Source organism: Diospyros lotus, chromosome 11 (genome assembly GCF_014633365.1).
Source record: "Diospyros lotus cultivar Yz01 chromosome 11, ASM1463336v1, whole genome shotgun sequence".
Lineage (NCBI taxonomy): Eukaryota > Viridiplantae > Streptophyta > Magnoliopsida > Ericales > Ebenaceae > Diospyros > Diospyros lotus.
This window is the reverse complement of record NC_068348.1, coordinates 13,906,960-13,979,048: the sequence shown is the minus strand read 5'-3', so window position 1 is coordinate 13,979,048 and position 72,089 is coordinate 13,906,960. Positions and strand designations below refer to the sequence as shown.

Genomic DNA, 72,089 nt, shown 5'->3' with positions numbered 1-72,089 from the left:
GCGTGTGTGGTATAGGATTTCAAACCTATCATTATTCTCCTACTTAAAATATGTGTTTATATAGATTTTATATATTAAATATCTTTTTATAGGAAAGGTAAAGGAAATTAATTGGCATAATTTTATATGATTTAAAAGTTTCAATTGTAAAATGGAATTTGAAGGCTAAAGAACGTGGCCCGTTTATTAAATTGAAAAGAAATTAATGAGTCATACTTGATTTATATATATAATATTATTGTTGGTCCCTTAGGGTATGGTCACTCAAGAGGGGGAGTGAATTAAGTGATTAAAATTTTTCTCAATTTTAATAAATATTCTTGATTAATGATTTTATTAAAAAATATATATTTGATAAATATAATAAATTATATTTGAGATCAATAATAAATGTAAGTCACAAGATATAATAAAAATAAATACAATGAGGCACAAAATAATTTATAATAGTTCAGTGTCTTCACATACACCTAGTTCACTCTCCCAATGTCTAACCACCATTAGGATTCCACTAAAATAATTTCACCAAGGTTTTCACACTAGCTCATCATGAAAAATAGATACACACCTAGATTACAATGGGTTCTAGGCAACCACTACATCAAGGTTTTCTCCCTAGCTTATCTTGGAAACTAGATTTACCTAGATTTTAACGGATCTAGGAAACCTATACAATTCTCAAAAATAATTTAAATGTTTACAAATAATTTGTCCACACTTGGACATAAATAGGTAACTGAGAACAAATTATACAAGGCAATAATATTTATGTGGATGCACCAGGTTCATCCCACATCGATCGCCAGAGGGCGACTGAGGAGCTCATAAGTGTGGTGGGGCTCCTGGCCGTTGAAGGGCGAGAGCTAAGAGCTGACCAGCAGTTGTGGGCCCTATGATGATGACACGATATGTGTAATACCCAAAAACCCAGATAAGGGTAGTATATATCGAGAATAAGGAAGGAAACAACATCAGCTGGATATCTTTTGAGCTAAATGCAAACAAAGAATTCTAGGGTTAACCGTGCTTGACCTGGGGAAGCCCAATGATGGGTGACCCCCCTAGAAAGTTCGTGTAGGCCCATCAGGGTAAGTTATCCCAGACCTTCCTATTACTCGATACGAGTGTTATAAAAATGTGTGTCAATATTTGGCGTTGTATGTGGGAAACCCCTTAATGGTCCCTACAACCCCCGATAAGGGAGGGGCCGATAGAGCCCCACCACACCTGCGGGAGGGATGGTGTGGATGCACCGGGTTCGTCCCATATCGATATCCTAGAGGGCGACTGAGGAGCTCATAAGTGCAGTGAGACTCCTGGCCATTGAAGGGCAAGAGCTAAGAGCTTACCCGTAGCTGTGGGCCCCATGATGATGACACGATGTGTGTAATACTCAAGAGCCCAGAGAATGGTAGTATATATCGAGAATAAGTAAGGAAATAAACAACACTAGCTGGATATCTTTTGGGCTGAATGTAGGGAAAGAACTCTAGAGTTAAGCGTGGTTGACCTGGGGAAGCCCAATGATAGGTGACCCCCCTGGGAAGTTTGCGTAGGCCCATCAGGGTAAGTTGTCCCAGACCTTCCTATCGCTCGATATGGGGTGTTACAAAAATGTGTGTCAACAATTTAAATAAATAAATTTGTAACCTCAAGTGGAAAAGTTCGAATTTGTCGTAGAAGACTTAAAGAACTTTTCTCCTCTTGCCTTGTGGCTCTTCGATAGATGAACAATAAATCTTTGAGAGCCTTAGAATGCTTGGAAATTAGTTTGAGAGATTTTGGGAGCTTTGAATGTGCAATATGTGCAATGGATACTAAAAAAATGAGTTTGGGGGTATTTATAAGCATTTTAGCTACTAAAGAAATGGTTAATATGAAGTTTGAAATTCAAACAATGTTTAAACTTTCTCAAACAATAAGAAAACATGTCTCACTTTTAATTCAAAATAAATTTACTTTTTGTATAAGAAATCAAGATTTGAAAATTCAAATATAAGCTTTTAAGACATAAATGATTAAAACAAGAAAACATGCTAAAAGTAATCTCCTTTAAATCAAAATAAATTTACTTTTTGCATGAGTAAAAGAAAACATATCTAAAACAAATTCTCTTTAATTCAAAATAAATTTACTTTTTGTATGAGAAAGAGAAAACATATCTAAAAGTAATTCTCCTTTAATTCAAAATAAATATACTTTTTGTATAAGTAATAAAAGCATTTATCAATAAATGAAAATTCAAACATAAACTTTTGAGACATAAATGATCAAAAAGAAGGATATATGTTTAAAGACAATCCATCTTTAATTCAAAATAAATTTACTCTTTGTACCTACTTTTAATTCAAAATAAATTTATTTTTTTATATGAGAAAGAAATACATTTATATTATAAAAATATTTTTGTTAATCATCAAAACTTAATTAATATGAGCAAGTTGGCTTAACATTCTCCCCTTTTTTGATGATGACAAAAAAATTATTTATGAGGTGATTAATGTGATAAAATATTTTTGAACTCCCCCTTAATTTTATACTATAAGCTCCCTCTTTCAAAAATACTAATAGCATAAAAATATTTTGGATATAGTTTAATAGATAAAATAATTTTTAAGAGTTTTAAAGACCAAAACTAATTGCCAAATCTGATTGTCTTAATTGCACCTGCTTAACGTCCTATCTCTCAGATATACTATTTCCTCACATACACGAAAAAATATCATAATACATTTTTCTTCCTTATACAAAAATAATATAGAATTCACACACTCAAACATACAATTAGGGTTGGCAATGGTTCGGTTTGGTTTCGGTTTTTGCCAAAACCATAACCAAACCAAACTTAAATTACTAAAACCAAAACCAAACCATTACCCATTTGGTTTTAAAAATTTAAAACCATAACCAAACCATTCGGTTTCGGTTTGATTTCGGTTTAACCATGATTTTTTTAGTTTAATCCATATCAACAAACAAAGACAAATAGCATTCATAAAATTTTTTGATAATTTCACAACAAACAAAGATAAATTCTAATAAAGTTACATTATTCTTGCATAAAGTTACAAAACTTATTGGATATAAAATCACATTTCCAAACCTACAATTGTTAAAATCAATAAATTAATATGTGCATAATTAAATTGTAATTTAAGCTAAAAAAAATTAGCTACAAAAGTTAATACCTTCATCAACAACATTAATATATTCTTCGTAAATTGATGCATATCCATCTGAAATGAATGAGCCAACTCCATCTAACAAAATTATAAATATAAAAAATAAATTAATAAGAAGAGAGATGAGGCAGAGAGCGAGAGGTAGCGAGGGTGAGAGAGATCGAGGGTGAGCGAGAGCAAGAGGGGCCGAGCCCTAACGAGAGCAAGAGAGATCTAGCGAGGGTGAGTGAGAGTAAGAGAGATGCAGAGAGCGAGGGCGATTGGCGAGCTCGCGTGGAGGAGCAAGAGAAATGAGGCAAAAAATGTGAGAGAGATTGAGGGCAAGCGAGAGCAGGGGTCGAGTCCTAGCAAGAGCAAGAGAGATCCAGCGAGGGCGAGCGAGAGCAAGAGACATGCAGAGAGCAAGGGCGAGGGCGAGCGGACGAGCGAGAGGCAGCGAGGGTGAGAGAGAGTAAGAGTGAGGTTGAGAGAGGAAGGAGAAGAGAAGGGGAGAAGGGTTTGCAAGCAAGGCAATTGGGTTGGGGTGGGCTAGCCTCAGGTGGGCTGGGCTCAGGTGGGCGGGGTTGTATATAATATATATTATATATACATATTATACATATTATTATATATATAATATATTATATATATATTCGGTTCGGTTCGGTTACCCACCATTCGATTCGGTTTCGATTCGGGTTTTGGTTTGGTTTTAGTGAAAACCATAACCAAACCATACCCATTGAAACAGTGTTCGGTTTTTCCCCGAACCAAACCATTACCCAATCAAACGGTTTTTAACCGCGTTGACCGGTTCGGTTTCGGTTCGGTTCCCCACGGTTTCGGTTGCAATTGCCATCCCTACATACAATCTCTCATCTCATAACATCTTATTCTTCTCCCCCTTTTTGTCATAATCAAAAAGACATTGTTAACCAAGAAAATAAAGATTTAAACAATATAGTCCATGAGAGAAATATATTGAGCATAATCCATAATATCAAGCATAATTCAAGATTACACAACATCAAAGAAAGTAATCATAATATAGTCAAGGGATATAGTAGAATTATAAAATTTACAAAGCAGTAATCTAAGGTACCCACATTGGTAGCTTTGGAATTCGCCGATGCTTAATGCTGATGATGGTTGCCGAACACGACAGATCCAAGTTCATCTATATCACTTAGGAATGGTCATTGGCTACTGCTACTTTCGAATGGGTAAGGTTGCAAACTAGCCTCTTGAAAATAAAGAAACGACATATTTTCTTCTTACATGACTAGGTTTTCAAAATTTCAAATAGGGTTTGGATCATCCACGAGGAAAGATCCATTGTCATAATATGAATTTGCATTGGTTTCTGGGTGAAATCAATTTTGAACATTGAGAGGGTTTGCAAATAATAATTGCTCCAATAAAGCTAGATGAAATTAAAGATCGACGACCTGCTGTTGGAGGACAAAAATGTAGAAAACACAACCATAAATAGGATCTTGAAGCTTGGCTTGAGCTTCATACAAGAGTGTAGCGACAGCCCTATAACGGTCAGTAACCGAAAACTAGTCCGGTAGTTTTAAGGCATTACTGGCACCAAAAATCTTATGGATAGCTACAAAATTAGTAGCTCCTTATTCATGGTAGAAGTAAGGGGCAAAAACGCATGATTGAGTACATCTTCTTCTTAATACTTTGCAGGCACCGCACGAAAAATCGGGTCCTGACATGATCTTCTAAATGTTTTTTTTAAAAATTAATTTAATTTAATTTTTAATTTTTAATTTTTTAAGACTCGATAGATCTAGGTATATTTAGCTAGATCAGGGTAATTGGTAGATCTGACCAGATCTGGGTAGATTTGGATAGATCTAGTTGGATGTTGGGACTGGTAGATCTTGATAGATCTAGCTGGATTTGGATAGATCGGGCCAGTCAAACAGACAGATGGACAGACTTAGAGGCCGGATTTGGATAGATATGGATGGAACAACGAATAACTATGAAACCCTAACAAGAAGAATCACAAAGATAGAGAAAATGCAAATGAAATAGAGTTCACCGAAGTTGAATGAGGGAGACTCAAGACACGTGGATCCAATCGGCTGCAAAACGAAGAGGCGATGACGAACGAGCGAGATACCAAAAGAAGAGAAGCAGTGGCAAACACAGATCTGGGTGGCTATTGGCGAACGAGGGACACGACAACAGCCGCGGCCAGCCTAGATTTTGGCGACACTAACAGGTGGCAATCGCAGATCTAGAGGAAGACTCACTGAAGCTTGACAAATCTGAAGGTCGCAATGACGGAGAAGCGGCGGATGGTGCAGATTTGAAGGCCGCCATGATGGAAAGGGTTCAAATGAGAGGCAAGGGATGAAGAAGACGATGAAGACGGCCAGGGCGACGAGAGAGAGAGAGAGAGAGAGAGAACAGATGGTTTCGGCGAGGATAACTTTTTTTAATTTATTTATTTATTTATTTTATTATTATTATTATTTTTAAAACATAAACGAAATTTGCACAAGAAATTTTCCCACTTCAATATTTTAAGCTACCTAAAGGGATTTATTATCCCTAATTCCCTTCTAATTTATTCTTGAAAATTTATTGTATTCCAAATATAGAAAAATCTTTTGGTTTTGAAACTAATTTTCATTTTTCATTTTTCTCACACAACATTGATCCAAAATTCATCTTCTAAGCCTTGATCCATGCAAGTTGGCTCAATCATTAGATGTGAAGGCCACATTATAAAACATATAGTCCTTACACTTTGACTTGATTCTCCAATTATTTGAACTATTGGATGATCTTGCACAAATTTATAATTATTAGGAAGCATACCTAACTCATCCTCATCTTAGAGAGATAATTTTATCATCTAATTCTCTTAGCTTTCTTTCTAAAGATTTGAGAATTTTTATCATTTGAAAACAAAAGCAAAACCAAGTAATCCTAGAGAAATTTTCTACTACAACATATAATATTTTCCACCTAAACTTCTAGTTTATGTGAGTTCAAATAGATCTAAGTGTAAAAGTTGTAAATGCTTACTAATTTATATTTCACTCATAGATTTAGGCTCTACTTTGCTTACTTTAATAGCAAGCATTACAAAAAATTTCTTCACTAATTTTCATTTTAAGAAGCCCGACAACTAGATCAAAACTTTATTGATTATGTTTGGATTTACATGACCTAATATATCTTTTATGCCACAAAAAAAATATCCTCATTCTTTACTATTAGGCATTATTTCTTGAATGTGACATACCTTATTTCTTTGGGAGAGAGATCTATAAATCTCTCCCACTAGTCATGTGCGATGAGCATCCACTATCCATATACAATTTGCTACCTATTATGGTTCTCACGCACATCTGCATATTTGATAAGATTACGTTTTAGGTTTGGGTACCCATCTATAAATGGGTCCCATAAATCTTTCTTCACTAGGATCAAATGATTTAATTATTCTTGATGTATGTGGATGAGGAGCAACATTTAAGATTTTATGATCTAACTCATTCATTGCTTGAATTACCCCTTTGGGTATCCACATTTGTACTATGTTGTTTCTCTTAACTTGGGGTCTCCATCTAGGTTGTTTCCATTCTCTCTTAGGTGTTTTTGTGACACCCTTAACTTGCTTAAACATAAACATAAGGCAGGCGGTCATATTTCTTCATATATTTTTTTTTCTTTTGATATATATACACATATACATATTTATGTGATAAAAATAACTCTTATACTTTTTGAAGAATAAGAGGTATAGGTACTTATATAACTCTATTTGAGAATCTTAGATGAAAATTCCAAAAATAAACACCCTTATAGTCTCATGGCTTCAATTGAGTGCAAAATTAGAATTTAATGTCAAAGGAAGTGGGGTTTTCATTCATAAAGAGACGATAAGGATATTCGAATATCAAGACAGAAAATGTAACATAAATCACAAAAACAGTCATTTAAACAAGCTTTCTCTTGACATCTAGAATTTTAACTTTGAAAACTTGTTTCGATAAAAGAAAGAAATACTACTTTTAGAGTTATGAAAATCCCTTCTTAAAGAGGCCACCACGTTCCACGTTCGTCCTCCAATATCCTCATTCACTATCACCTGGGGGGGGGGGGAAATACGGGATGAGATTCATGCGAGTCTCAATAAGTACAAGAGAACCATCATATGTATTTAAACAAGTCATAACATAACATAACATATTATATGGAGACACGAGAGGTTCCACCAACTTGCAGGGGTAAGAACCCTCGTGCATAACGCTACCGAGCTCCAGTCCCAAAACTTGCGTGAACATAACATAACATGGGGGACCACATAACATAATTCATGGGCATGCTTAAACATCATAAACAATTCATAATGTATTTACCACAACTTAGTTGGTTAAAATTTCTCTAAGGTTTAAGGCCTTCACACCTTAATGGGTTTGTTTCTCTGCAAAAATCATGGGTTTTCATAAGCCAAACTTAAATTATTCTTACATAAAGTTGTAGGACATTAAAATAAGAGGAATACTGGAAAATTTCATGGGAAATGGGGCTTCCACGAGCCATCACACGCCCAAGAAGAGGTGGCCCGTATTTGGTGGTAGATTCGACACCCTTTCGTATTTTTGCCATATCTCCCTCATTTTAACTCCGAATCGACTTCTGTTTGAACCTACAAACCCCTATTTCAGTCCTATATATGATTATGAAAAGAAATCAGACTTTCCTCTCAGATTTGTGGACTTTTACAGCAGTTCTTTGCTGCTGTCCGCTTTCCATTAAGCCTTTGCCTCTTCTTCGCTTTCTCCCTTGTCTTTCACCAACTTTCTCTCCTTCTTTTACATAAATTTCCCCTCACAATCAAGATCATATTTCTATCTAAAATTCCTCTCAAAGTGGCATGGATTCGGCTCACAAATTTTGAAATGGCTTGGGAAGTTAGATTTCAAGCCTATTTATAAAATTATCCATCAAATCATAGCATGCCATGTGTCACCTTAATTATTTGGGATTCATCATTACTCCCATGTGTTACCACCCAAATGGTACCATGTGTCCCAAACTTGAAGGTTAAGTAAAGGCTTGGAGAAGACTTATCCATGTGTTTCCATTCAAATGATGCCATGTGTCCATAATCATTACTTTCATGTGTTTTCATCCAAATTGTGCCATGTGTCCTATAATTATTACTCCCATGTGAGGCCAATGAAAGCTTGCCATAAAGCCCAAATCAAATCTTGACATGTGTCTTAAGCTACATTTAAGTAAGGTTTGGAATCCAAAAATAGAATTGAAGAATTATTTGAAATCCGAACCAATAGATTTCTGCCACGTCATCAATGATCTTATCCTTAAACACCCAATAGGATGCTTCCACCTCACAAGGACACTTGGAGGGTGTTGATTGGCTAATCCTTGATATTTTTGGTTAGCTTACCAATATTACACATGTACCCGAGTTTTTTAAAAAATTACACTTTACTCGGACTTAATAATTACGATTTTGCCACTAGTTCAAAAACTAAACTCTTATCTTAGGACTTTCGTAACCCCTTGCAAATGTCTCATTTCTTCGTATATTTGAACTCAAAGATCCTTGGTACATATCACAATTTAAAGTTCTTGCACATTACATATTTGAGCTGAGAAATAAAAGAAACAAAAATCTCAGGTGTTACAGTTTTGTACCTTGATTTGGGTTTTGAATTTTTCTTTGAAATTAATGTGGCTAAACTTTTCTCTATTGCATTCTTTTCCACTAATAGTTTATTATTTTGAGTTTTTAATATTTTGTTTTCTCTTTCAACATTAATTAATTGATCTTTTAATTTATCTTCATTTTCTTTCTTGAGTTCTTGTGATTTTTTTTTTAAGTTCTTTAATTCACTCTTTAATTTTTCATTTTCTTCTTTATGATTTTTCTTTATTGTTTTTACTTCTTCCTTAATATATATATTTTAGGGTAAATTATATGAAACCCCCCTGCACTTAGGGTCATGTGCAACTTACCCCCCTGTGCTTTTGATTGAATCAAATAACCCCCTTACACTTTCAAAATGTTGCAATCAGCCACAATTTGTTATTATTTTACATAATTTTATGCAATCCTTGGTTGATTAATGCAAAATTTTATATTTTTTTGATATATTGAAACTCTATATTTAGAATTATGTATTTTGTATGTAGATTATTGTACAAAATTATATAAAATAACAACAAATTGTGGTTGATTGCTACATTTTGAAAGTGTAAGGGGGTTATTTGATGCAATTGAAAGCACGGGAGGGTAAGTTGCACATGACTCTAAGTGCATGGGGGTTTCATATAATTTACCCTATATTTTATATACAGTTCTTCGTATACTTTTTGTAATTTTTCTAGTTCTAAGTTATCTTACTCTTTTTCATCTTCTTCTATAACCATGAAACATACATGTGCCTTTTCCTTGTTGGATTGGAATGACTCACTAGAATCATCCATATCCCATGTGGGAATGACATTTCTCTTTGATTTCTTGATTCTTTTTTCTTCCTTTTTTTTTCTTTTTCTCCTCATCTTTGAATGCTAATGTTTTTTTTTCATTATACTCTTTAGCACCTTCATTCATTTTCCTTAACATTTTAAAAATATTTGAGACTTTTTTGAACCATCCATTTAAATTACTACTTGTCTCACTAAGCCATAACTTACATTTTTTATATTGAGACATAAGAAAACTCATTTTAGAATTATTGGTTCCTTCATGAATTCTCTCTAATTCTTTCCATAATTCATGAGATGTGGAGCATGAAGACAATTTTCCACACTCATTAGGCATTAAAGAACTAAGAATTAAATACCTTGCCCTATGGTTCATTTCTATTTTTCTTAGATCTTCCTTTGACCATTTTTCCTCATATTGAGAGGATAGATCGAATCCATCCCTAACAAGTATCCATAAAAGATAACTTATGGAAATGATATAAGATTCCGTCCTAATCTTCCAAAAAGCATAATCATTTCTAAAGAGCATTGGAAGACTAGAAGGGATTGAGACACCACCTGGGGATTGGCTAAAATAATAGGCCATTATAAGATCTTATCCTAAAATTTGAGATTGATAATTACAAATATTTTAGGACCCGCTCTGATACCAATTGTTGGTCCCTTAGGGTATGGCCACTCAAGATGGGGGGTGAATTGAGTAATTAAATTTTTTCTCAATTTTAATAAATATTCTTGATTAATGATTTTATTAAAAAATATATATTTGATAAATATAATAAATTATATTTAAGATTAATAATAAATGTAAGTCACAAGATATAACAAAAATAAATACAATGAGGCACAAGACAATTTATAGTAGTTTGGTGTCTTTCACATACACCTAGTTCACTCTCGCAATGTCTAATCATCCTTGGAGTTCTACTAAAATAATTTCACCAGGGTTTTCACACTAGCTCACATTAGAAACTAGATACACACCTAGATTACAATGGGTTATAGGCAACCACTACACTAAGATTTTCACCCTAACTTACCTTGAAAACTAGATTTACCTATATTTTAACAGATTTAGGAAACTTATACAATTCTCAATAATAATTTAAATGTTTACAAATAATTTGTCCACATTTAGACACAAATAGGTAACTAAGAACAAATTATACAAGGCAATAATATTTAAATAAATAAATAAATTTGTAATCTCAAATGGAGAAGTTCGGATTTGTCGTAGAAGACTTGAAGAACTTTTCTCCTCTTGCCTTGTGGCTCTTCGGTGGATGAACAATAAATCTTTGAGAGCCTTGGAATGCATGGATGTAATATCCTGAAATTTGAAAATAAATAATAATTATTCAAACCGATGTTTGAGGGCATTATTGAATATTTAGGAATTTAAGAGAAAGTATTTATTTATGTGGTTTTGAGAAAAATAGGGAATTAAAGGTAATTAATTAAATTATTTGAGAATAGTTAATCATTATTAATTATCGTATTTGTGGTGATTATTGAATATTTGTGTGTTAAAAAGGAAATATTAATTTATTTGAGAATTTGGAGATTTAAGAAAATGTGTATTTATGTTATTATGAGAAAATAATTATTTATTGGAGAGTATTTAGGAAAATAATAAAATAAATTAATTTAGTGAATTTTCTGGAAATTATGGGGTGAAAGTGAAATAAGGAATAAAAGAAGTGTGGGGGTGTGAGTGGCATTTTTAGAAATTGGATGTGGGGTGCATGTGTAATTAAAGGATATTTGGGGGTTAAAATGTGATTTGCGGAAGTGGCCATGGTTCATTTTAAATTTAATGGGCCGTGTATAATAATTGAAGGAAGCGACTAGCTGGTTGCGTGCGCGCAGGCGATAAATGAGGTCGCAAGTTCGATTAGGACAGCAGGCATGCGCGCGAAAGAGGAATTTTGGGCTGATTTTAATCAGCCCTTGGCGCCTGAAACGACATCATTTCGACAAGGCGGTGGGCAGCCAATTGCGCTGTCACATGGAGTGCTCTCAGCCGCCCAATTAAAGCCTCTGTTTTGCTTCGTTTTAAGGCTAATTTCGGCCATTTTTGAAGCAGAAATCAGCCAGGAAAAATGGAAAAAGAAGGAGGCGCACGCAGTGAAGAAATGGAGGAAATTGGGAGAAAAGGTAAGATTAAACTTGGTTTAATTGAGTTTTAATTAGCCATGTGAGTAAAGAAATAGGTAATAGACATTCTGTACGGTTGAAATTTTATTTTGGGTCCAATTTTATTAATTTTGGGAGTTTAATCTATTTTACAGCGTATATTAATTTGGTGGTGTTCAACCGTGGAAACGCTGTAATCACCTTAAACGAGGCAAACTCCCTCTACCCTTGCGATCTTTTTCCATTTTGTGAACCCCTTGTCTTTCCTTAATTCGTTTCAGTTTCGCGTATTAATTATATGAATTAAGAATGTTATTGGCATGATTTAATTTAAAATAAATATGAGACTTATTGGGATTTTATTTGTGGTGTGCCTAGGTGGGATTTTAGATGGATAAATTATTTATATTACATGGTAGATTTATTTAATTAAAGTTATGATTTTATTAATTGGTAGGAAACATTTTACTTCGCAGCGAGAGTGGAAGAAAGGCAAGGAACAGCCGTGTAAAGGCAAGTTCCTAACCCTCTCCTCCTGTTCTTTAATTCTCGTGAGAAACTCCGTGGTTTCTTGTATTTTATCCGCTCCCTTACTCTAATTCGGAGCCTAGCATTATTTATTGAGTTATTATTCATTTGTTTTAATTTAAATTAAATCCAGGACTTCTAGGATTTTATTTGTTGTGTACCTACGGGGGTTTGTACCATGATGCCGAACCCAACTTGGGGACTAGGTTCCTAGACGTGCGAGTTTATTTACGAATTTCTCGGGTTTATTTATGGTTGGGTTAGAGCTATCGAGCAATGGGGCAGGGGTCGACTGTTTGGTGACATTGGGTAGACTATTGTACGGCCCTGAAGTGGACCATTGAGTGGACATTCCTAGTCACTGACCGTTGACCGGTGCTAGACACTGCTAGTTAGCTCTACCAGTATGTGATTTATTGCATCATTTGATATGTTGTATTATCGTTCATGGTTTGATATGCACGTGGGTACGGGATGCATGTTGGGGTATTCATTTATTGAGTATGCTCGGACACGGACATTCTAGCATCGTTGGGTTGCATCTGGCACGGGCATATGCATCGCGTGTGGTTTACTATGTGGGCGGAGCATGGCCTGATGCTTGGATGTATGGGGACAAGTGTATCACATTAATGCTCACTACGCCATTGCATTTTTATGTGCATTGCATAGTTACAAATAGTTCATAGGTATCAGATAGGAGGACCGTTCCGAGGGAGCCATGGCTCAGCTATTTTACAGCTCGGGTGTCGGGAGGACCAACGCGAGCACACGGGTGACGGGAGCACCGACCAGGGATGGCGCGCACAGGTTGGTTGGAGATATTGGTTGCCTATTAGGGCAACAACAAGTTGATATGGGACTTGGGTGCCATGTGTTTTGTGTGTGCCCCAAGGACCGGTATGTGCTTTCATTATGCTTTATACTGTGTTGAGCGTCTCATGGCTTGTGTGTACATGGGGGTTGGTGTTCTGGGGAGAGAGTTTACTGGATATGTACAGCTTTCAGCCTTTCTTTCTTTATGCTTGCTGAGTCTCTCGAGTCACTTTATTTTCCATCATTCCAGGTAGTGGCAGCGTAGGTCATGGGCAAGGGAGTCAGCTTCTAGCGGCAAAGTCGGTATGGTGTACAGGCAGTCCCGTCAGTTCCTGTCAACTTCGATGGTTAAGTAGGATTTACTCTATTATTTTTATTATGCCAGGTCATTCCTTGAGTCTCGTGTATGTCGGCACAAGAGTCAGTATTCATTTATATATCTTGTGACCGTTGTTCTAGCGGTGTTCCCGTAGTGCATGCATGTATATAGCTTTGCTTCCATTGTTTTAAGTCTTGTGTATGCATGCTAGGGTGGTTTTTGTCTTATGTTTTATTCTTTCTCCTTTCGTAGGCGCTTCCGTTCGAGTAGCCTAGGCGGTTGGGATATCCGGGCGGGGGTGCTCACATTGTTGGTATCAGAGCGTAGTTTGAGTCAATTTTAGGGGACGAGTTCCTGTACACCAAGGTTGTCGGGTAGAGTTAGGGAGGTCTAGGTGAATCGAATAGGGTTAGGTTGTGTCCTAGTTGAGTTTTGTTGGTTTGTGTGATAGATTGTGTCCCAATTTATATTCGTGCAAGGGTGATAAGTGCACGTAAGGGCAGGACTGTGAGGTGGTATGAATGAGATTTATTTAGGACTTGTGCCTGCCCCTAGGTGTTTGGGGAAGAGGTTAGTTCAGCCATAATATTTGCCTGATATTTGGTGTCGTTTACAGATTTTGAGTATTCCCAATGAAACCTGAAGGACTAGATCTCAGTGTACCCCAACCCAATCCAAATGACCTCCCAGCGTTGGATTGTTTATGGTGTCAGTGGGAACAAGAGTCTGCTTCTGGATGGGGAGGCGAGCAAGACGAAGAGGAGTACCTAGTGAGTTATATGTATCGACCTGACGAGTTGTTTCAAGAGACGATCCATAAGACCTTTTGGGGATTGTGAGAGAGACAAGTCATGTTCGCCCGTGAGCACATGTATGACGTGTGGAGGCGGCCGACTGACGTAATTATGAATGATGTGAACCTTCGTTCCCATTATGATACTTTTTCTAGGGTTGTGAGCAACAAGCTGCCATTTGGGAACCTTACTAGGGACCAGAACAGGACGTGCCCAAGATTGGAGCACTACCTGACACTTAGCCAGTCCAAGCTACCATGAGGGAATCGTCACAGCCACCAGAGGGACCTGTTGAACCCAGCTCCAGCGTAGCTAGCAATGAGGACTTAGCTTACCTGGCAAAGGAAGCTACCTCGATTGCCAGGGGTGATGAGGGAAGTGATTAAGGGAACTTTTAAAGCTGCATTTAGGGCGCACGTTACTCATGATAAGGGCGTGTATGGCTTGATTCTTTCCCCAATTGTGTATGAGTATGAGATACTCTTGACTTTCTTGAGATTTACTAGGGAGGTTGTCTTAGTAAGGGATTGACCCTGCAATTAAATTGGGCAGCCTTGAGGCATAAATGTCCTTCCTTCCGAGCAGATGATTTATCGGGTTAACTCCAAGGTGTTTTCTACCGATTGCTTATCGTACTCGTACGACTGCTATAAGTTCATGGCCATGCCATTTGGGCTGACCGATACCTTCGCAGTGTTTATAGATTAGTCGGGGATCGATGACAGAGATAGAGGTCTAGAGCACCCTTGGTCTCGTTAGGCATTACCGATGCCCTACAAAAGGCTTGCGTCAATTTTATGAGAGATGAGGTCGTGGTAGAATGTGAGCTGGAGATCCATGATTGAATTTTGACAGGAGTGGTACGAAAAGGTCCCACATGGTGGGAATGTGCCACAGGAGTCCGATGGTAAATGGTAGATGCGTAGGTACCGAGATGTGTACATGGTGTACTGAAACGAAAAACTAAAGGTTGGGTAATGTAGTAGCTTGTGTGTGGTAGATAGTTATACTACCTGTACATATTCGAATGAGAAATACGTGATGTGATGGGATATGAAGGCAAATTGAGGTTCTAAGGGGTTTGCATTCCTTGGAGGTTTAGGGCATTAACCCTAAGTTTAATCGAATTTGGATGGATATCGGAACACCAATACGAAGTCCCAAGTTCTCGATGGAGCTTAACAGATAGAGCATTGAACCAAATGTATTTATGATAAGCCTGGGGTCAAGCTTATCCCAAGAGAGATTTGTGATAGGAATTCACTAAATGATTATTACAAAATTGTGGACTTGGAGTTTACAGCGGTTATGCTGTTTGGGGAGCTGCGGCTGGTGTGACGAAGGAATAAGTCTAGGAGATTCTGTAATAAATAGGGTAAGCCAAAGGTGGTAGTAGACGTTTTGGGCCACCGTTGAGCATCCGTGATAAAGTGAATTAGAAATCAGGAAACCCCTCTAAGATTGTTGTAAATACTCGGGTGTATGGCCAGGACCGAAGTTAGTTGTATGTCTAGGTCACTATTGGGTTCTACTGTAAAGATAGTGATTGCTATGAGTATGCTTGGTACTAATTGCGGACTACTTGCCCTAGGGTCGGTTATTGACCGAGTAAGGAGATGAGACTCCTCTAAGTGCTGGTCAAGTGGTACATCGACAGAAGCATGAGATGGTCTGTTATGCCAACCAGAAGAATGCTTAACCCCCATTTTTAAGTCACTTCTCCCCGAAAGCAAGACCTATGAGATGCCTTGGGGATTAGAACAGTTACTAATATGGTGAGGTGTTTTTAGTCGAGCAAGCTATAGAACAGATAACATTGGTTCTAAAGATCGTGTTCCAACTAACTTATAGAGTCTTAGAGGAGATATGGCCATTTAGTTATTTGGAGTTAAGATCAACAGCAGGACAGGATTGAAGGTTGGTGGTCATCGAATAAGTCATAGTAGGAACCCACAATTGGATGTGCCGATTCCTTTAAGAGGGGGAGATCTGGTGACATTTTAGATCTCGAGATGTATTGAGTAGAGAACGTTATTCCTTAATTGGCCTAATTAAATAACTACCCATATTTATTGGTGGGACCCCGAGCATTCGCAGCAAAATGTGGGAGAAAGTAATGCCGAGAAAATGTTGTGTATCTAGTTAAGAATTAGTTAGAAAAAGTCAGACTAAGGGATATTGCTATTGAATTCTTGATTGAGTATGTAGTATCGTTTCCCGATCATGTTACCGAGTATTAGCCTCTCGACATGCAAGAGGGTGGCTCTACTCTTGTCATTACCGGTTGTATTTGAAGTTAGCTACATTTGCATTGAGTTTTGTGCTGCGAATCAGTTTATCATTGGGATTGAATACCTCTGAATTTTGAGTTGCCTTTAGGTTGATATGTGGTCGAAATAGCTTTGGAGAACGATTGGATTATGATATTGTAATAGGTGAACCTTGTTATTATATGTAATATGATTGATGATGTTCCTTAAGTTGGTTAAGGTATTAGTGATCATAACGTGGTTCAATTGAGGTGATGGATTGGGGAGATGTGCTAGAGTGTTAAGTTAAGTAGGATGTGTAGTAGACCCGGACTTGTGGTAATACTGAAAAATGATGATATGGAATGTCCTGGAAGAGATGTTGGGTAATATCATGAGAGTTGTGAGCGTATCTTGAGGACATGGACTGAATGCGAATTTTGAGGACGAAATTCTATTAAGGAATGGAGAATTGTAATATCCTGAAATTTGAAAATAAATAATAATTATTCAAACCAATGTTTGAGGGCATCATTGAATATTTAGGAATTTAAGAGAAAGTATTTATTTATGTGGTTTTGAGGAAATATGGAGTTAAAGATAATTAATTAAATTATATGGGAATAGTTAATCATTATTAATTATCATATTTGTGGTGATTATTGAATATTTGTGTGTTAAAAAGGAAATATTAATTTATTTTAGAATTTGGAGATTTAAGAAAATGTGTATTTATGTTATTTTGAAAATAATTATTTATTGGAGAGTATTTAGGAAAATAATAAAATAAATTAATTTAGTGGATTTTCTGAAAATTATGGGGTGAAAGTGAAATAAGGAATAAAAGAAATATGGAGGTGTGAGTGGCATTTTCGGAAATTGGATGTGGGGTGCATGTGTAATTAAAGGATACTGTAGGGGTTAAAATGTGATTTGCGAAAGTGGCTATGGTTCATTTTAAATTTAATGGGCCGTGTATAATAACTTAAGGAAACAACCAGCTGGTTGCATGCGCACAGGCGATAAAGGAGGTCGCAAGTTCGATTCGGGCAGCAGGCATGCACGCGCAAGAGGAATTTTCGGTTGATTTTAATCAGCCCTTGGCTCCTGAAATGACGTCGTTTCGGCAAGGCGGTGGGCAGCCAATTGCGGGGCCACGTGGCGCGCTCTCAGCCGCCCAATTGAAGCCTCTGTTTTGCTTCATTTTAAGGCCAATTTCGGCCATTTTTTAAGCAGAAATCAGCAAGGAAAAATGGAAAAAAAAAATAGGCGCACGCAGTGAAGAAATGGAGGAAATTGGGAGAAAATGTAAGATTAAACTTGGTTTAATTGCGTTTTAATTAGCCATGTGAGTAAAGAAATAGGTAATAAACATTCTGTACCGTTGATATTTCATTTTGAGTCCAATTTTATTAATTTTGGGAGTTTAATCTATTTTACAGCAAGTATTAATTTGGTGGTGTTCAAGCGTGGAAACGTTGTAATCAGCTTAAACGAGGCAAACTCTCCTTACCCTTGCGATCTTTTTCCATTTTGTGAACCCCTCGCCTTTCCTTAATTCGTTTCGATTTCACGTATTAATTATATGAATTAAGGATGTTATTGGCATGATTTAATTTAAAATAAATATGAGACTTATTGAGATTTTATTTGTGGTGCGCCTAGGTGGGATTTTAGACGACTAAATTATTTATATTATACGTTAGATTTACTTCGCAATGGAAGTGCAAGAAAGGCAAGGAACAGTCGTGTAAAGGCAAGTTCCTAACCCTCTTCTCCTGTTCTTTAATTCTCGTGAGAGACTCTATGGTTTCTTGTATTTCATCCCCTCCCTTACTCTAATTCGACGCCTAGCATTATTTATTGAGTTATTATTCATTTGTTTTAATTTAAATTAAATCCGGGACTTCTAGGATTTTATTTGTTGTGTGCCTACGGGGGTTTGTACCGCCCTTATTCCTTTCGGAATGATGCCGAACCCAGCTTGGGGACTAGGTTCCTAGACGTGCGGGTTTATTTATGGTTCGGTTAGAGCTATCGAGCAGTGGTTCAGGGGTCGACTGTTTGTTGACGTTGGGATAGACTATTATACGGCTCTAAAGTGGACCTTCGGGTGGACACTCCTAGTCACTGACCGTTGATCGGTGCTAGACACTGTTGGTTAGCTTTGCCAGTATGTGATTTATTGCATGATTTGATATGTTATATTATCGTTCATGGTTTGATATGCACATGGGTACGGGATGCATGTTGGGGTATTCATTTATTGAGTATGCTTGGACACGGACATTCTAGCATCGTTAGGTTGCATCTGACACGGGCATATGCATCGCGTGTGGTTTACTATGTGGGCGGAGCATAGCCTGATGCCTGGATGTATGGGCGCCAGTGTATCATGTTAATGCTCACTATGCCATTGCATTTTTATATGCATTGCATGGTTACCGATAGTTCATAGGTTTTGGACGGGAGGACCGTTCTAAGGAAGCCTACAGCTTGGCTATTTTACAGCTTGGGTGTCGGGAGGACCGACGTGAGCACACGAGTGACGGGAGCACCAACCCGAGATGACGTGCACAGGTTGGTTGGAGATATTGGTTGCCTATCAAGACAGCGACATATTGGTATGGGACTTGGGTGCCATGTGCTTGTGTGGACCCCAAGGACCGGTATATGCTTTCATTATGCTTTCATACTGTGTTGAGTGTCTCATGATTTGTGTGTACATGGGAGTTGGTGTTCTGGGGAGAGAGTTTACTGGATATGTACAGCCTTCAGCCTTTCTTTCTTTATGCTTGTTGAGACTCTCGACTCACTTTGCTTTCCATCATTTCAGGTAGTGGCAGCGTAGGTCATGGGAAAATGAGTCAGCTTCTAGCGGCAAAGTCGGTATGATGTACAGGCAGTCCCGTTAGTCCCTGTAAGCTCTGATGATTAAGTAGGATTTACTCTATTATTTTTACTGTGCCAGGTCATTCCTCGAGTCTCGTGTATGTCGGCACAGGAGTCTGTATTCATTAAATATATCTTGTGACCGTTGTTCTGGCAGTGTTCCCGTAGTGCAAGCATGTATATAGTTTCGCTTCCGTTGTTTTAAGTTTTGTGTATGCATGCCATGGTAATTTTGGTCTTGTGTTTCATTCTTTTTCTCCTCTCGTAACCGCTCTCGTTCGGGTAGTCCGGGTGGTTGAGATATCCGAACGGGGGTGCTTATATTGAAAATTAGTTTAAGAGATTTTAGGAGTCTTGAATGTGCAATATGTGCAATTGATATTCAAAAAATGAGTTTGGGGGTATTTATAAACATTTTAGCCACTAAAGAAATGGTTAATATGAAGTTTGAATTCAAAAAATGTTTATACTTTCTCAAACAATAAGAAAACATGTCTCACATTTAATTCAAAATAAATTTATTTTTTGTATGAGAAATCAAGATTTAAAAATTCAAATATAAACTTTTGAGACATAAATGATTAAAACAAGAAAACATATCTAAAAGCAATTTTCTTTGATTTAAAATAAATTTACTTTTTGCATGAGTAAGAGAAAACATGTCTAAAATAAATTCTCTTTAATTCAAAATAAATTTACTTTTTGTATGAGAAAGAGAAAACATATATAAAAGTAATTCTTCTTTAATTCAAAATAAATATACTTTTTGTATAAGTATTAAAAATATTTATCAATAAATGAAAATTCAAACATAAACTTTTAAGACATAAATGATCAAAATAAGGAAACATGTTTAAAGACAATCTATTTTTAATTCAAAATAAATTTACTCTTTGTACTTACTTTTAATTCAAAATAAATTTATTTTTTTATATAAGAAAAAAATACATTTGTATCATAAAAATATTTTTGTTAATCATCAAAACTTAATCAATATGAGTAAATTGCCTCAACAATTATAATATATATATATATATTCAAGCAAAAAAAAACCGTGAAAATCAAATTAAAATTGAAATTGATTTATAATATAATATATATTTGGAGCCCACATATGTGCATACATATATACCCATATATATATTATATATTATAATATAAATTGAAAAGGCTACGTGCAACTGGAAGGAAGGAATTGAAGGCCCATGGTGTAATTATAAATTGGAGATGAATTGGGGGCCCGCTCGCATTTAAATTGGAAAATTCCAATTGAAGGTGATATGAGATAGCTAGAGCAGCCACATGTGATGTCCATATATACAACATATATATTAGAAGCTGGGGCAGCAAGGCAGAGGGGAAGTAGGGCAAGGAAGAGGGAGGCGAATTTAAGAGGGCTAGAAGGTATTCACGCAGAAGGGCGCAAGGCACGCGGCGGTACGGAAGGGAAGATAGTTGAGATTTTAGTGTTATTTTTATTTTATTATGTCTCACTAAAATTTTTAGTTGATTCAAGAAATTTAAAAATTATTAATAAAATTGTCAGATCTTATTCTTTAATTTTATTTTTTTTATTTAAATATCTGTATTTTTTTGTTTTACATGTTAATGATTGTATGATTTAACTAATTAAAAATATCTATTAATTAATTAAATTATGTAGTCAATAGTTAAACTAAATTCATAATCCATAATTGTTATGATGTTCAGTTGAAATAGCAATTAAGCAAAATAACTATGATCCTAATTTTTGTTGTTTGTTTAAGAGAAACATAGAATGAATTAAATAATATAGCGCTCGTCGATTATTATTCTTCTTTAACTCCTTCTTAGTCCGTAATGTTATCAGTAAATTCATAAGAATTGTTTAATACCATTTGGTTTATTGATAAGAATTAATTTTGGTGTTGAACCAAGATTAATTAAATTAGAGAAGGTAAAACTTGTATCGTTTGTTGATAATCTTTGGTTAAATATTTGACAATAGAAAAATATATTTATTAGATATCAATGATCAATTTGCTATCGTAAGTAATTTATTTGAATCGATATTGTCTCCAATTAAATCTTGTTGCTTAATTCTGTTTCTTTTAAATTATTATTGCTTTATCAATTAATTAATAACATTAAACCCCTCCCCATATTTCTTTTTGTTTTCATTGATTTATTGTGATATTAAATTTGATTGATTAGTCGACTATGTAGATGACCTTTACTTGCCATTACTATTAAGGGCTATTAGCACCAAAAATTTAAAACTTTTCGAGTTGTGGCAATTTTATCCAATCCTTCTAATTTTTGCAATTAAGGTCGAATTTATAAAGTTAGTAGAAATTTTATCTAAACTGAAAAATGGGCTGTCCGGCCTATTATTTCATTATAATTTTTTTCTAATAAAATGTTAAATACATTTTTTTGAGTGTGTAAGTTTCATTTTTTTGTTGATCAGCTAAATAAATCGTCCTCATGGGCGAGTGGTCATGGTCGTACAATTTTGTTAAATACAGCTTTATATAACAGTTTAACATTTTATTATAAAAAAAATATACCATTCAAATGTAATATATTTGTTGTGTGATTTTAAAAAGAAATGGACTGTTTTAACATTTATGTGTAATATAGCTAAAGAGTTTATGTTTTTTTTTTGTACCTTTTTAAGGGAGTATAATATTCTATTTTGTATTTCAAAAAATTCTGGTAAATGTATATGTGTGTGTATTACTTTAGTTGTGTCGACGTTCGATTTCAGCCGACCGTGATTCGTTTTGGGCTGCGGTGAGTAAATCCAAAATACCAAGAAGAAGAAAGGAACCAAAATTTTTAAACGTGAGTCAACACCGAAATTTTTACGTGGTTCAGTCAGAACAATGCCTACTCTACGACTGCACTCTGATTATTCTCTCTGTCCCTGCCCCTTATGATATCTACAATTCTTATTTATACTGAAGGGCTTTTACAATTTAGATAACATATAGAAATACAATGATTGTACAATGGGGGACAAATAGCCCTTATCATTTACACAAAACCGGGAGTGGGATTCTCATTACGAGGGACATGGGCTATTGCAGGTAAAGTAAATAGTCCCTACCTCTGACTTCTCAGTAGCTTTACCACTTATGTGAGCTGATGGTTTTAGGCCAACGACCTGGGCTGTACAGCGAACTGAGAGTTTTATAGCGAGCCCGTTAGTCGATCGTCGAGAGCTCGCTAGAGGTTTTATCAAGAGCTCGCAAGGTGCTTGCTTTACGGGTTTCGAGTTTCGGTGGTGTATGGATTTCGTTTGACAAGGTTGCAAGGATTTTCGAGCTCTGGGTGATTGGGCTGACCCATTGGACTGAGCCTGGTCCATAAAGGGGTGATGCAGGAATTGCGTATAACAAGTTGTCTTCATGAAATAATTATTCATTATTGCTTATAAAATGACTTTATTATCTGTTGAATTTTTTTTTTTTGTATAAATTTATGTTTGAATTATTCATTTTTTTTTTGTCTTACTTGGACCACTATCGTAGTCAATAATAGTGGCGACAGTTGAAAGTATTTAACTCTTCCTTTCTACTGCCATTGCACAAAATGTATTTAAACTTTCATCAAATTTTAGAGATTGTTTAAAAATAAAATGAGAGTGAGGGTGATTTGTTGTGGAGCTATTTAAAAAATTGGTCTAAGATGGAAGGGATTGTTTGTTTGGAGCTATTTAAAAAGAAAGTGAGGATGATTTATTTAGTTGATCTTCCTGTAACAAAAAAGTTAAACTCATAAGCCGGGCAGCTTATTATTTCAATTTGGATAAAATTACTACTAAATTTACAAATTTGGTCTTAATTGTCAAAATTAGAAAAATTTGATAAAATCGATAAAACTTGAAAAAATTTGACTTTTTGGTACTAATAGCCCTATTATTAATTATAAGTAGAGTAATTTTATTATTTATTGCATTTGACAGCATCAATCAGTCAAAAGTATGACATCATACATTATTCTTGATATTCTATAAGTTATCTCCAATAATCTTTGCTAACTTAAGAATTAAAGTAACATTATCCCGATCAAGTTCTGAGGCAATCACTCTTGTTTTACATATGCAGGAATTAAGCACAAAGTTGGATCAATTTGGGTCAAGGTTTGAATCTTATGAGACTCTTATAAATTCAATCGGTGACGGATTCTAATGTGATTACTTTTTTGGGGGTGAGACTTGGTGATGAAAATGAAATGAGTAGAATAAAATAAAAAAAAATATTTTTCCTTTATTCAAAAAAGTAGAGAATAAAAGGTAATAAAAAAAAATTTATGTGGAAAAGTAATGAAAATTTATTAATTAATACAATTTTTAATAGAAAATGAAGCCTTATTAAGTTAAAGGGAAAAAATGAAATTTGAAAAAAATATGTATATTATCAATATACAAAAATAAGCTTTTATTAATTTTATTGAATTCATTTTTTTTTCAATTTAAAAGAGATAGATTTAAAAAAGAAAAAAGAAAAGAAAAGAAGAGAAGTTTGGAAAAGAATTTATGTTGGAGTGAGTCTTTTTATTTATTTGTATTATATTTTATAAAAATTATTTATGTTAAATAATATAAAATTTATCCAAAACAAACAAAAATGAGAGGGGACATGAGCTCGAGCGCCCCCACAAATCACCATTCTAGATTTCATTAGTATTATCTCTTCCTCTCTTAAATCAAATCAATTGTTAGGTTGGCCTGCAGACTAGACTAGAGGTTGCCATTTTTTATAATTAAAAAAAAAAATTATTTTAAGAAACAAATTATAAGTTTAAGTTATAAAATAAATCTTTTTTGTGGAAAGCAGCAAAAAGAGTGCTCCGACGATAATTGGATGATTCTACTGAGACTTTGAGCGAAAGAAATATGGATGAAGTAATTAAGAAAAGAAAAAGGAAACAGTGTATTTAATTTGTTCTTAAAGTAGTAATTATTTACTTAAATTCATTATTAATTGAATCATTTGAAAAGTTGAAAGCATTTAAGAACTAAATTCATTAAAATTAAAAAAATAAAATAAGATGAATTAGCTTTTCTCCAATCCAATTATTAGATTACTACATGATTAGGTACGTACGTATAATTAGTGTAAGAATTTAACCCCCCCCCCGCCCCCAAATTAGCGAAACAATCGGATATGAAAGAGAAAGGGTGAATTAGAAAGAAACTGATGACTATGAATGTCTTGTCTGAACCATGAATGATTTTGTTCTTGAAAAAGTATACTACAGTATCAAAAGGGGAGCGGAGACACAGGCGGTGGTGCTTCCTCCACCAACCCCCTTTTTTTTTTTCTTTTTAATAATTAATAATAATGCTTCAAAAGGAGCGTCCTCTCTTTTTTCTAATAATTCTAAGGGAAATTCTATTTGTAACTATCATTTTTGCTCTCCGTCACCCACTTTTAATATTCCTAAAATATCCTCAGATGAAAACTCATATTTACCCTTCATTTAAATTGTTTACGATCAATCATTTACCATTACTCCTCAAGCGCGTGCACCCACTTCCTCACCCACTATCGCCACAGCCATTTTATTCTATTATTTAAATAGCAACAATTATAGTAGATCGATATAAGACAGTAAAAAATTATTAATATTTTTAAAAATTAAAATAATTTCTCAATATTATCAAATAACATGTATCTATATAATTTATTTTTAAAAATAACATAATTTATAACATCAATCACTAGTTAAATCACATAATTTACTTACACTACAGATGAATTAAATCATATAATTTACTTGCACGACAAAAGAATTAAAAAAATAAGATTAATTAAAAAATAAAAAATATCTTTCGGGGTGCCTTCAAGCCCTGAATCCTAAGGTTCGGGACCTGGGAAATGCCCCGAACCTTGGGGTTCTGGCAATTTGGAGTTCCCTGAATCTCTGAGTTCGGGACATCCCCCAGCCCCCGAACTCCGGGGTTCGGGGCATCTCTCAACCTCTGAACTTCAAAATTGTCCGAAGCCCCGAACCCCAAAGTTCGGGGGCTGGGGGAAGCCCCGAACCTTGGGGTTCTGGCAATTTGGAGTTCCCTGAATCTCTGAGTTCGGGACATCCCCAGCCCCCGAACTCCGGGGTTCGGGGCATCTCTCAACCTCTGAACTTCAAAATTGTCCGAAGCCCCGAACCCCAAAGTTCGGGGGCTGGAGGAAGCCCCGAACCTTGAGATTCGGACAATTTGAGCTTCCCCGAACCTCGAGATTCGAGATATCTCCTAACCCCCGAACCCCGTTGTTCGAGGCATCCCTCAACTCCCGAACCTCAAAATTCGGGAGGTTCATACAACTCCAAATTTATAAATTCGGAGAATATGAATTCTCCCGAATCTTGAGATTCGGGAGAATTCAATTCTCCTGAACCTCACAGGTTCAGGAGAATATATATATATATATATTTTATATATTATAATATATATAATAGTTTATGTAATATAAATATGTATAATTATAATTATATATATAAATATATATAATTATAATATATATGTATATATATAATAAAATTTTAGTTTTTTATAAAATAAAATTATAATATATATAATTATAATATTACAAATACTGTGAGAATGATTTCATATTACATAGCTATATATATATATTACATATATATATATTGTGTTTTTTTTGAATTCATTGATTTAATTCATTCGTAGTATGTAAATTATGTTATTGAACTAGTAATTGATATTATAAATTATATTATTTTTAAATATAAATTATATAGATGTATGTTATTTGATAATTTTAAAAAATTATTTTAATTTTTAAAAATATTAATAATTTTCTAATATCTTATATCTATTTAGCTATAGCTGCTGTTATTTGAATAATAGAGTGAGTTTGCTGCGCGTGGAGGTATCTTTTGAGGAATGGGTGTTTGGAGGGTATATTTGAAATATGGATAGTTGCAAAAAGAAATCACTCTGGTTGTAAATAGTAAAAATTAAAATTTTACTTTACGCTGGTTACGAAGAGTAAAAATTATGGTTGCAAATAGAATTTCCCTAATTCTAACGAAAGCATATTAAATACCGATCATACCCTCTAATTTCCTTGCCATTCATTGCCCTTCCCATTTATGAGTGTCCTGCAAGAGGGTTAATTACTCATTTTTATATTTTGTTATTATTAAATTTTAAAATATTATATGTTAGTCATTAATATATCAAAATTATTATTATTTAGTCATTAAACTTTAAAATGTTACCTACTATTTATTAATATTTCAAAATCATTTTTTTCCCATCACTCGTTAGTCATTAAACTTTAAATTCATGAATGATGGATGAGAAATAATTTAAAGTTCAACGACTAACTAATAACAGTTTTGAAATATTAGTGACTGACAGATAACATTTCAATATTTAATGACCAAACAATAACAGGATGTAAAGTTAAATGATTATTAATATAATTAATTTTCTATGAGGACAAAGCATAGAAATTTTTTAATTATAAAAATATTTTATCCGGTTATTTGACGTGGGCGGGTCTAGTGTTCTAGAAAATTAAATTGAAGTCAGTCTCAAATTTGACCCAAAAAAATAAAATAAATAAACAGCTAAAGAATGAATTGATTATCCAAATAAATAATTGATGTAAATTGCGTCGCGAATGGTGGAGGAGATGGTTGGTCAAGCTGGTTATCATGAATTTCTTACTGACTCGTGCCTGCTTGCTAGCTAGCTAGTTGCGTCATTTAAGTGGCTGGCAACCAAATATTTCCTCATGCAGGAGGATTAAACAAATTAAGCAAGGGAGGAGGTGCTATACATGTTCGTTCGTTCGTTCGTTCTATCTATTTTTTTTATGAAAATATATGTGAGTTTAGTTAGAAGTTCGGATACGTTAGCATGTAGAAAAAATTGACTCAATTTGTTACGTTACGTCTAAGTTAAACTAAACAAGTACAATAATTCTCACCTATTGGATTCAATTCACATCAAACCAACTCTTTCTTAGATTTTTTAAACACTAGACAACTCTTGCGATTTACAAATCTAGTGGACTAATAATTTTTAATTAGTTTAAATAATTATTAAATGTTAAAATTTTAAACTCACTAAAATTATTAAAGAATATATATATATATATATATATATACAAAACTCCAATTGGGTTTGGGAACCAAATGGTTCCCCAAACTTTTTCCCCCTATTATTGCAGATTCTAGTAGCAGTTTTATTAATTTTTTTTATTTCTTAAGTTCCTCAAAGCATGACAATAAGGACTGCTTAGCTAGCTATTTTTTTCATGAAAAATAGTCATTTTTTACTCAAATTCTAATTTTTTAGGTGTTTGATTGGTCAAATTTGTTATGAAAAATATTCTCCACTTATGGTCACATGACTCTCTTTTTTCACTTTTGTTGGAATTAATTTTCGTATTGAGGGACCTAGATTTGATTTTCCATGAAAATGGAAAATCCACCCATCACATTGCTGCTTCCTCTTCCAACACCACCCACCAACGAAAAGCAGTGAAGATCGGCCGTTGACGATTGCAATGGCCATTGAGGATGGCAGTGAAGATGGCAGCGACGACGATGACAACAGTAGCTTGCAAGGATGGCAGCAACGACGAGAGAGGCAGGGAGGAGAAGTGGGTTTGGAAGGGAAGGGGAGAGAAAGAGAGATTGGGGGAGACAAGGAAGAGACGATGATGGGTTTGAAGAGAGAATTTCATAAAAAATAAAATTGTAATCAAACATCAAAATTTAAAAAATATGATGATTTCTAAAATTAAATTAATCAAACACTCTCGATTGATAATTTTTATATAAATAATTTTTAAAAAATTAAATTACTAGAACTTATTTTCTTTCCATGCAAGTTTTATACTTGCAATCAAACGCAATATTAAATTTTAAATGACAAAGCGAGACTATTCATAAAATTCAACTCTCAGCTCTTGGTCCTTTTGTTTGTTAAATATGCGCTCTCAGGCTTAATTATATGTGTTACGTGTTTATTACCTAATATTTTATAATAAAAATTATCTCCTGTTTATATCTCATCTAAAAAACACAAAAGTAATGGCAGAAGGGTGGGTGGGAATTTGGACACTCCCCCATTATAATCACAATGAAAATTTGTCTTAATAATGGTACCCCCTCCTGGAGAGAGCTCTTTAACGATTAGTCAAGGATTAATTGTGTAACCTTTAAAAAGGGAAAAATTACTATGAATAATATTGGCATGTGTTATTATAAGAGATATAACTAATTAATGTAGCTAGTGTGGTTGGATTAAGACAGCTGGATGAAACATAACTCTTGACCCTTTTAAGGTGAAAAGGTAAAGGTTAATTTAAAGCTAAATTAATCTTTAACGAGATGATATACACTTAAAACAATTTTGATATATTTTTGTAATAATGTTATAAGTCTTTTTAATTTTCAAATCCAAATATGTACCTGATAAAGAGACACAATTAAGATTTGAGAAACTCAAACAATCATCTGAGTGAGTGAGTAAACAAAGATGTTTGGTTCTTATTCCTCTTTTTCTAGAGAGGAAAATTCAAACTTTTAATAGAAGAATACAAGTTAATTGAAGGATAATGTTATTGGTAGTTCTTATACTATACTTTAGACTATAAAAAGTTATTGAAATGATAAAATTATTCTCACTCAAATTATAAAATTACGAAACACTCTTTTTTTTCTTTTTTCTCCCTCTCCCCTACCTAGCAATCGTGGCCATCTCCTCTCCTCTCTTCTCATGGCCGCTTCCAACGATTGCCCATCGTTAGTTATTACCGTCATCTCACTACCTTGTACCTCCTCGCCTCACTCGTGTGGGCAAGGCGATGAGGTGAGATGATGATCGTGATAGGATGACAACAACGATTGATTACTAAAGAGAGCCATTGAAAGGGAGGAAAGAATAGGCCGACGGGTTGCTAGATGAGAGGAGAGATAGGAAAAAAAAAGATAAATGATGTTTTGTAATTTTATAATTTGAGTGAGGATAATTTTATTATTTTATCTTTTTAATAATTTAAGATGTAGATCAAGAAATACAAATAATATTTTCCTCAATTGAAGGGGGGAATGACTCTCAATTCTCTTGCCCTTCGTGAGTCACTATTATTTAAATTGGAAGGAATACCAATATTAGTACTTAGTCAGTCATACAAATATAAAGAAAGTATTGAGACAAGGGGGAATCCAAGGCGTTGAAATACGCCAAAGTGTATGATTATTATAAATTGTGGAATATATAAAGCAACATAACATACGTACAACAAAGTAGTCGTAATGGGGGGGCCAAGGCAATGTAAGAATTGATGTCTAATTGACAGAATTTCAAGACTTGATGTAACCATTAACCAAACCAAACCAATCATCCATTCCAACTCAACCCAAACCTAAAACCAAGAAAGATTATTTATTGCTTGTTTGATAGGTTATATTCTGTTCAATGGTCTTGTTTTGTACTTTTCATTAGACAAAATTAGGATTTAAAAACGAGTACCCTATTATATTTATTAATATTATATTTTGTTGCATGGTATTATATTATATTTATTATCTATTAAATAAAATTAATAATATATATATATATATATATATATACCGGTCTACAATTACTACTGGTTACCCTAGAGCTTTTGAGGGTGGCCTAGCTGCCTAGGGAGTACAATTGAACCTTAAGGATAGTCAAACCCCATGTGCCCCTTTGCCAGAGTTAGGTCTCCTGTTCCTCTTGACTCCTCAATTTTATAAGAGTCTAATCTAATAAATAATGAATGAAGAAAATGAATTTTAGGTCTTAAATAGTAGTTTTAATAAATTTAAAATTTAATAAACCAATCATCTTACGTCACGCAGTTGGTGCCTAACGAGTCAATGTCACTCAATGCTTTTTACTTTTTTTTTTTTTCCCCCCTTCAAAATGAAACTTGAGTAATATGCATAATGGTGGGGGGTTTTGTGCTTTTTTACCTTTTACTTTTCTTTTTATTACTCTAAAGATAAAGATTGAAATGTTTGCAAAGAGTATAAATTTAAATATTAGAAAAATACTATTGTTATTGTTATGTTGAATACTTTATAATTAAAACTTTTGATGTGTATAGGAGACATTTACTAATTTGAATACTAATAATCTAAATTAACATATTATATATTATAGAATAATGTTAGGAGTTATAATTGTCATCAGTTATGTGATGTCTCTTCATTAGAAAAAATTAAGAAGATTTTGTGTTATTATCTCCTTTACTTATAATTTTTTTTCAATAAAGATGCGATACATAACTCGTCATCAATTATGACTCATAACATTATTTTATATTATATAATACGTTTTTTAGATTTATACCAATGCCTATTAAGCAAAATAAATAAAGATTATAATCTAAAATTTACGTGACTTACTTAAAATAATTAATTCGGCCTAAATAGCCAAATTAACACAATCTAACAAAATTCTAATATTTCAAAATTAAGTAATTAAGATAAACTTACATAACATTTTTAACTTTTTTCATAATTTTGAGATTAATTAAAGTTTTAAGATTTTAAGTCTAGCATTTGGTAAGAGAATGAAATGTATCATTGTCAACACCATATTAATTAGATAAGTTATCGAATTTGTCACTAGCATAATATGATATTGGTATCGGTACTAAGATACCATTTCAAATTTATAATAATTTAATAAAGTAATTATAAAATATAGAAAGATAGTGAAAATTTTAATATAATACCATATCCCTTCATAAACATACAAAAACTAAACAAAATAGCAATGTTGCATAAACAAGATAAACAATATTTTTATTTTTTGTATAGCTTTGAGACCAAGAAGGGTTTAGATTTGACTTCTTAAATGAGAATAAAAGGTCAATTATGAAAAATAAAATATTTTTTTTTATTATCTAGAAAAAAAATTGCTATGAATTTGTATTGAGTAGTAGGTTAATATTTTTAGATTTTAAACAACATGGTTATTATTGATTGGGGTTTACATTGAAACATTATTAAATATATATTTAGCATTATTTTGTGATCGATACGTAATATATTGCTTGATACTAGTTAGTATATAGTATTATATTAACAAATATGACGGGAGATAAATTTTAAAAAGTAAAATAAAAAAAAATTGAGGTTTCTTAAAAAACCTTACAGCCTCATTTGGTATCTAAAATTTTGTTTAAATCAATAGGATATCAAATATAAAAAATATTATTGACATATCATGGTGTATATTTTGGACTACATAATGATGTTCTAATATCTAAAATGTCCTCGTCTAAGCTGTTGAGACAAGGGATATTTATATATATTATGTAATCTAAAATATATATAAATAATGTATAACTAGCATGACTCATCAAACATATATTATTTTATTTTGTAAGCGATAAAATACGATACAAAATTAACAGGTATGGAGGAGACTGTACACACCATACTACACTACACAGGGATCACGAACATTGCCCCCACAGGCGTAGGACGGATGATTCAATGGGTAGAAGATTGTACCCGAGGGATAGCGAACATTCAAACTTACGATTTAATTAAAAAAGAAAGAATTAAGCTGTACCCCGGAAAATCTGACGACATACGAGTAGCTCAAAAGTCGTACCGTTTACACTTTGTTGTTTGACGAATCGTACTCCATCTCCCTCTCTCTCTCTCTCTCTCTTCACACGTACGCAATTTGTCTGCTTCTCTGTCTGTCGTCTGAGCTGACTTAAGTGAGAGAGAGAGAGAGATAGAGAATGAAAACCAAACCCAGCCCCACTCCATAGAGGGAGCGTCCTTGCAGACACACCCAGAAGGAATCTCCGATTGTTTCCGGGAAAAGCTTCTGTTTGGTCTGAACCTCTGATGGGTCTTCTTCACTCTTGCGCCTCCCTTTTCCTTCTTCTCCTTGCAGTTTCCCTCACACCAGCTGTTTGTGGCAATGCCGAACTGAGAGCTCTCATGGAGATAAAGTCCCATCTGGACCCGGGCAACAAGTACTTGGCTTCTTGGACCAGTAATGGTGACCCGTGTGGCGGCACATTTGAGGGCGTGGCTTGTAATGAGCACCAGAAAGTGGCTAACATTTCTTTGCAGGGAAAGGGTCTCTCTGGCGTGGTTTCGCCGGCGGTGGAGTCGTTAAAGTGCTTGTCGGGTCTGTACTTGCATTACAACTCTTTGACTGGAGAGATACCCAAAGAGATTGCAAATCTCAGCGAACTGACTGATCTGTATCTCAACTTTAACAATCTCTCTGGGACAATACCTCCTGAGATCGGAGACATGGCAAGTCTTCAAGGTTAGTATATGATTGTTTCGATATGTGTTTTAAATAGTGGTTGTTTACGAGCTTTCTAGCTTAGCGTTAGAGCCCCAGAGGTTTGTTTTTTGAAGTACTTATGTCGAAATCCTCTTCAATTTTTATGTATATATAGATAGATATTTATCAATTTATCATCATGCAGCTGACAGTTTCAGCTTTTTTGGCAGGTTTTTTTTTTTTTTTTCTTTTCTTTTTTCCTGAGTGGTTTTTTTTTTTTGGTGGCGGGGCGGGGGATTAGTTGAAAGGATGGTGAAATTTGGTTCTTTTTCTTTCCTTCCCGCTTTGTTTCTAGATTCAGCTAATATGGATGTCCTCTCCTTATTTGCTAGTCCTGCAGCTGTGTTGGAACCAGTTGAGTGGAAGCATACCCACAAACTTGGGGTCACTGAAGAAGCTAACTGTCCTTTCTGTGGATCATAATAGATTAAATGGATCAATTCCTTCGAGCTTAGGGACTTCGGGGACGCTAAAAAGACTTTTTTTGGGTTTTAATCAGCTTTCTGGCTCAATCCCAGCAATATTAGCCAAAATTCCTCAGTTGGAAGTTCTGGATGTCCAGAATAATACTCTCTCTGGTGTTGTTCCTCCTGGTTAGTTGATTTCTTCCCTTCGTATATCTTTCAGTTAAAATGGCCTCTTCCAAATGTTATTTCCGTCTTTTTTGTTCTTTTGCTTTGTAATTCTGATACTTTTGACAAATATAAACTAATAATAAGATTTTTGGTGGGTTGAATCTCAAGCTTTGAAAAGATTGAATGAAGGACTCCATTGCGAGAACAATCCAGGCTTGTGTGGTGTTGGGTTTTCATCATTGAGAGCTTGCACTGCTTGGGATGACGGGAACATCAATCAGGTTGAACCCTTCAATCCCACATCAAATTACTCTACCCCCTCAGGTATTCCTATGCATGCTAATTTTCAAGGACATTGCAACCAAACGCATTGCTCAGCTTCATCAAAATTAGCCAAAGTTTCCATCGTTTCTGGGGCTATTGCTGTTGCTGTCACATTAATGATTGTTGGATTCCTGGTTCTTTTTCGATATCGGAGGCAAAAGCAGAAGATTGGGACTATGTCTGATACTTCTGATGGTCAGCTGAGCACTGATCAGGCTAAAGAGTTATACAGGAATGCTGCCTCTCCTTTGGTGAGTCTCGAGTATAGCAAGGGATGGGATCTGTTCTCTGAAAGCCATGATGGCAATAGTGTTTCTCAGGATTTCCCTCCGGGTTTTAGGTTCAATTTAATAGATGTAGAATCAGCAACTAACTACTTCTCGGAGGTAAATTTATTGGGGATATCCAAATTATCCTCTGTCTACAAAGGGATTCTGAAAGATGGATCCAATGTGGCCATCAAGAGCATTAATGTGACTTGTTGTAAGACAGAGGAAGCTGAGTTCATGAAAGGACTACACTTGTTAGCATCTCTGAGACACGACAACCTTGTTAAGTTGAGAGGATTTTGCCTTTCCAAGGGAAGGGGTGAATGTTTTCTTATCTATGATTTTGTTTCTAATGGAAACCTGTCACAGTATCTTGATGTGCAAGACAACAGCAGCCTGGTTCTTGACTGGCACACCAGGGTTTCTATCATCAATGGGATTGCCAAAGGTCAGTTTTAATTTAATACATCTAACCATTGTTTGCATTTATCTTGATTATTACGCACCTAGGACAACTGAAATCATAGTCTAATGGTATAATGAGGTGGTATAATAAGGTAGGCCTTTTTGAACTCGATTGTAACGGATCAGGATTCAGATATTGAGCATATGTTTTTATCTCCGTCTTTTAGTTTATTAATATTTCCACTACAGTGAAGCATGCCCATATTTCTACTACAGTGGAGCAAAAATTGTGAGAATTGCTCTCCAAATTTTGGCTTAGCGAGCATGGCGGCTCTGCGTTGGAGATGGCCTTACATCCACATATGAATGTTTGTATGCAAATCTAAAAAGCGTGCAAAAATGCGTACTATAGCAGAGTAACCTCAGTATAAGCTTAACTACCTGCATGAAGGACCCTATATTTACTATATATATATATACATTGTAGTAGGTTTTTCTACAATGCACTGTATCCATTTTAAAGCATTAGAACTCTATGCCTCTCTTTTAAATGACACTCACTGTGCACTTAATTTATTGAATTTGCTGGTGCATTAATGTCATATGGTCCAATGAAATCATACTACTGAAAGCATAAGAATGACACGGTATCTTGCTCATTTCAACCTGTTCTTTATTATATACCTGGTTGTCAATGGAGATTAGATGGCTTGAAACAGTATTTACAGGCATAATCAAGCTTATCTCTAGTTTTCTTCATTCACTTTCGTTGTTTTTTTTTTTTTCGTTTTATTTCCCTCTTATTCCTTGGGAAACTAGATTTTGGATTACTTTTACCAGCAAAGAATGCTATAGAGTAGCATCAAGCAAACAGTCCATTCTATCATTCTGTTAGATTGATTGTGCTGTATTTTTGCAATCAGGCATTGGATACCTGCACTGCAGCGAGCCAAGCAAACCGGGCATAGTTCACCAAAACCTTTCGATAGAGAAAATCCTCATCGACGAACAGTTTGATCCATTAATATCAGATTCCGGCCTCCCCAAGCTCCTAGCAGACGATGCAGTCTTCTCGGCTCTCAAGGTCAGCGCAGCCCTCGGATACATGGCTCCGGAGTATGTCACCACTGGCCGGTTTACAGAGAAGAGCGACGTGTATGCATTTGGAGTGATAATCCTGCAAATTCTTTCTGGCAAAAGTAAACTCGGCAACCTGATGCAACTGGAAGCTGAATCTTGCAGATTGGAGGATTTCATTGACCAAAATCTGAAGGGCAAGTTCTCTGGCTCCGAGGCTGGTAGGCTAGTAGAAATTGCTCTGGCCTGTACTCATGAGCTTCCAGACCAAAGACCAAGCATGGAAGCTGTGATTGGGGATCTGAGAAAAGTGTAATGCTGGCAGGCTAAGGAGAAAATCCTTCGAGGGAATGGATGTATATTAAAAGAATGGTTCTTTAATCTTTATAGATTGGAACAGAAAAGGAGTAAGAGGGAAGAATTAATGCATGTCGCCCCATAGATTGCTTGTTTGGTGTAAGAGAAACTTTAGCTTGGTGAAAAGCTGTGCCAGCGGGCTTGTGGCAATGATAATGACGATGATGAGTCTCTGCAACTCTTCTCCTACTTTTGTTCTTGCATGGAAGGCACTTGGTCTTTGTTGGCTAGAGATTGGACCCACAATCTCGGACTCTAAAAGTAATGTTTTCAGACTCTTTTATTATTAAGCTATTACAGTAATAGATTTACTTTTCTTGACAAAATATAATACAAAAGTGAAGATGCGAGGAAGAGGAAGAGGAAGAGGAAAGGGATGAGGAAGAAGAGGATCACTCATGTATTTGTAGGTATGATCCAATGGTAGAGGTTCCTTGCATGTTTGAATCGATTAAGCTTTATATCTTATTATATTGATGACTTGCAATCAAAGATCGTTAAAATTGTTTAGAGTAATCTTGAAAACTTTTTTTGATACTTAAATTAGTCAGGGTAAAAAAGTGACAGTTAATATTGATGATCACGATGATGGGTATGGAAAATAGGGAATCTTATTAGAAAAAAATTAATCTTATTAGGACGAATCCTTGATTTATTGCAACTTTAATTAATGTGGTGTTATTGTAATATTGACAGGACCATTTATCGTAGTGACGTGATGATTTCTCACATCTAAAATTTTTCTTAATTTTCTTAATAATAGCCAATCTCGCCCACAATTTAAAACCAAAAACAATTTGGTCGGATCCTGCAAATCCAACCCATATGTATGGGGTTGGAGGCAATGCAATATTTCCTAGACTTGGTTTAGCAGATTAAGATCATTAAGATTTAGTGGATCAACTTGGATATATTTAGGGATTATAATAAGTGAATAAATTCTTAAATATCATTGAACATAAGAAAGCCGTATCTTACTCAGTCAAAGATGGTTGATCACAATATTGTTAGAGAGAGTCAAGGATGGACCTGCATGTTAGTAGCACTTGAGAGGGCTTGAGAGGAATCCCCCTTTTGGAGGATCGAACAACCTAGAGGGTTTTTTAAGAGAAGGTGGGCCTCACGGCGAACTATCGGAGCAGGTTCTTGACCTCTAGGTGGCTTGCCCGGATTACCCATAGGAATGTGGTCATCATATAATATCATAGCCATGATCATTACACAAACTTGCTGTAGTATCTATAGTACAATAACCCATACACAAACTAACGTAAGCACATTATGTTACAAACCACTCGTGTGTGAGAGGGTAACTAAGAGCCAGGGGGACATGCTAGGGTATGGGGGGCCCACTAGACCCTTGATGATGAAAGAAGGCTTGAATGCTCGTTACCCTTTTATATAAAGATATATATATATATATAAAATATACATATTACATATGTGAGTTGTAGGGATATTGGAGAAACAATGGTGGAAAGGAAGCTTGCGGGAAGCAGGCTTCTCGAGAGGGTTGGCCACGGCCTTATCGGAAGAAGGCTTCTTGTAGGGAAGTCGGCCGTCCCCGAGAGGGAACTGCAACCATGGCCGAGAGTTGTTGCTGCCTTGTCGAGAGCGATATCATGGCCATGGAGAGCCATCGCCGAGAGGACTACAACCCTCTCCAAGAGCGCTGTTATTACTTTACTGAAAGGATTGCAGCTCTCGCCGAGACACCGTACAACTGTATGTCAAAACTGACACCATGACTTGTGCAGATGCAACAAATAAGGGGTGGCGTAGTAGACTAGACAGGATACAAAGTCCCCATAAGCCCAGCATCCTGCCAAATCTCGCCTAACTAGTATAGGACACGCTAAATGCAAATGCTCGTGCTTAACAACTAGTAAATAAATATCATATTCGTGTGACAAACACTCAAGTTTCATGAAACCCCTAATGCATATGAACTGACAATATACTAGTAATAAAAGAATACACATGCAAATACCCTCGGCCACAACCACCTCCAATGAGAACCTACCCGTAACAACCTAGCTTCATCCCAACAACAAACAGAAGGGAGAACCAAGCCCTTCAAAGCTCACAATAATAGACCACTCAAATGATGGCCAAATGGGTTGAAATCTATACCAAAATGAATCCTATCGAGTCTAGTTTACAACGATTCAAACCATAAACTCAATCTAAGGGACAATCCATCAATGAATATATAAAATAATCCAAAATTGATAAGACACTATAAACTAACAAAACTCCCATACATCTTTTATTCTTGATCAACTCCACGTACACACACTACTGACCACTACTGCTAGACCCCACATATGGTACTCCCCCACTAGGACTTGGAATGGTGAAGAGTACAAGGTGAGCTACAAAGCTCAACAAGTAATAAACTGGAAAGAATAACTGAAGCTGAATTGAAGAATATTTATACTGATAAAATATTAACTGTCCTTGTACTGAAAGAATAATATTCACTGTCTGTTTGTATTTACAAAATGTTAACACACATAATCTGTAAATAAATGTAGGTATGTAATTTTGGCTCATAGGCTCACATAATCTGATAAAACATACTTGACTGATCTGAATCATGCATACATAAAAATTATAAGCACATACTATGGGCAATATGCCCTTAGTCCTCTGGTCATCACCAGGAGAGCAAAACACATAATCTGAAACTGGTGGGATCCCTGTGAACAAACCGCCTGGCACGCATACTAAATACAATGTCCATACACATGCTAGCACACGATATGAAGTGCTCTATATAAAGTTATGCTCCATGCTCACATCGATATGTATGCGCATAAATGTCACATAATAATGCTAAACATGCCATATGATAATCATCAATTATATTGGAATATAATGATTCTACTAATTGAGGGTATGGGCATATTCGATTCATCATATTTGGCACGAGAATTCAATATTTGGAAATATTGAATAATTAAATTTAAATAAAAACTTGGATTAAACATCACTAGAAGTTCACTTGGATTTTTGGAAAAGCCATCCGGATATTAGGAAGGATATCCGGATATGAGGGAAGACATTCGGATATGAATCAAGTCATCCGGATACACTGGAACTTCATAACACGGGCTATTTAGATATGCTGAGATGTATTTGGATATAGCATAGGACATCCGGATATGATTTAGGTCATCCGGATATCTCACAAAGGCATTCGGATGCTATATGAGACTATTCGAATATGAAATTCAATTTTTGAGAAAGAGATATCCAGATATGAAAAGGAGGCATCCAGATATGTTGGACCTATCCGGATACATGAAGAAAGCATTCGGATATTATTCGCAAAATACTAAAGACTCATCCAGATATGAACCAAGATATCCGGATATCACTCACAGAGAATAATAAACACATCCGGATATAACTCAAGGCATCCAGATATTACTCACAATAGGCACTGGACTCATCCAGATGTGATACAAACCATCCGGATATATTACTGAAGCCATCCGGATATGCCCAAGGGCCATCTGGATGTCACTCACAGAACTAACAAGCCATCCGAATATGCACATAGGCCATCTAGATGTCACTCACATAAAACTTTTTGATTCATCTGGATAGCCTTTAGCCCATTCGGATGCTACTCACATGATCTGATCAACCCATCCGGATATGAGGGCTCACATCCGGATGTTTACAAATATAATTGACGAACATGAACGATTATAGTGACTTTGCTCTTGATCAAAATCTAACATTACTACACCATTCCGAATAAAATCTTAGGAAAACAAATCATAATTGATAAAAAACAATTTCAGGGATGATTCAAGGATTATATTTGATTAAATCGCTATAAGAAATCATGCATAACTTGTCAAAATTTCACTGTTATACGCATATATATATATACACATGTATTTGCTTATTGATATAAAATCTAAAAACTCAAACAAGAGTTCTTAGATAAACTGAGAACAAACTAACATGAATTTGTAATGAAAGGAATTACAGAGAGAAAACTTGCCTTATGCTCTTGATCGGATCAAACGCTTTCAATGAAAATCTCCTCTGCCAAGACACTATTGTCTCTTCTTGGCTCTCTGTTCTTCACGCGGCGTGAAGAAAAGTATGGCTAATGGACTATATATATAGACATAAGAAGCCCTAAACACCATCACTCTCCTTCAATAACTTGAAGTCCTTATTCTTAATTAACTTGAAGACTTCAAACCTAAACCTTCTCACCCATGGATTCTCCCAATGACATAATATCACAAAATAATTTTAATTAAATAATTAAATTCTAAAGATAATTTCTTAAATGACCATCATGTCCTTGCATTTAATTTTCACATAAGTAAAATGCCTTTAAAATCTATTCTTCTCATTTAAAAATTCTTTAAATTGTCACATTAAATATTTAATTGGCAAAAATCCTTTAAACATTAATTTAAAATGCCTTTAATAATTCTTAATAAAATCTAACCCTTCTAACAGGTCGTTACAATTTCTCCCCTCCTTAAAAGAATTTGATCTTCCAAATTCGTACTTAGTTACTCAAATAACGAGGGGTAAAGATGCCTCATCTCTTTTTTTAATTCCCATGTCACTTCTTCTGATGAGTGTCGTTGCCATTGCACCTTTACAAGAGGAATTGATCGGTTCCTCAAAATCTTTTATTTTTGCTCTAAAATACTGATAGGCGTAAGACACATCTTCTCTAACTTCAAGAGTCTGAAAATCAATTACATGCTGAGGATCGGGCACATATTTCCTCAACATTGAAACGTGAAACACATTATGAACATGAGATAACTAGGGTGGCAAAGTTAACTCATATGCTAATGATCCTATTCGTTTTAAAATTTCAAATGAACTAATGTAACGGGGACTAAGCTTCCCTGTTACGCCAAATCTTCGAACTCCTTTAATAGGCATGATTCTCAACCAAACATGGTCGCTTACCTCAAACTCGAGGTCTCGTCGTTGCTTGTCTACATAACTTTTTTGTCTGCCTTGGGTTGTTTTCATTCTAGCTTTGATCACTCGGATCTTTTTTATTGTCTGCTGAACAATTTTAGGACCTAATAAAGCCCTATCATCAATCTCTTCCCAACATATCGGCAATTGACATGGTCGCCCATACAAAGCCTCATACGGCGACATTCTAATACTTGAATGGAAACTATTATTGTAGGCAAATTCTGCCAAATGTAGGTGCTCATCCCAACTACCTTGGAAGTTTGGAGCACAAGCTCTCAACATGTCCTCAAGAGTCCTGATACTCCTTTCTAATTGACCATTTGTCTGCGGATGAAATGCTGTACTAAACTTCAAATGAGATCCTAATGCATCGCAAAGCTCCCCAAAAGTGAGAAGTAAAACATGGATCTTGATCTGATACAATGCTGGATGGAACATCGTGTAGCTTCACGATCTCCTCAATATAGATCCTTGCAAATCTATTCAATGGATAAGTCTTCTTGATAGTAGAAAATGGGCCGATTTAGTCAAACGGTCAACAATCCCCATATAGCATCATAGCCTCTAGCAGTCTTGCGTAAACCCATCACAAAATCCATAGCAACATTATCTCATTTCCACTTTGGAATAGGTAACGGAAGTAATAAACCTGTGGGTTTCTGATATTCCGCTTTAACTTGCTAGCATACTGAACACTGTGAAACATATTTGGCTACATCTTTCTTCATACCACTCCACCAATACTGTCGCTTTAGGTCATGGTACATCTTCGCAACACCTAGATGAATAGTATAATGGGTCTTGTGTAACACCCCCTCTCCTAGAACTACCCGAGAAGAGGTGTTACGGGGAAAATAGATAAAATAAAGTAAAACTCTCTGATAAATTGAAATCTGATACCATAACTAAACATCTCAATTAACTGAAATAAGAACTCTGAGTCAAAATAAACTGAAAACCATAAACTATGTCTAAGGGACAATCCCTCAACTGAAATATAAAATAATCCTAAACTGAAAAGACACTATAAACTAACAAACTCCCAGACATCTTTGATCTTGAGTGGCTCCACGTACACACACTATTGACCACTGCTACTAAGCCCCACCTCTGGTACTCCCCCACTAGGATCTGGAATGATGAAGAGTATAAGGTGAGCTACAAAGTTTAGCAAGTAATAAGCTGAAAAGAATAACTGAAGTTGAATCGAAGAATATCAATACTGGTAAAATACTTACTGAACTTGTACTGAGTATAACCACTATCTATTTGCATTCACAAAATTTAATACACATAAATTATAAACTAAATGTAGGTATACAACTTTGGCTCATAGGCCCTATAATTATAATACATACTTGACTGATCTGAACCCTGCATACATAAAAATTGTAAGTATATACGGTGGGCAATATGCCCCTAGCCCCCTTATTGTCACTAGACAAGCAACACAAACTAAAATTGAAATTAGTAGGATCCCCGCAGACTAGTCGCTTGGTGCGCATAGTATAATGCAATGCTCATATACATGCTGACACACGATATATAGTGCTCTATATAAAGTCATGCTCAATCCTCATACCAAGATGTATGCACATAATCTCACAAAATAATGCTGAACATGTTATAATAATTGCTAAATATGTTATATGATCTTCATCACTTATATTGGAATACAAATATTCTATGAATTATGGTATGAGCATATTAGACTTATCATATTTGGCATGAGAATTCAATATTTTGAGTATTGAATACTTTAATTTAATTAAAACTCGATTTGGAACTCTCCGGAAGCATATTCGAAATTCTAGGGAAAATCATCCAAATATGAGGAAGGATATTCGGATATGAGAGAGCCATTCGGATATGAATCAAGTCATCCGGATACACTTGAAGCATAAAGAACGAGCTATTCAGAGATGCTGGGATGTATTTAGATATGAACTAGGACATCTGGATATCTTACCAGGCATTCAGATGCTACAGGAGACTTATTCAAATACGATTCTTCAACTTGAGAAAGAGACATCCGGATATGAAAAGGAGGCATCCGGATATGATGGACCTATCTGGATACATGAAGAAAGCATCTAGATATCATTCGCAAAATACTAAAGACTCATCCAGATATGAACCAAGATATCCGGATATCACTCACGGAGAATAGTAAACACATCTAGATACGACTCAAGGCATCCGGATATTACTCACAATAGGCACTGGACTCATCCGGATGTGATACAAACCATTCGGATGTATTACTGAAGCCATTCGGATATGCCCAATGGTCATTCGGATGTCACTCACATAAAACTTTTTCTCTCATCTGGATAGCCTCTAGCCCATCCAGATGCTACTCACATGATCTGATTAACTCATCCAGATATGAGGGCTCACATCTGGATGTCTGCAAATATTTTTTGACAAACATGAACGATTATAGACTCTACCTTGAAACAAAAACTAACAAATCTACACCATTCCGAATAAAATCTTGGGAAAACAAAACCCAATTGACAAGAAACAATACCAAGGATGATTTAAGGATTATACTCGATTGAATCGCTATTAAATCATGCGTAACTTTGCCAAGAATTCATTGTATATGCACATATATATACATACACTGTCTGTAAAAATTGAAACTCAAACGAAGAGTTATTGAAAAACTGAGATTAATATTGAATCATGGTCCCATAAGAATGGTTTACAGAGATAGATACTTGCCTTGATCTTAATCGGATTCCTCGAATGATTTGCAAAGCTTCTCCTATGCAAATACACTCTTATCTCTCTTGGCTCTCTCTATTCTTGCTACGTGGTTGAAGAAAGAATATAGCTAACGGGCTATATATATAAACATAAGGTGCCCTAGATCACACTCCCTCTATAAGTTGGAATCCTTATCCTAACTTAACTTGGAGACTTCTAAATTTCTTCTTATGTATGGATCATCTTAATCCCTTATTCATAATAATTCTAATTAATTATTTAAGTTCTAATAACAACTTCTTAATGACCATCATGTCCTTGCATTTAATTTCTACATAATTAAATGCCATTAAATGCTATTCCTCAATTAAAAATTCTAAATTGCCACATTAAATAATTAATTGATAAAATCTCTTAAACACTAATTAAATAGAAAATTAAATAATTTCCAAATAAATTCTAAACCCTCTAATGGCTTATTACATCTTGTGCGCTTTTTTCAAAATCTCGTTTAAGATTTCCATCATCGGGTATACAAATACGTCCATGAAATAAGAGTATATCATAACTCTGTAGAGTATATCCCAAAGGAGAAAATTTCTCAATATCTACTAAAATCTATGCCAACTTCTCATCTTTTGATTACTGTGTCTTGATTAAATCAAATAACTCGGGTTGTACTCTCATATAAGCAAACTCACAAATGATCTATCTTCCGGGTCTAAAATAGATAAAGCACTTAATTACTCCAATAACTTTCATTCTTGAACCATCATTGTAGCTATAAAAGCTCCTCGCCTACTCAAAGTATGGGCTATCCCATTAGCGTTTCCTGGATGGTATACAATCTCATAATCAAAATCTTTAAATAGCTCGACCCAACGTCTTTGCCTCATGTTCAATTCTTTCTGGGATAAAAGATAATGTAAACTATTGTGATCTATATAAATTTTAACTTTCTCACTATATAAATAGTGTCGCCATATCTTCAATGCAAATACTACCGCTACCAACTCCAAATCATGAGTAGGGTAATTCACCTCATGTTTCTTCAATTGCCTGGAAGCATAAGCATTAACTTGACCTTCTTGCATCAATATGCATCCCAATCTTGAGTGGGAGGCATCATTGTAAATGAAATATTTTTCTCAACTTCTTGGTATCACTAAGATTGGTGCAGCAGTCAACTTCTGCTTTAATTCCTGGAAAGCACATTCACACGCGATATTCCATTCAAACTTCTCTCCTTTTTTTGTTAGCTTAGTCATAGGGGAAGATAAACGAGCAAATCCTTTATTGAATCGCCTATATATCCTGCAAGACCTAGAAAACTACATATCTCGGTCACTATTGTAGGTCTCGGCCAATCCTTAACTATTTTAGTTTTGTCTGGATCAACTAAAATACCGTCTCCAGACACCACATGGCCTAGAAATTCAATCTGAATGAGGCAAAACTCACATTTATTGAACTCGGCGTATAATTGCTCATCTCTAAGCCTCTGTAATACTAGAGTAAGATACTCCGTATGCTCCTCCACATTAGGTGAGTAGACTAGGATATCGTCAATGAAGACAATAATGAAGCAATCTAAGTACTCACGCAGAGCTTGGTTTATCAAATCCATGAAAATAGTTAGGGCATTCGTCAACCCAAATGCCATCACCACAAACTCCTAATGTCCATAGCGAGTCCTAAAAGCGGCCTTCTGGATATCATCATCTCTGACTCACACCTGGTGATATCCCGATCTCAAATCTATCTTCTCCCAACTGATCTAACAAGTCTTCCACTCGAGGTAAAGGGTACTTGTTCTTGTGATGCCTCGTTCCCACTTACGAGTGCCACTCGTGTACAATCAACTGAACTACTCAAATGCCCTACCATTCGTGAATGACAGACTATGTTTCAACACAAAACGCCCTAGGTGGGAACTAGGCTTCGTCATTCCCTTCTCTCAACCCCAGAATCCACTAGCAGATTTGGGCTTTAACCATACCACACTTGGCTAATTAATTTCCATTAAGTTTGCCCAATCGCCATTTTAATTTATTTTAATTCTTTTTCTTTCCAAGAATTCCATTAGGCTCCATAAAATTCACCATTTCAATCAACCTATTGATTTTTACCAATTTTGGAAGAAAAACTCATATAATTTAAATTTTCAAAAAATTTGACATTTTCTCCAAAAAACCCAAAATCTCCTTATTTTTGAAAATTCCTCCGGGGCCCATAATCAACCAAGAATTTCCCCAAGAATCCCCCAATTTTCCAAATTTTTTAAAAAAATTGGCCGATGGGGCCCGCATGGTGCGCTGGCCGCGGGCACCTGTTGCGTCTGCACGCTTGCTGTTGCACGCCCGCGTGCTAGCCTTGCCTACTGCCTATTATGGCCCCTTGTGGGCCTCGACTGTTGCCACCTGCCAATCTCACTCATTTTTTTTTCTTTTTCTTGGGCTTCCTAGCCCCAATTTTTCAGAAATTAAATTAAATAAATAATCATCAAAACTCACCACATTTCCAACAAAAATCATTCTCTCCAACACCCAAGATTTATTCCAAAATAAAATACATTTATGGTCTTAAGCTTTCACAAGCCATTACCAACCATTAAATTACATCACATGAAGCACATACAACAAATAGGCTTCCATAAGCCATGAACCCACAAAAATAAATAAAACACACGCTTAGGCTTCTATAAGCCATAAATTAACAAAACCCACCATGAGCTTCCCGACTTCAAGATTGCAATACTCCTTTTTTCCCTTGGCACATGAACAACCTATAAGTTGAGGGTAAAAACCTCATAAGCTATTAAGTTCAGTAAGGGTGCAATGACAATAAGTATGAACATGAATATAAAATGTGATGCTAATGCATGCGATGCAATAAAGTTAGGGCTTTCACACCCTCACAACCACCTTGGTTTGAGGCTTAAACCTACCCTACCCCACACAACCTCATGGCCATAGGTTCTTGAACACAAACAACATGCCAATGCACACATATTTTCTCATGAACCATACTTACAACCTTACAAAGCCACCATCCCATGGGACTATCCCTTACCTTTTTCCATTCTTTGAAGCTTCAAGAACCTCCTTGGTTCCAACTTTCTTACTCTAGAAACCCCTTAAAAAAAAAATAAGGTAGCTAAGCCACCATTTAAGAAAGACAAAAGGATTTTTCTATACTACATCAAGGTAGAAACCTGACCTTTCTTCTCTTTTCTCTTCTTGGAAGACAACTCTTCTCTCTTTATTCTTCATCTTCCATTATTTCCTTTCTTTCTTCAAATGGCTAAATGGAGACTTGATTTCCCAACTTTCCACTTTATACTAATTTTTCCCACTTTCAAGAATGGATCCTAACCCTTGGATCTTTATGGATTTAAGAGAATAAATCCTATCCCTTCACCAAAAGCACAATCCATGTGCTTTATAAAGAATAAATCTTGGTCATTCACTTTCCTTTTAAAGAATACATCTTGGCCATTGAAAGAAACACAACCCATGGCTTTAGTCTTCTTAAATATCCACCTTTGGATTTTATCACACTTTACAAGACAAGATCTTAGCCATCCAAAGGAAGAACAATCCATGTGCTCTTACCAATATTGAATCTCCACCATCCATCTCATCTCTCTTTATAATTATCTCCACCCATTTGGCAATCCATGCCAACTTTCAAGACTTAATGGTGGCCCTTGGATCAATTTTCTTTTCAAGAATCAATCTCATCCATTGGATTTCTTGAATTTCTCATTTATTTAAATGAGACTATTTTCATATCCATCACATGAGAGACATAATTAATTTCTTTTCCATTAAAACAATTCTCCCATTTTCAAAACATTAATGAGAGACTATTTTCCATTTCTTTTTGGATTTTCTTTTAATCCAACACCATCATGCCTCTCATTAAATGTTTGAAAGACTAATATCATTTCTTTTGTATTTAATTTAAGTCTCTCCATTTTACTTGGACCACATAATGCCATGTGTCACTTTAATACACCATACTTGGCTTCCAAGCTTCCATCTCAACCATCCATGTGGCATCACCACATTTATCCACCAATTTAGGGAAAATTAATTATTTCCTTAAATAATTGAATATCCACTATTTTTCATTCCCCACAATTTAATTCTTTTATGGAATTTACTCCAAAATTACCAAAAATACCCTTTGTGAATTATTACTCCCATTTATCTCCTCATTTTTACAAAAATAGAAAATTAATTCACTTCCATACTTAATTCCACCTAGGAATTATTTTTAATTTACCGAAATACCCTTTATTGGACTTCACTATCCAAATTATCAAAATGCCCATCTCATAGGGCACAATTATTCTCAAGGATCCATTACTTTCTTAAGGGCATTTTTGGAAGTTTCTCACTTCCTTTCTCATTATCCTAACATCAATAACACTGGGTGTTACAGTTCTTCATTGTCACCTGATTCAATTGACGATAATCAATACATAATCTCAAAGATCCATCTTTCTTCCTCACAAATAATACTGGTGCGCCCCACGGGGATGAACTAGGTCGGATGAAACCTTTCTCTATTAATTCTTCTAACTGGGCCTTCAACTCTTTTAATTCATTGGGTGACATTCGATATGGAGCCTTAGAAATAAGCTGTGTACCAGGCAATAATTCAATAGTAAACTCCGCTCCTCTCTGAAGAGGTAATCCTGGTAGCTCATCAAGGAAAATATTTGGGAAATCACGTACTACTGGCACCTTAGACAACTTCTTCTTGCTCCCCTCCTCAGTGGTCATGAAACCTAGGTAAGCTTCACATCCATCACGTATTAGCTTCTCGACTTTCATCATTGAGATCATAGGAATCGTAACCATAGGCTTGACTCCTATATATATAAGGACTTGCTATTGAGGTAGTTCAAAGTCAATAATCTTCCGTCGACAGTCAACTCTTGCATAATGCCATGATAACCAATCCATGCCAAGGATCAAATCAAAATCCTTGACATTAAGGATTACCAAGTCTACCAATAGCTTCTTATCATGCACCTCAATCTCACAATTCTCAAATATTTCTCTAGCCACCATAATCTTATCTCTGATGTAGAAATAATCAAATGATACGACAAAGAAATCTAGGAATGGGGAACTTAACATGCTGTGCGCAGTGCAATAAAAGAATGTGTAGAAGTAGTATCAAATAATGCACGTACATCATGACCATATAAGGATAAAATACCTTGGATAGTCCAATCGCCATGCTTTGCCTCAGCTGTGGTGAGGACATAAACTCTACCCTGTACCGATGGTCTATTCACAGGAGGTGGATGCTGTGCTACTGGTAGTACGGGTACAGGTGCTCCTAGCCCTCTAACTGCTAGTGGCCTTTGATTTGCCTGCTGGCCTTTATTCTGGAGCGGTTGTGTACACCTGTTAGCTGTGTGTCCTTTCTGTCTGCACCTGAAACAGGTCACCTCTAGTGCGGGGAGTGCTGTTTGATTCCTCGAACAATCTTTCTTTCTATGCCCTTCTTGTCCATACTTGTAACATACATTTTTCCTAGCTAGGCACGGTCCTCCGTGCTTCCTCCTACACTAATTACATTGTGAATTATTTTCTGTATTATTTCCTGGTTCGGCTGTCTACTTCCTCTTCTTGTTATTGGATGAATGCTAAGATGTACTTGTGCCCTTCTTGGCACCTTGTGTTGCTCTCCACTCATTGCGATTTCGCTCCATAACATACGCTCGTTGGACTACAGTGGCATAATCCTTGCCCAGAGCTCCTCCAAAAGCATGATGAATATCTGCACGCAATCCTCTCTGAAACTTGGCTGCCTTCTTAGCTTCAGTGGACACCAACTCCAGGGCATAACGAGACAAGGTTGTAAACTCTGCCTCATATTGGACTACTGTCTTGGTACCATGCACCAACTCGATGAACTCATAAACCTTCTGCTCCTTGACCTATGCTGGACAATAAGCATCATTGAACACTTGCTGGAACTCGACCCATGTGGGTTAACGATTTCCAAACCTCTAACGGGCAGTCTCTCACCATCTCTTGGCATTGCCTCTGAATAAAAATGTGCTAAGTCGCATCTGTCGGTTGTCTATACAACTAATAGAATAGAGATGCTTCTTTATCAAAAGTATCAAATTCTTTGCTGTTGCTGCTGCATCTGTGCCTCCCTAAAATACCGGTGGTCGGAAGGCCATGAAATATTTTAATAGTTGAATTCCTGTATCTGCCTGCACAATTGGAGTCGTTGGGGCAACTGGTGGATCACCTCCACTGCCTCCTACTTGTGGTATTTGTGGTTGCCTTACCAGATTAGTAACTAGGCCATCGACTACCCTCATCAAACATGCTAGCATGCCTCGCATCTCGGCCATCCCTTGCCACAAGTCACTACTAGACTCCCCTGGCGAGCCAAGAGTGGATATTGGAACCTTGCTTGGAATAGAAGCAGCCTGACTGTGAGTATGGGGTCGTCCACCTCTATTACTCATATTCCTGCATTGTCACTTAGAGTTAGAATACTGTTAATCAGGCCAACTTATCTAACTGATTGACACAAGTCTTAACTCTACCCAACATCCTATGTGTGTACGAGAGACACCTCAAAAACACCACTCTAATACCAATATTGTAACACCCCTATCCTAAAACTACTTGAGAAGAGGTGTTACGGGAAAAATAGAGAAAATAAAATAAACTATCTGATAAACTGAAACTGAAATCATCAATAACTCAATTAATCAAAACTGGAAGCGTCTCAAACAATTTAAATTGAAGTCTGGGTCAATATAAACTGAAAACCATAAACTTTGTTTAAGGGACAATCCCTCAATGAATATATAAAATAATCCTAAACTGACAAGACACTATAAACTAACAAAACTCCTAGACATCTTTTATTCTTGAGCGGCTCCATGTACACATACTATTGACCATTGCTGCTAGGCCCCACATTTGATACTCCTCCGCTAGGACCTAGAATGGTGAAGAGCACAAGGTGAGCTACAAAGCTCAGGAAATAATAAACTGGAAAGAATAACTGAAGCTGAATCAAAAAATATCAATACTGATAAAATACTAATTGTCCTTGTACTGAAAGGATAATATTCACTGTCTGTTTGCATTTACAAAATGTTAACGCACATAATCTATAAATAAATGTAGGTATGTAACTTTGGCTCATAGGCCCACATAATCTGATAATATATACCTCACTGATATGAATTCTGCATACATAAAAACTGTAAGCACATACTATGGGCAATATGCCCCAAGCCCATTGGTCGTCACCAGGCGAGCAACACATAATCTGAAACTAGTGGAATTTTCCTGGATAAGCCTCCTGGCGCGCATACGAATGCAATGTTCATACATGTAATGGCTCGCCTTTTGGAGCCTCCCCATGCACAAAGAGGATCCGTGAGAGTCATTACTTAAATGATACCGAACAATAACAAGCCAAAACACACTCACAACCCTTATTGAAACCATACCTTTTCTTTCACGTCATATAACTCATAATAACCATCCTTACACAACTGTTTACAGCATGAGCCCACCTGGGCTTACATAACATACATCCATCTTAAAAACATAAACGCATTACTCTGACTCAGACATACGACACCTAGGATCTAGTTTCGGGAGAACTCTGCACCTGCTATCATGACTCAAGGATCTGGGCCCAACTCTGTCAGACGCACTTGCGATCTCAGGATACTCTTACCTGGAATGATGGAAAGCAAACGTGAGTCATAAGACTCAGCAAGCTCATGAAAGAAAGGCTGTCGGTTAAAGATAAAACTCTTCCCATAACACCCCATGCAATTTATGCCAATGCAACGTCATACCATGCCATGTCTAATGCCCGTCTTGTTTCAAATGTATAACTATAAAGTAAACTGCACAAACGGTCCTTGGAGCCCACAAAACACACACACTGGCGCCCAAGTCCACATATAAACCTATTAGTAGCCCAATATAGGCCATTTTTCACTGCTCACACTGTGAGTCGTATCCCACTTTCCAATAATCACTCACACTGTGGGCCGTTCCCCACTTCCCAACAATCACTCACACTATGGGCCGTACCCCACCTCCCAATAATCACTCACACTATGAGCTGTACCCCACTTCCAAATAATCACTCACACTGTGGGTCGTACCCCACTTCCCATAATCACTCAAAGCCACACATCCTCACCATGCAATGCAACAAATAGGAAATGCATTGGCTTATGTAGCATAAACGTGATGACAAGGCCCCCATAAACCAAGCATCAGGCCCTGCTACGCCCACATAGGAATTCTCACATGCGATATGCTCTAAATGCACCGGCTCACCTAAAGAACCCAAATTGGCTATTAGACCAACTAGGTCATGCAAATGCTCACACATCCCATCACACACAAAGCATGTCCCCCAAGTGAATGTAACCCAGTCCCTATGCAGCACACACCTCATGATATGCACAAACCAAGGCGAGAATCTAGTAGTACCAGCTCTTTTGGCCCATCTAACGCTTATCGTAACAGCTGATGACTGACGCCCATACATCCAGCCATCAACTGCCACGACCCACGGTGACAGTCAGTGGCTTTGTACCCCTATACCTTTAAGACACACATAGTTATCATTAAGCTTAGCATTTCATAAACTCCTCTCATGACTCATCATGCACTTAAGACACAATCATCAATATACCATTCTTTTTCTCATCTCTTGTCATATTAATAAACCATTCACTTTCCTCATTAAACCCTTTAACAAAACCCCCATAAGCCATACTAACTCTTCTAAGAACCTAACCCATCGGGTTCGCCATCATTCCCAAGGAAAGCGGAGTGATACAAAGCCTCGTGACGGACGAAATGAACAACACCAAGACATCATTCACTTAATTTATTTTATCTCCACTAAGCTCATTATTAGCATATAAGTCATGGAATGGTTGCCACGCAGATTATCATTATTAAGGCGTGGAACCGAGTCACGGTGAGGTAGGGGTTTAAATATGAGAAACCACTAAGACTTTCACGGGAAATAAAGAACGTGAGGAGAGGGTTAGGAGCTTGCCTTTAGATAGCCGCTTCCTTTCTCTTTTATGCTCCCGACGCGAAGTAAAACATTTCCTAACAATTAATAAAATTGCGACTTAAATTAATTAAACCCAACTGCATAGAATACATAATCCATTTGTATAAAATCTATAATTTAGCTACATAGCACTTACAATAATTTTACTCACTTACGGGGATACTTTTAAACACTGAATAGCCGCACAATCCCTGATTTTTCTCATTTCTTCCCACTTTTTCCTCCATTTTTTGCTAGCCGAGCTCCATCATCTTCTCCCATCATTCCTCTCTCTTTCCTCTAAGTTTTTGGCTTGAAATTGGCCAAAATTGGCCTTTTAAAACGCAACAGAATGCTGCTTGGAGTGCAAGTGCAATGGGCGGCCTGGGGGCCGCCACGTGGCGCGGCCTGCGGCTGCTGCCTTGCCCCCACCGCCTTAGTGAAATGGCGTCATTTTGGCGCCCTAAGGCTGATAAAAGTTAGCCAATTTTCTCCAGCGCGCGCGAGCTTTCGCGGGATCGATCCCGCGTCCCTCACCCGACCAGCCTCATGCACGACCACCCGCGCCACAACCATTTTTAACATATATATGCCTCTTAATAAATTTAAGGTGACCCTCGGTCCCTTTTTCAGAATTTGCACCAGCACCTAGAAACTCCCGAAATTCACACACACACCCCACACCTCATTTCCCTTTATTACACTTATACCCCGAACATTCCCAAAAAATCTACCATTTTAATTTCTCATTATTTTCGTAAATACTCCCAAATAATTTAATTAATTGCCTTAACTTCCCATTTCCACAAAATAATATAAATTATTATTTTTTTCTTAAATCTCCAAGTACTCGATAATGACATCAAACACCGAAATTAATAACTATTATTACTCAACATCACATCTGGGACATTCCATATCATCATTTTCTAGTTATCTCTCTGGGCGACTCACATCACAGGGTTACTCTTTAGGTTTCGCCTACACTAGTTCCATCTCATTTTTCCATGTACCAAGTCAGCTACCAACCTCAGTCTTCTTGTACCGTTTATGACTTCCAAATCACCTTAATACTCACTTCATCTATATGGTTAAACCTACTCTAGTTATCATCATTATGCATTCTACCCACCGAGTTCCCATTTGGGAGTCCTTATCGGTTGCAAATTCCCTTGGGTAGGTGCTAGTATTTATCTCTCACCCATTGACCTGTATAACATTTCATGTTGTAGCCCTCCATCGGCAGCCCCGGCTGCTACCCCCAAGACCCTCAAGGGCATATCCTTAACAACTTATGACCATCCATCATGCACCTAGCCTCTCACTTATATCATACCTTTCATCAGAGCCGTAAACTCACACCAATAGGGACATAAACACCAAGATTAGCTTAAGTGGCAAGCATGTACCTTGAGTGGGGTCTTCCCCCATTACTTACTCATGGCTAACCTCAACATCCACAAAACCTTGACTTGAATCACTAGCCTGTCATCTCGCGTTGCGACATTCCATTCCTCAACACTCATTTTCTTGTATTACCACCATACTTAGTATTCAAGATTCAAACTAAATGCACCCCGTATTAGAGATACAATTCTAGTCGTACGACCCATGACACGCGCCTAACTTTACCCGATCGTCTTATGTGTGCAGAGTCACCTCCCTTAAACTTAACTTGCTCTGATGCCAAACTGTAATGGCCCACCTCCCAGAGCCTTCTCGTGCACAAAGAGCATCTGTGAGAGGGTCATTACTTAAATGATACCAAACAATAACATAAGCCAAAACAAACTCACAACCCTTATTGAAACCATACCTTTTCTTTTACGTCATATAACTCATAATAACCATCCTTGCATAACTGTTTATAGCATGAGCCCACCTGGGCTTACATAACATACATCCATCTTAAAAACATAAACGCATTACTCTGACCCAGACACACGACACCCAGGATCTAGTTTCGGGAGAACTCTGCACTTGCTATCATGACTTGACGATCTGGGCCCAACTCTGTCGGACGCACCTGGGATCTCAGGATACTCTTACCTGGAATGATGGAAAGCAAACGTGAGTCACAAGACTCAGCAAGCTCATGGAAGAAAGGTTGTTGGTTAAAGATAAAACTCTTCCCATAACACCCCATGCAATTTATGCCAATGCAACGTCATACCATGTCATGTCTAATGCCTACTTTGTTTCAAATGTATAACCATAAAGTAAACTACACATAAATGGTCCTTGGGGCCCACATAACACACACTGGCGCCCAAGTCCACATACAAATCTACATAAATGGTCCTTGGGGCCCACATAACACACACACTGGCGCCCAAGTCCACATACAAACCTACATAAATGGTCCTTGGGGCCCACATAACACACACACTGGCAACCAAGTCCACATACAAACTTGTTAGTAACCCAATATAGGCTATTTTTCACTGCTCACACTGTGGGTCGTATCCCACTTTCCAATAATCACTCACATTGTGGGTTGTACCCCTCTTCCCAATAATCACTCACATTATGGGCCGTACCACACCTCCCATAATCACTCAAAGCCACACATCCTTACCATGCAATGCAACAAATAGGAAATGCAATGGCTTATGTAGCATAAATGTGATGACAAGGCCTCCATAAATCAAGCATCAGGCTATGCTATGCCCACATAGGAATGAATTCTCACATGCGATATGCTCTAAATGCACCGACTCACCTAAAGAACCCAAATTGGCTATTAGACCAACCAGGTCATGCAAATGCTTACACATCCCATCACACACAAAGCATGTCCCCCAAGTGAATGCAACCCAATCCCTATGCAGTACACATATCATGATATGCACAAACCAAGGCGGGAATCTAGTAGTACCAACTCTTGTGGCCCGTCTAACGCTTATCGTAGCAGCTGATGACTGGCGCTCATACATCCAGCCATCAACTGCCACGACTCACAGTCGACAGTCAGCGGCTTTGTATCCCATACCCTTAAGATACACATAGTTATCATTAAGCTCAGCATTTCATAAACTCCTCTCATGACTCATCATGCACTTGCGACACAATCATCAATATACCATTCTTTTTCTCATCTCCTATCATATTAATAAACCATTCACTTTCCTCATTAAACCCTTTAACAAAACCTCATAAGTCATACCAACTCTTTTAAGAACCTAACCCATCTAGTTCGGCATCATTCCCAAGGAAAGCAAAGCGATACAAAGCCTCGTGATGGACGAAATGAACAACACCAAGACATCATTCACTTAATTTATTTTATCTCCAATAAGCTCATTATTAACATATAAGTCATGGAATGGTTGCCACGCAGATTATCATTATTAAGTCGTGGAACCGAGTCATGGTGAGGGAGGGGTTTAAATATGAGAAACCACGAAGACTTTCACGGGAAATAAAGAACATGAAGAGAGGGTTAGGAGCTTGCCTTTAAACAGCCGCTTCCTGCCTCTTTTGTGCTCCCAATGTGAAGTAAAACATTTCCTAACAATTAATAAAATCGAGATTTAAATTAATTAAACCCAACTGCATAGAATAGATAATCCATTTGTATAAAATCTATAATTTAGCTACATAGCACTTATAGTAATTTTACTCACTTACCGGGATACTTTTAAACACCGAATAGCTGTAAAATCCCTTATTTTCTCTCATTTCTTCCCACTTTTTCCTCCATTTTCTGCTGGCCGAGCTCCATCATCTTCTCCCATCATTCCTCTCTCCTTCCTCTTGATTTTTGGCTCGAAATTGGCCAAAATTGGCCTTTTAAAACATAGTAGAATGCTACTTGGAGCGAAAGCGCAATGGGCAGCCCAAGGGCCGCCACGTGGTGCAGCCTGCAGCTGCTGCCTCGCCCCCACTGCCTTAGTGAAATGGCGCCGTTTTGGCGCCCTAAGGCTGATAAAAATTAGCCAATTTTCTCCAGCGCGGGCGAGCCTCCTCGGGATCGATTCCCCCTCCTTCACCCGGCCAGCCTCGCGCGCGACCACCCGCGCCACAACCATCTTCAACATATACATGCCTCTCAATAAATTTAAGGTGACCCTCGGTCCCTTTTTCTGGATTTGCACCAGCACCCAGAAACTCCTGAAATTCACACACACCCCCACACCTCATTTCCTTTTATTACACTTATACCCCGAACATTCCAAAAAATCTACCAATTTAATTTCTCATTATTTTCGTAAATACTCCCAAAAAATTTAGTTAATTGCCTTAACTTCCTATTTCCACAAAACAACATAAATTATTATTTATCCTCAAACACTGAAATTAATAACTATTATTTATCTCCAAATTTTAAGATGTTACAGTACACATGCTAGCACACGATATGAAGTGCTCCATATAAAGTCGTGCTCCATGCTCACATCAGTATGTATGCGCATAAATGTCACATAATAATGCTAAACATGCCACATGATAATCATCAATTATATTGGAATGTAATGATTCTACTAATTGAGGGTATGGGCATATTCGATTCATCATATTTGGCATGAGAATTTAATATTTGGAAATATTGAATAATTAAATTTAAATAAAAACTTTGATTAAACATCACTGGAAGTTAACTTGGATTTCTGGAAAAGCCATCCAGATATCAGGAAGGATACTTGGATATGAGGGAAGACACCTGGATATGAACCAAGTCATCTGGATACACTAGAACTTTATAACACGTGTTATTCGATATGCTGAGATGTATTCAGATATAGCATAGGACATCCAGATATGATTTAGGTCATCTAGATATCTCACAAAGGCATTCGGATGCTATAGGAGACTATTTGAATATGAAATTCAACTTTTGAGAGAAAGACATCCGGATATGAAAATGAGGCATTTGGATATGTTGGACCTATCCGAATACATGAAGAAAGCATCCGGATATCATTTGCAAAATACTAAAGACTCATTCGAATATGAACCAAGATATCTGGATATCACTCACAGAGAATAATAAACACATCCGAATACGCTCAAGGCATCCGGATATTACTCACAATAGGCACTAGACTCATCCAGATGTGATACAAACCATTCGGATATATTACTGAAGCTATCTGGATATGCCCAAGGGCCATCTGGATGTCACTCACAGAACTAACAAGCCATCCGAATATGCACATAGACCATCCGGATGTCACTCACATAAAACGTTTTGACTTATCTGGATAGCCTCTAGCCCATCTGGATGCTACTCACATGATCTGATCAACCTATCCGGATATGAGAGCTCACATCAGGATGTCTGCAAATATAATTGACGAACATGAACGATTACAATGACTCTATTCTTGATCAAAATCTAACATTACTACACAATTCCAAATTAAGTCTTGGGAAAACAAATCCCAATTGATAAGAAACAATATCAGGGATGATTCAAGGATTATATTTGATTGAATCGCTATAAAAAATCATGCATAACTTGTCAAAATCTCACTGTTATATGCATATATATATATATATATACACGTATCTGCTTACTGATATAAATTCTGAAAACTTAAACAAGAGTTCTTGGATAAACTGAGAACGGACTAACATGAATATGTAATGAAAGGAATTACAGTGAGGATACTTGCCTTATGATCTTGATCGAATTAAACACTTTCAATGAAAATCTCTTATACCAAGACACTACTACCTCTTATTGGCTCTCTGTTCTTAACGCGACGTGAAGAAAAGTATGGCTAATGGACTATATATAGACATAAGAAGCCTTAGACACCGTCACTCTCCTTCTATAACTTGGAGTCCTTATTCTTAATTAACTTGGACTATATATATAGACATAAGAAGCCTTAGACACCGTCACTCTCCTTCTATAACTTAGAGTCCTTATTCTTAATTAACTTGAATACTTCAAATCTAAATCTTCTCACGCATGGATTCTCCCAATTACATAATATCACGAAATAACTTTAATTAAATAATTAAATTCTAAAGACAATTTCTTAAATGACCATCATGTCCTTGCATTTAATTTCCACATAATTAAAATGCCTTTAAAATTTTTTTCTTCTCATTTAAAAATTCTCTAAATTGCGACATTAAATATTTTATTGGTAAAAATCCTTTAAACATTAATTTAAAATGCCTTTAATAATTCTTAATAAAATCTAACCCCTCTAATGGGTTGTTACAAACTTCTTTTGGCTAGCTTCACTTTGGATACTTGCTTGAAGGAAATTACCACAAGGAGGAAGTCTCCTAACCACCACCAAAACAGGGGAAAAGCCAAGCAAAGAAAAAGAAGATGAAGAAGAAGAAGGAGAAGAAAAAGAAAAAGAAGGAGAAGAAGGCTACAGGCTACACAAATGAGCCCCATTTTCTCCCCTTTAAACACACTTTTCTTCCTACTTTGCCCTCTTCACTTCTTGCATAATTCCCCATATGTTCCTCCTTAACTCTATATACGTACACACAATTTCATTCTTCCTATTTTCCTTTTTTATAAATGGGCTCAAGCCCAAACCAATTCATCCTTCACATATAGTTTAAGCCCAACTCACTTAATTAGGCCCAACATCTCATAAAACCCAATGGCTTATTGCCAACTTAGCCTAACACTTAAGGCTCAAAAGATCCATTTTTCACTTGGTCCTTAAGCCCAACTCACTTAGTTAGGCCCAACATCTCATAAAACCCAATGGCTTATTGCCAACTTAGCCTAACACTTAAGGCCCAGAAGATCCATTTTTCACTTGGTCCAATCCATTTCATTTAAAATTAACTATGGATTAAATCTATAGATAGTTAGGCCCAATCTAACTTCATTAAACCCATAATCTATTTTATTTGATTTCAAAATAATGCCATTATATATAAACATATACACTAAACTGAAATAAATATCACTAATGACATAGACCCGATAACGGGTTGTTACATGATTTATTGTGATTAAATCAAATAAATGTCATGTGATCAATATGATTTTGATTAGTTAAAGACTAGCCACAACATCTTTAATTAATTAAAATTATATATTGAGTTGCAAAAGTCACGTAAAGTTAAATGACATTAATTGTGATTAATCATATTTAATACAATAAATTTTATCCTACAAGAATTTTGTTGTATTTGTGTGATTAATTAGGATGTGATAACAAATTATTTTCTTAATTTACCCACAAGAATTAAGAAAAGGAATATAATTTGTCAGTCACATCATGAAGTATACATTATGAATCAATTTAAATATAGTAGTTTAGCCCACAAGCAACTGTTATATGTTAGTGATTCATAATTGTTGAATGCTTTACATTGGTAAAACATGACATTAAGTTATAGTAGCCTCGCATTCAATTACATGAGCATGATTATATGTTTTATTCTTGCAGTTGCTTTACCTGTGAATTTATCTGATATGAAGTGTGATGTTCTCGATTTGAATGGTGATAACTATAAGGAGTGGAAGGAGAGGATCCTTCTGCAATTAGGGTGCATGCTAGTATTTGTGGTTCAATTCCACAATGCAAAATAGTTAATGAATTGCTGAAGGCTATTGATGAACAATTTGAGTCTTCAGACAAGGCGCTTGCCAACACCCTAATGGCAAAGTTATCATTAATGAGGCTTACCGGTATTAATTGTGTGCGCAAGCACATCATGAAAATGAGGGACATTGCAGCTCAACTAAAATCCCATGAGGTTACGATGTTGGATTCTTTCCTTGTGCATTTCATTTTAAACTCTCCCCCACAGTAGTATGGTCCCTTTAAAATTTCTTATAACACACATAAAAATAAATTGTCTATTAATGAACTATTGACCATGTGTGTTCAAGAAAAAGGTAGGCTGATTATGGAAATGGGAGAGAGTGCTCATATGGCCACTCAAGGAAAGAATAAGGCTACTCAAGCAAGGCGTAAAGGAAAAGGTAAAATACCCATCCAGCCTAAAAAGAAGGAATCCAAGTGCTTCTTCTGCAAAAAGAAAGGACACCTAAAGAAGGATTACCTCAAATTTAAGACATGGCTTGAGAATAAAGGTAATCTAACCTCACTTGTATGTTATGAATCTAATATGATTGATGTTTGTCATAACACATGGTGGATTGGTTCTGGTTCTACAATCCTTGTTGCAAATACCTTGCAAGGTTTTCTAAACTAGAGGAAACTAGTGGGAAGTGAACAAAGCATCTATTCAGGTAACAAGATGCGTTCACATGTGGAGTCAATTGGGACATGCAAGTTGACTTTACATTTTGGCTTTGTTTTAGATTTAGAAAAGACTTTTTATATTCTCAGTTTCATTCCCAATTTAATTTCAATTTCCACACTCATACCCTTTGGATATTCCTTTAATTTTATCAAAAACTCATTTAATTTATTTTATAAATCTGAGCTTGTTGGGAATGGTACATTGTTTGATGGTCTTTTCAAAATTAATTTGCAAAATAATGCCTCTTATAATGTAATGCATGCCCATATCAATGCATGTATTAAAAGATGTGTAATGAATGATGATTCCTTTATGTTGTGGCATAGGAGATTGTGACATATCTCCATTGAGAGGTTTAGAAGATTAGTAAATGATAGAGTACTCAATGCTCTTGATTTTACTGATTTTCATACTTGTGTGGACTGCATAAAGAGAAAGGAAACCAATAAGTCAATGAAAGGTGCCAAAAGGAGTACAGAAATATTGGAGATCATACATATGGATATTTGTAGTCCAGATAGGACTCGTATGGTCAGACATACTTCATCTCATTTATTGATGACTATTCACAATATATGTATCTCTACTTGCTTCATAATAAGAATGAAGCATTAGATGCCTTTAAGGTTTTCAAGGCAGAAGTAGAGAAACAATGTGCTAAGCAAATTAAGATCATGAGGTCCGATCGAGGTGGAGAGCATTATGGAAGATACACTAAGGATGGACAAACATTTGATCTATTTGCTAGGTTTCTCAAGGAAAATAGGATTGTGGCCCAATACACTATGCCAGGGTCTCCAGACTGGAATGGTGTAGATGAAAAGAGAAATTGAATATTATTGGACATGGTGAGAAGTATGCTTAGCAGCTCCAAGCTTCCTAAATTCTAGTGGACTAAAGTTTCTAAAACAACCGTGTATATATTAAATCGGGTTCCAACTGTAACATCCCAAAATTTGAAGATAAATAATAATTATTAATTCTAGTGTTTGAGGTCATTGTTGAGCATTTGGAGATTTAAGGAAAAATCATAATTTATATTATTTCGAGAAAATGGGAAATTAAGACAATTAATTAATTTATTTGGGAATATTTACAAAAATAATGGAAGAATTAAATTGGTGGATTTTTGGGAATGTTCGGGGTCTAAGTGTAATAAAGAAAAAAAAGGTGTGAGGTGTATGTGTGTGAATTCTGGAAGTTCTGGGGGTGTTGGTGCAATTTTCGAAAGAGGACCGAGGGTCCCCTTAAAAATACCACACGCAATATATGTGTGAGGATGGCAGCCAGCGCGGACGGTTGCGTGCGCATGTGTGAGGGAGGTGAGCATGGGTTCGATCCCGCGTGGAGGCCGTGTGCATGAGGAAAAATGGCTGAATTTTTCAGCCAAAGGGGAGGGTTGAAATGACACTGTTTTTGGCCCAAGGGGGTGGCTTCTTTTGCGAGGCCTAACGGCTACCATGTGGCGCACGTTGGACCATTCTTTTTGTGTCTTGCCGAGTAGCCTCTGTGCATGCAATATAAAGCTGATTTCGGGCATTTTCGAAGCAAAAGGTAGAGAGAAATGAGAGGGGATTTGCTGCTGGCCAAGCCCCATTTTCTTCTCCTATTTCTTCCCCTCAATTCCCCTTTCATTTCTCTCTGCATTCTGTTATGAAAATGGCCAAAATCAGAGAAGAAAAGGGGGCTCAGCCAACATCAAAGAAATGGAAGAAAGGGGTGTAAAGTGAATGAAATTGGAGTTATTTGGCGTTTAAAATTCTTAGGTAAGTTGGTAAAAATTAATATAAGCATTATATGTTTAGATTATGTATTTTATGCAATTAGATTTGATTATTATGTGCCTCGATCTTATTATTTTTCATAAAATGTTTTACTTCGCAGCAGGAGTGCCAAGAAGGCAAGAATCGCCCGTTTTAAGGCAAGCTCCTAACCCTCTTCTCATGTTCTTAATTTCCTGTGAAAGTTTCTGTGGTTTCTCATATTTTATTCCCTTCCTCACTGTGACTCGGTTCCATGCATTCATAATGAAAATTCGCGTGGTAACCATTCCATGACTTTTATGTTATTAATGGGTCTATTGGTGATGGAATAAGCTAAGTAAATGGTTTCTTTGTGTCGTTGAGTTCGTCCTTCACAGGGGTTTGTATCGCTCCGCTTCTCTTGGGAATGATGTCGAACCCTTTTGGGTTAAGTTCTTAGCAGAATTGGCTATGGTTTCAAGGGGTTATATTAAGAGTCCTAATGATAAAAGGATAATGATAAATGATAAGAGTGATGAAGCAGTTTCTTATGTACGGGAAGAGTCGAGAACAAGAATGGTATATTGGTGTTTATGTTGCCAAGTGTATGACGAGTTATGGGGGAAGTTTATGAAATGTTGAGTCTAAAGCATATAGGTCTAATGATGGTTATGTGTGTCTAAGGGTACGGGGTACAAAGCCACTAGCTATCGATCATGGGTCGTTGTTGTAATGACCCATTAGAGAGCTCAGTATTTATTTAGAATTATTTAAGAATTTAATTAAGAGAATTTGCCAATTAATTGTTAATGTGGCAATTTAGATTTTTAATTGAGAAAATAGTTTATAAATAACATTTAATTATATTCATTTATGTAGAATTTAAATGCAAGGACATGATGGTCAATTATGAAATTGTTATTAGAATTTAATTATCTAATTAAAGTTATTATGTTTTGAGGAGTCCAAACGTGAAATAGCTTTGGGTTTGAAGTCTCCTAGTCCTAGTAAGAGAGGGTTTAAGAGTCTCCAAGTTTGAATAGGAGATGGAGATGGGCTTTAGGGCTGCTTAGTATATATATATATATCTATATATCTATATATATATATAGATTATGAGATTTGCTCTTCTCACACCACATAGAAGAAAAAGCAGAGAGTTAAGAAGCAGTCACAGTGAGTTCAAGGCTTTGCATAGAAGGCTCTCGTGAGATCATTGAGTCGATTAAGGAGATCATAAGGCAAGTATCTATCTCTGTAAACCTTCCTTACGGGATTATGATTTAGTATTTCTCTCAGTTCTTCAAGCTATTCGGTCTGTTCTACCAGATTGTTATCAGTTACAGAATATATATATATATGTTTACAGTGAATGCATGAGATAAATGTGCATGAGTTATACAGCAATTCTTCCAAATATCATTGTTGAATCATCTTTAATGTTGTTTCATACTAGTTGGGATTTGTTTTCCCAAGATTTTATTCGGAATGGTGTAGTTTTGTTAAGTTTGAATCAAGAACGGAGTCTCTGTGTTCGTTTGTTTTTGGGTTTAAAAGTTGCAGACATCCGGATAGGTTCCCTCATATCCGGATAGATTTTTCAGAGCATGTGAGTAGCATCCGGATAGGTTATAGGCTATCCGGATGGGTCAAAAAGTTTTATGTGAGTGACATTTAGATAGCTCCTGTTCATATCCAGATGACCTAATGATATCCGAATGCTTCGTTTTCATATCCGGATGTGTCCAGCAGTGATTGTGAGTAGTATCCGGATGCCTTGAGTCGCATCCGGATGCGTTTAGTTGTCTGTGAGTGATATCCGGATGCTTTGTGTTGTATTCGGATGAGTCTAAGGCTTTCTGTGAGTGATATTTGGATGCTTTGTGTCGTATCCAGATGAGTCTAAGGCTTTTTGTGAGTGATATTCGGATGCTTTGTGTCGTATCTGGATGAGTCTAAGGCTTTTAGCGAGCGATATCCGGATACTTTGTGTTGTATCCAGATGTGTCCAAATATGTATGTGTCTTGTATCCGGATGAGACATTACTCATCCGAATGGCTCTCACAACCTATCCAAAGTTCATGTGTCTTGTATCCGGATGGGTGAATTCCATATCCAAATGCGCCTAGGGTGTATAACACTCACACCGAAATTCCATCTTTTCTCATATTTGGTTCTAATATTTTCAAAACTCTAATGTTAAGCGTGCTCGGGTGGGAGTAATTCTATGATAGGTGACCCCCCTGGGAAGTCTTCATGTTGCAACTCTTAAAATAAATAAATAAATAAATAATTAAATAATTAAGTAAATATTAGTAAATTGAGTATTTCAAGGGAAAATACGAGTAAATCTTGTATTCCAATATATTGAAGATCAGATTATATGATTAACATTTATTAGGACATGATCATCATTATTTTTGTGAGATTATGTGCATACATCTTGGTATGAGCATTGAGCATGACTTTCTATGGAGCACTACATATCGTGTGCTAGCATGTATGTGAGCATTGCATTATGTGCGCTAGGTGGCTAGTCCGCGAGGATCTCACCAGATTAAATTTCAGTTTATGTTTTGCTCGCCTGATGTCGACCAGGGGGCTAGGGGCATATTGCACACAGTATATGCTTACAGCTTTTATGTTTGTAGGATTCAGATCAGTTAGGTATGTATTACAGTTATGTGGGCCTATGAGCCAAAGTTGCATACCTACATTTAGTTTATAGTTTATGTGCATTACATCTTGTAAATGCAATCCAGTGATTATTATATCTCTCAGTACAAGTTCAGTAAGTATTTTATCAGTATCGATATTCTTCGATTCAGCTTCAGTTATTATTTCCAACTTATTACTTGCTGAGCTTTGTACCTCACCTTGTACTTTTCACCATTCCAGGTCTTAGCGGGGGAGTACCAGATGTGGGGCCTAGCAGCAGTGTTCAGTAGTGTGTGTACGTGGAGCCGCTCAAGACCAAAGATGTCTCGGAGTTGTTAGTTTTATAGTGTTTGTCAGTTTAGTATTAGTTTATATTTCAGTTGAGGGATTTTCCCTTAGTTAGAGTTTATGGTTTTCAATTTATGTTGACTCGGAGTTTTATTTCAGTTGATTGAGATATTTTTTATGGTATCAGATTTCAGTTTATCAGTTAGTTTTATTTTATTCTCCGTAGCACCTCTTCTTGGGCAGTTCTAGGAGATGGGGTGTTACAGTGACAGTCGATAGCTAGATGTATGGGAGTCAGTCATTAATTGTTGTGATAAGCGCTAGACGGGCCAGAAGAGCTGGTACTGCCAGATTCCCACCTTGGCCTTATGCATATCATGATGTGTGTGCTGCATGGGGTTTGGGTCACATTCATTAGTGGGACATGCTTTGTGTGTGATGGGACGTGTGAGCATTTGCATGACCCGGTTGGTCTTATAGTCGGCTTGGGTACCTTGGGTGAGCCGGTACATTTAGAGCATTTCGCATGTGTGTATTTTTATGTGGGCGTAGCATGGCTTGATGCTTGGTTTATAGGGGCCTTGACATCACGTTTATGCTGCGAAAGCCATTGCATTTCTTATCTGTTGCATTGCATGGTGATAATGTGTGGCTGAGTGATGGAGATGGGTGTGGCCCACCACGGAGCGTATGCCGCGGAAGTGGCCCATGACGGTGGGGAATGATTTGGTGTATACTCCATGGGTGTTCTTTGAGACATCGGGGAATGATCTGGTGTATACCTCAAAGGTTTATGGATATGGAAGTTGGTGGGCCCGGTGGGGAATGATCTGGTGTATAGTCCATAAGTGTTCTTTGAGATTTCGAGGAATGATCTGGTGTATACCTTGGAAGTCTATGGTAGCCGATATTGGGTTGCTAACAGGTTTGGGTGCCAATGTGCGGCTTCTGTGGGCCCCAATGACCTTTTATGTGTAGTTTACTTTATGTATGTGCATTTAGAATTTAGACATGTGTTGAGCATGACATGGTGTGTCGTTGCATTGGCTTGAATTACAAGGGATATTGGGGTGGAGTTATGTCTTTAACCTACAACCTTTCTTTCTAGAGCTTGCTGAGTCTTGTGACTCACGTTTGCTTTCCATCATTCCAGGTAAGAGAATCGCCTGAGATATCAGGTACATTCGACAGGAATTGGGTCCAGATCGCTAAGTCATGATAACAGGTGTAGAGTTCTCTCGAAACTAGGTCCTGGGTGCTGTTTAGGTTTTGCCGGGTTATGTAACTGAGTTATGGGACATGGTATGTATGGTTATGTAAGGATGCTCATGAAATGTTATGTGGTAAAAAGGCTATGATTTTTATTGTGTTGAGCTTAATGTGTGGTTATAGCATGCGCAAATGTTTATATCATTTAAATAATGACTCTCTTACGGATCCTCTTTGGGCAGGGGGAGGCGGGCCGTTACACCAACCAAGGCTGTCCCTAAGATGCCATTTGAGTTATTAAGAGTTGGAAACCGAGTTTGCAACATATACACACTTGGGGATGTCCATCTGAAGTAAAAGTTTATAATTCACAAGAAAGGAAACTAAACCCAAGGACTGTAAGTGCGTATTTAATTGAATATGTGAAAAAATCCAAGGGATGTAGATTCTATTGTTCATCTCATGTCACTAGGATTGTGGAATCAAAAAATACAAAATTTCTTGAGAATGACTTGATTAGTGGGAGTAATCAATCTCAGAATTTGGCCTCTTTTGAGAAAGATTATTTAGATATTCTAACTCCCATTTCAAGTGAAAGATTGACTAAAGTTCATAGTACTCCTCAAGATCAAATGGGTGTTATACAACCAGTCTTTGATATTCCACAAATTGTTGATAGTTCTAGAAGATCCAGTTGTGGAAGATACTCCTCAAAATGATATTGACACAACATTAAGTAGATCAACTAGAATAAAGAAATCAGCCATACCTAATGACTATATTGTGTATCTTCAAGAATCTAACTATAACATTGGAGCTGAAAATGACCTTGAAACGTTTTCACAATCCATGAGTTAAAATGAATTCAAATTGTGGTATGATGCTATGAAAGATGAGATGAATTCCATGCCAACTAATGGAATCTGGGATCTTGTCGAGTTGCCTAATGGGGCCAGGGCCATTGGTTGTAAATGGGTCTTTAATACTAAGAAAGACTCATTAGGAAACATTGAAAGATATAAGGCAAGACTCATTGCTAAAGGATTCACTCAAAAGAAGGAATCGATTACGAGACTTTCTCTCTTGTATCCAAGAAAGATTTTTTCCTTATAATAATGGCATTAGTAGCACATTTTGATTTTGAATTGCATCAAATGGATGTGAAAACTACATTCCTTAATGGAGAATTAGAGGAAGAGGTTTATATGAAACAACCAAAAGGATTCTCTTCTAGTGATGGTGAGCATTTGGTATGCAAACTTAAGAAATCCATATATGGATTGAAACAAGCCTCTCGACAATGGTACTTAAAATTTCACGATGTTATCTCTTTATTTGGTTTTGTAGAGAATGTCATGGATCAATGTATATACCAGAAGGTTAGTGGCAACAAAATATGTTTCCTTATCCTATATGTGGATGATATCCTACTTGCAACCAATAATAAGGATTTGTTACATGAGGTGAAACAAATCCTCTCTAAACACTTTGATATGAAAGATATGGGTGAGGCATCTTATGTCATTGGCATAAAGATCTATAGGGAAATATCTCGAGGCATTTTGGGATTGTCTCAAGAGACCTATATCAATAAAGTTTTAGAGAGATTTTGTATGAAAGATTATGCACTGAGTTTAGCACCCATTATAAAGGGTGACAAGTTCAATTTGATCTAATGCCCGAAAAATGAACTTCAAAGGAAACAAATGCGCAACATTCCATATGCTTCAATTGTTGGAAGCCTAATGTATGCTTAGGTTTGCACAAGACTTGACATTGCATTTGTAGTGGGACTGTTGGGAAGATATCAAAGCAATCCAAGTTTGGACAATTGGAAGGCTATTAAAAAGGTAATGAGGTACCTTCAAGAGACTAAGGACTAGATGTTCATGTATAGATGGACTAATCATTTGGAGGTGGACGGTTACTCAGATTCAAACTTTGTTGGTTGTGTTGATTCTCGAAAATCAACATCTAGATGCATTTTTATGTTAGTCGGTAGAGCCGTGTCTTGGAAGAGTGCCAAACAGATCTTAATTGCTACATTTACTATGGAAGCTGAGTTCATTGCTTGTTTTGAGGCTACATCGCATGGTGTATGGTTGAAGAGTTTCATTTCAAGGCTTAGAATTGTTGATTTTATATCTAGGCCACTTAAGTTGTATTGTGACAATTTAGCTGCTATTTACTTGGCTAAAAACCACAAGAGTGATAGTCGAATTAAACATATATACATTAAGTATTTAGCCATAAGGGAACATGTTAAGAAAAATAAAGTAGTCATAAAACACATTAGCATTAATTGATGATAGCTGATCCTTTAACTAAAGGCATGCAAGTTAAGAGTGATGTTTTACTCTTGTGTTTAGTTTTGATGATGAAAAAATATGAAATGGTTTTATACTCTGAATCAAAGTATATAATTTGGAAACAAAAATCAATTGCAAGCGCTTTGTTAAATGAAAACCAAAATGATCTATAATTTTCTTTTGATGGAGATTTGCACAAACACGTATTAAGATTTAAAAGAATTTTCTAAATAATTTTTCAAATTGGTTTTGAATCATTGGAGAAATGAAGAAAAATATTTTCAAAAGAAAAAGACTATGCATGTTCTTCATAGATTGATGTTTTTATCTTTAACATGATTTTAATGATGACCCAAGAAATGCTATTTGTTTTTATCTTTAACATCATTTTGAAAAACTATTTCTCGGTATTTTGATAGCTAATATTCATTGTTGTTAAAATAATTTTTATTGAATTTTTCAAGAAATAGAAGATATGTATTTTGAGAGTGATAAATTTGCTAAATCCCAAGTTTGTACTAAAACCAAAATTCTATTTTCTTATGGTTATGGATTTTGATTTTTTAGATATTTTTATTGAATCTAAATGGAGTTTACTTTCTTATTTATATTTATGTATTAAAGTAAATGTCCAAATTTCTTTAATTTATATTTTACCTTCTATTTACTTAAACTAAAGAAATATAAATATATTGTAATGTATTATATCTTCAAAGTTTTCATTTGTCGACTGAGTGCCTTTGAACTGTCGACTAAGTGCTTCATCTGTCGAGTAAATGTATTGCATATGTTGACTAAGTTCTTCTTTCTGTCGACTAAGCTATGTGTTCTACCTTACATATGTCGACTATCTCTTTCATTGTGTCGACTAACAGAGTGCAAATTGTTGATTTTGTCGACTAAGTTTAGTTTTTGTCGACTAAGTCTTGTATTAATGCTTAAATCTGTCGACTAACTCGTTTCTTTTGTCGACAATTTGTCTCGTAAAAAGCTTCCAACGGCTAGTTTTTCAAATCCTAACAGTCGCAAATGGCTAGTTTTCTCTTAGATCTTTTGGGATGCCTATAAATACAAGTCATGGATGAACTTGAGAAGGCTAATGGATGGAAATGAAATGATTTGAGCTTACATTTATTCTCATTTGTATTTACATCGACTGTGCCTAATTTTTCTCTCTTCAAGGTTTTAATCTTTATTTGTATCAATTCATTCAAACATTGTTTATATTTTGAGAGACATTGTAACTAAGAGATTTATCTCTTAGATCCTCTCTTTATTGTACACTTCTTGTATTTCCTACCTTGTTGTGCTAGAGGACTTACTCTTTGAAGTAAGGGGTTGTAATACCTAGCTAAGTGCTAGAAGGCTTGCTTGTATAAGCAAAACCTTTGTAATTTCCTAGTCTTGTACTAAAGGGCTTACTTGGTTAAAAAGGAGGATTTTAGTGGATTGATTGCAAAATCTTTAGTGAGGAGCTTAGGTAGTGGATTAAGTTTGGGTTAAGCCGAACCACTATAAATCCTTGTGTTCTCTTGTGCTTGTGTTCTTGATCTATTTATCTTTTCAAGCATTTCATTATTCCTCACTTGGTTCACATATTTATCTTTGTAAATTTACATTTGTTATTTTATATACTTTACGTTTTAAATCACTAAAACCTCAATTTGTATCAAAAAGTTTTTCAAGTTTTATTAAGTTTTTAAATTACCCAATTCACCCCCCTTCTTGGGTGTATGCCATAGGGTTTCAAACCTATTAAAGAGTTTTAAGGATCATGTAGAGTGAATGAGAATTGGTCTCATGATATGATTAGTTGTACGAACAACTATTGATGTAATGAAACTGATATGCCCTGCAAACTTGGAGAGTCACAAAACCTAAAAGAGTCGTGAGACATGGACATGAAGCCCAAAGGCTCAACGGGTTGCAGGAGATCAAGGAAACAAGCCGAAGGAGAAGGAGGTCCAGCCGAGACCAAGTGGGGAGGACCCACTTGGTCATGACTGAGACCGAGTGGGTGTGACACTGTTTCGGTCTTTTAGGCATAACTCTCTCATCCGAGGTCCGATTGAGGTGATTCAAAATCCTATAGAAATAAAAGAGAATTATCAACTTTTGTGTTTTGAGTTTTGAGAGATCTCGGCCACATCAATGCTGAAATTTGGCTCTAAGTTGATGCACCTGCATTATTAATGCTCAGAGTCAAGTATTAGAGAAAAGATGGATCCGAACTAAGACAATAGGCAAAAGAGGCCCTCAAATCCAAAGGAATGAAGACCCACTCGGTCATGACCGAGTGGGTGGGACACCAATCTCCCCTCACTTTTAAAGACCCACTCGGTCATGGCCGATTGAGTATGACACTGCTTTAGTTTTTCAGGATAACTCTCTCGTCCGAGCTTCGATTGAGGTGATTAAAAATCCTATAGAAAGCCAAGAGAATTATCTACAACTTTTGTGTTTTGAGTTTTGAGAGATCCCGGCCGTATCAAGGCTGAAATTGGGCTCTAAGTTTGTAACACCCCAAATTTCTCGAGCGTGTTATAACTTAGGATTTCGGGAATATAAAAATTTTTCATATCACAATAGTTGTTATACATCACACAATATCCCAAAAACCTTAATTTTCACCTTCTCAGCTTAACAAACCCAATAATCGAATAGTTAAGACAAGTGTTAAAATCTTAAATGCGAAAGCTAGATCGAACCTGATATGGTTCACAACCATAATGCTTTATTTATCATAAAATTGTTCAAGACGTCTACAAAATATATTACATGAACATCATCTCTAGCAAGTGATAACTGAACATCTTAAACGTATTCAAAATTAAATAGGTTCGCACATAAACAAAAATATGCTAAACATGCTACAAGCAGTAATTTAAGCTAATTCTTCAGCTACCTCCTTTCCCTTAGAGCTGCTCGTCGAATCTGGAACGTTTGAATATTCTATGGACATAGTCCAATTAGAAGATGAATCTTCTAGTGATAAACTCCAAAAACAGTTTATATCGATGCATGATCAGGTATAAAATGTATGAGAAGACAACGAGAACTACTCCTAAGTGCCTTGTGAACACGTCAGCCTCCTCCAACGAGAGCTTTCTTAATGGCACATGCATAGCGCCTTTCGGGAGGTCCCTAACCATGTCACTTCGGCCC

General features: G+C 36.2%; 1 protein-coding gene across 2 annotated transcripts; it reads left to right on the top strand.

Annotated features, from left to right (window-relative positions):
- The first annotated feature begins 32,059 nt into the window (after positions 1–32,059).
- LOC127813765 (leucine-rich repeat receptor-like serine/threonine-protein kinase At1g17230) lies at positions 32,060–65,568 on the top strand. 2 transcript variants are annotated; one of them, XR_008026185.1, is made up of 6 exons: positions 32,060–32,699; positions 33,053–33,313; positions 33,464–34,336; positions 35,217–35,988; positions 36,067–36,137; positions 65,359–65,568. XR_008026185.1 is itself a non-coding variant. In XM_052354904.1 (4 exons), exons 1-4 carry the CDS (start codon positions 32,267–32,269, stop codon positions 35,684–35,686), a joined length of 2,037 nt encoding a protein of 678 aa, XP_052210864.1. In that variant the 5' UTR covers positions 32,060–32,266; the 3' UTR covers positions 35,687–36,217. The 2 variants fall into 2 exon arrangements, 1 of the variants encoding a protein (XP_052210864.1); XM_052354904.1 differs by lacking the exon at positions 65,359–65,568 and having other exon boundaries at positions 35,217–36,217.
- The last annotated feature ends 6,521 nt before the right edge of the window (positions 65,569–72,089 follow it).

What these genes read in the sequence shown, in the direction of transcription:
- LOC127813765 (XM_052354904.1), top strand. Translation starts at nt 32,267, where the DNA reads ATGGGTCTTCTTCACTCTTGCGCCTCCCTTTTCCTTCTTCTCCTTGCA. An exon ending in AGACATGGCAAGTCTTCAAG is followed by an intron (nt 32,700 to 33,052) that starts GTTAGTATATGA and finishes CTTATTTGCTAG; the next exon opens with TCCTGCAGCTGTGTTGGAAC. An exon ending in CATCAATGGGATTGCCAAAG is followed by an intron (nt 34,337 to 35,216) that starts GTCAGTTTTAAT and finishes TTTTGCAATCAG; the next exon opens with GCATTGGATACCTGCACTGC.